The sequence below is a fragment of the Phodopus roborovskii genome, unplaced genomic scaffold (assembly GCF_943737965.1).
Source record: "Phodopus roborovskii unplaced genomic scaffold, PHOROB, whole genome shotgun sequence".
In the NCBI taxonomy this organism is placed as follows: domain Eukaryota; kingdom Metazoa; phylum Chordata; class Mammalia; order Rodentia; family Cricetidae; genus Phodopus; species Phodopus roborovskii.
Genome location: NW_026126578.1, coordinates 13,823,040 through 13,895,128, shown reverse-complemented (window position 1 = coordinate 13,895,128; position 72,089 = coordinate 13,823,040). Strand labels below are relative to the sequence as shown.

The window sequence follows — 72,089 nt, the reverse complement described above, 5'->3', positions numbered from 1 at the left end:
TCATTATTGTAACTCTGCTAGCCTGAAACTTAGTCTTTTGGTTTTTTGAACTGGGTTTCTCTGTGTAACCCTTGCTGTCCTGGAACTTGTTCTATAGACCAGGCTGGCCTTGAACTCAGAGGAGATCTGCCACTATTTTTGGTCATGTTATGAATCTTGGATTTTGGAATACCAATGACAAAATGTCATAGGAAGCCCTCCAAAACTGAGAGGGAAGCTCACTCTCCTTGATTTATTTTCTGTCCATGCTTCCCCCTCATATCATGTAATATGCAGACAGTATGCTCTCTGGTCCAGTTATTTGAACAAATTTATATTTACACTCTGTGCTGGTTAGTGTTATGTCAACTTGGCACAAGCTAGAGTCATTTGGGAAAGGGGACTCTCAGCTGAGAAAATATCCTCTAAGATCTGCCTGTAGGCAAACCTATAGTGCATTTTCTTAATTAGTGATTGATGTGGGAAGGTCTAGCCTGTCCAGGATGGTACCACACCTGGGCTGGTGGTCCTGGGCGATGTAAGAAAACAGGCTGAGTGGCCCAGTAAGCAGCATTCCTCTGTGACTTCCTCATCAGCTCTTGCCTCCAGGTTCCTTGCTTGAGTTGAGTTCTTGTCTTGATTTCCCTCAGCAATAGACTATTTATTACCTGAAGTGTAACCTGGAATAAGCCCTTTCCTCTCCCAGTTGCTTTTGGCCATTGTGTTTCATCCAAACAACAGACACTCCCTGTCATAAAGGAAGTGCTTGCATGCCAACTTTGAAGAGATAATTTTGACTTCCAGAAAGTCCATACTAAGAAAGATGTACATTGATAGTTTATCTTTATGCACCTTATGTGTGGGTTCCTTGGTAAGTTAGAGAGGACTGCAGGGAGCAGAGATTAGGAGGAAGAAAGAGTAACTGATGGAAGGGAGGGAGGGAGACTGTGGGTCAGCCTAGTGGGGACAAAGGGAAACAATGGCCATCATCACAAGAGGAAGCCACTTGCACTTCATAAGCCCCTTCATGCCTCCAGGAACTGAACTCCTACCAGGTTTGATGCTTGAAATGATAAGTGAGTCTGTCAAGCTGGTTCCTGCTGGTTGCCCGGTCTGGAGCTCCTATTCACTATACTGAAGATGGCAGAGTCTGGAGCTCCTATTCACTGTACTGAAGATGGCAGAGGCTGGAGCTCCTATTCACTGTACTGAAGATGGCAGAGGCTGGAGCTCCTATTCACTATACTGAAGATGGCAGAGGCTGGAGCTCCTATTCACTGTACTGAAGATGGCAGAGGCTGGAGCTCCTATTCACTATACTGAAGATGGCAGAGGCTGGAGCTCCTATTCACTATACTGAAGATGGCAGAGGCTGGACAACAGATGTGATTGATTCTAGTTTGGGGAAAGTTAGGAAGGAAGGGGAAGGGTGGGCGAGAAAGAAACCAGAGTAGATTCGAAGCAGAACTAAGACAAGGCATCGAGCAGAGCCCAATGTAGCAATACTGTTTCCCTCAGACAGATGAGAAAACTGAACCCAAGCCAGTCATCTGGCAGAGACAGCAATGACCTCAGTGTGCTGGCCTACCCGGAGGCTACGGTTAAGGAAAGCCTCCCCAGACAGTGGGAGGGGGTGCTGTCCCCAGGTCCCTGAAGGAAGTCTGAGGCTGGGGCAGCCAAAACAAGAACAGAATGTTCAGAGCAAGTCTGTGGGAGAGGGCTCAGAGAGGAGCTCCTCAGAAGAGAGAGGGGCCAAGGAGAGACAGAGGGCAGGGATAGCCACATGCTATTGGGCTGTATAGACATTCGGGAATCCAGTCTGTGGGCTGAAGAGAAGGCAAGGCACACAAGAGCCTGTGCTGTCATGACTGAAGACCTGAGTTAGATCCTAGGACTCATATTTTGAAAGCATAGAACCAACTCCTAAAGTTGTCTTCTTACTACTGTACACGTAATACACTTCTGTGCTTTTACACTCACACAGGCACACACCACACATAATTAAAAAATTTTCGAGGGGAGGCAGGATCTCATCACTATGTTATCTGGGTGGCCTGGAACCTCAAAACCCACCAAGCTCCACCTGCCTCTGCCTGCAGAGTTCCGGGATCAAAGGCATGCGCCACCACACCCAACTTTAATTTTAAAATCCATTTCATGTTGGACCATGCCTTTGATCCCAGCACTGAGGGGACAGAGGCAGGTGGATCTGTGTAAGTTCTAGACCAGCCTGGTCTGCAGAGTGAGTTCCAGGATAGGCTCCAAGGCGACACAGAGAAACCCTGCCTTGAAAAAACAAACAAAAAAGTAAAAATAAAAAATAAAAATAAAATAAAAAAAAATTTTAAAATCCAGTTTTAAGTTAGTTTGGAAAATCTCTTCCTGTATCTCCCTCCCCCTTTCCTCTTCTGGTTACAAAACCTAAGCTCTGCTCTCCAGGTTTGGGGAACATCAGATTTACTCTTCCTGGGCCCATTGGGTCAGCTCTATTTTATTATACCACCAATTTACCATTTGATTACTTCAAGTCAGTTGCCTTGTTTTGTTTGTTTATTTGGATTTGTTGTTGTTGTGTGTTTTTGATAAATTTGTCTTTTGTTTTTCAGAGCTAAATCCCTAACCCCTGGTTACCTAAAGTCAGAATCAACAGCAGTGGTCAGAAATGAGCAAATGATATTTAGGGGTAAAAACCTATACCTAAGTTTTTATTCTTTTTAAAGTTTAAAAATTATTTGATTGATTTATTATTAGTGAGGGTGTGCGTGAGTGCAGGCATGTGAGTATATGCGCACGTGCGCACACACACACACTCACACCATGATGCTTGCACACTTGGAAGTACTTGAGCCATTTCACTATGGCACGTGTCTTTCTAGCCTTAAAAGTCCACATTCTTATCTAGGGATGTAGCTACTTGGGAGGCTGAGCCAGAAGGATCACCATGAATTTAAGGGCAGCCTGGGCTACAAAGTAAGACTTTGTCTCACAGTAGCAACAAAGAAACATTATTATGGAGATGACCCTGGGTCTGGTGGCAGGCTTCCCAGTAGGATTTCTGGTGGTGAGGACAGGCACTAGACCCCTGTAAGCTTTGGAGACTGTGGGAGTGGAAAGTAGGGCAGTGGTCAGTCTGGTTTCCTTCTTAGGAACTTCAGGTAATAAACTACCAAGCAAGGTCTGGAGATGGGCTCTCACGTGGTAGGCATCTGGACACCATACTCCCGCCCTCACACACAGACCCACACACTAACAAACCATCCCTGCCCAGGAATCAGAACAGATTCCAGTCACTTGTAGTGTAGTGTGGCTTAGTGATCTGGAGGGCATTTGGGGTCACCTTGACAGGGCTGGTTCTCTGGGACTACTCTAGTCCTTCTCACATCTGAAAATCTCAACAGACTGCATGGCCGCAGAGGGACTTGGACCGCTGTGTGAGGCTACCGCCGGGAAAAGAATTTTTTTGAGACTAGTGTTTACTGCCAAGCCCAGGTTGGCCTGGCAATCAGGACCCTCCTGCCTCAGCTTCCTGTCACATGCTGCCACACCCAGTTTAAGCCTATGCTGCTCTTAGGTTCTCTCAGGCCCAGGGGAAGAAATCCTTGGACATCATCCTTCCATCTCACACTGGCTGGCTCTCTGGCTGGGGAGGGGGGGTAGTTTTCCAGTAAAAAAGAACCCTGCATTGAATGAACTGGCTGATATAAGAATGGCTTAGTAGAGTCAATCTCTGCTTGAGTCGCTCAGAAAATGTTTCGTTTTAAAGAAAGTACCCGAGAGGATGGGTAAAATGCAAAGAAAGAGAAGAGAGGCAGAGGTAAGAGGGGGTCTGCAAGCTGGATTTATTCATCTGTTTATTGGCCTATAAAGAATACACACCCATTAGCTGAGGGCCGCTGGGCAAATGTACAGAAACACTACTACAGTCCAATCCAATGAAATTAAATCCAGGGGCTAAATACACAAAAAATTCCCTTAAAAGGCAGGGAAAGACAGGAGAATTATATGAGGCAGGGTGGAGGGGAGGGAGAGGGAGTGGTGTGTGTCCAGAGATGAAGTAATGGCCAAATACAAAACTTGGAATTGGTCGCCAGCAGACATATGTCCTTAGAAAACCTGTGCTATGGCAAACTTTCGTTTGTCCATCACAGTTCAGACTAGATGCTCTCTCCTCTCCAAACCAAACCTGGTCCCCTCTATGTCTCTACCGAGCTACTTTTATTTATGTAACCCCCTCCGTTTTCACTAAATTCTTTCCCATATCTCTAATCTCCATTAGGCTGAGAGTTCCTTGATGGCAGAGGCTAAGACTTACTCATGACTAGCTGACATAATGGTTAGCACATGAGAACTTGAACTTTGACTAATTGAATTATGTTGAGCTGCAGGCTTGAAACAGTAACTTCAAATAGTCAAAGTCTTAGACAAATGCAGAGCGTGGAGGCGAATGCAGAGGGAAGGAAGTCAATGATGGGAGACTATGTGGGGAGATCTCAAATGAAATAGGTAGCTAACTTAGGAAGCGATGGGAAGTTAGGTGCAGAAGTCAGGCAACAGCTATCCTGGAAGCAAGGGAATTTGTCAGCAGGGTTGGAGAATCACTGCAAGCAAAACACACAATTTAATGAGGTAAGATAATGATCAATTACAACCCCAGCACTTGGGACAATGACAAAAGAGAGTCCCAGGTTCTAGGCCACGCAGACCCAGTCTCAAACAAAACAAAACAAAACAAAAAACTAGTCAACCAACCAACTCCCACATTCTCAGCAACATTAAAAAAAATTAAACAGTCTGATCAAACTGACAATTTACAAAATAGAACAAGTCCTAGAAATTTGTTGACGAAAGGGAAACCACCTGGGGCTGGGCGGAAAGATGGCTTAACAGTTAAGAGCACTGTGTTCTTCCAGAGGACCCAGGCTCCGATCCCAGCGCCCACCATTATGTGGGTCTGGGAATCCTTCCCTTTTCCTTGGTTAAGAGGCTAAGTCAAGCTGGGCAGTGCTGTTGCACACCTTTAATTCCAGCTATAGGGAGGCAGAGGCAGGCAGATCTCTGAGAGTTCAACGACAGCCTGGTCTACAGAGCCAGTGCCAAGATAAGCTCCAAAGCCCCACAGAGAAACCCTGTCTCAAAAAAAAAAAAAAAAAAAAAAAAAAAAATCAGAAAACAAACAAAAAACAAAACAAAGCAAAAGAACCCAAAAAACAAAAAACTCCCTTATATAGGGGACAAGATAAAAATAGAAATTGTTCACTAGTAAACCCAGGATTAGGTTACCTATAAAAAGAGAAGAAAATGAAAGGGTTAAACCAAACACAGCCCATGCCTATAGTCTCAGTTCTTGAAACCCTGAAGCAGTAGGATCGGAAGTTTGAGACCAGGCTAGACCACACAGTGAGACCCTCTAAATAAATGAAATAAAAATAAATGCCTAATGTTGTGCCCAAGTCTTGAAGATCCCCAAAGAGACTACCAGGAAGACAGACCCACTGAAGTGTAAAAGCAAAGTTTATTGTTCATCCAACCATGACAGAGACCTCGTCTAGATGGCTGATGCGGTAGTCACCAGAGGAAGTAAATTCCCTGTCCACTGTAGGATTTTTTGTTTGTTTGTTTGTTTTTGTTTTTGTTTTTCAAGACAGGGTTTCTCTGTGTAGCTTTAGAGGCTAGCCTGGTACTCAATCTGTAGATCAGGCTGTCCTCGAACTCATAGAGATCCTCCTGCCTCTGCCTCTTGAGTGCTGGGATTAAAGGCATGTGCCACAACTGCCTGGCTACTGCAGGATTTTTAAAGGCAAAAAAATCACAGGATTACATCAGTAGGTATGGGCTGGTTTCTGATTGACATCTGGGAACAATTAGGGGAACTTCTCAAAGTCATATTTTGGCATGAAATACCTGTGTACCAATTAGTTTCATTGGTCAGTGCTGAGAGGGAGCATTCTGTGGTTTCTATGGCTTTGTCTTGTTACTTACAGGTGGCCTATTTTTCTTAGATACCAATAGTTTTCATAACTGTATCCTGGAGACTACAGGGGAGGTTTTGGTCTCCCCTGGAGTTTCTTTTGTGGCAAAGTAGTTCCAGGAACCAAGTATCTAGGAGGCTGGTGTGTGTGTGTGTGTGTGTGTGTGTGTGTGTGTGTGTGTGTGTGTGTAGTTTCTTTGTGTTCAATTTTGGCCCTAGGCTCCAGGGGATCTGGAGTTTCTTTGTGTCATGTGCTGAGTCAGAGGCCTACATGTCTTTCCTATAGCCTGTCATGGCTGCTAAAGCAGGGGGCTGAGTGAGGGTCTGGTCCCTTTATTTCTCTTTGGTATGAATAATAAGAGTTGAGTGGGAGCTTAAGGAGCTGTCAGTTATACAATGAGTGAATTATTAGAAGTGAAATCTTTGAGTTTAGTTTACCCCTTTCACCTAACAAATGCTGAATGCTACAAAAATGTGCTAAAAGTTAATGAGATTGTTTTAAAAGATCCATTTTTTTAAACCATTCATGGGTGTGCATGCCTGTGTTGGGACAGGGTAACCTTGAAGGCCAAATGTATTGGATCCTCTGGAGCTGGAACCGTGCAGTTGTGAGATGCTGGGAATCAAATGGAGGTCCTCTGCCAGACCGGCAAGTGTTCTAATCCACCAAGCTGTCTCTGCAAAGGACAGACAGGCTAATAAGTAAGAGCTAGAGGTGAAGGTTTTTGTTTGGTGGGTGGGGGCGGGGGTTGTTTTTCGAGACCGTGTTTCTCTGTAGCTTTCAAGCCTGTCCTGGAACTCACTCTGTAGACCATGATAGAATCTAACTCCAGTCTCCTGAATGCTGGGATTAAAGGCTTACACCACCATGTCCCGACTCCTGGAAGCATTGAAATTTTTTTGGAGTTTTTTGGTGCTGGGGGTTGAGCTTGAGCAAATACTTTATCACTGAGACCTAATAACAGGCAGGATTTATGGAGCTTTAATTATATTCTGGGCTATGCTAGTTATAAACTATTTTCAGAAGGTCAAAAGAGAAAAAAGACCCAGATAAGAAGGAAAAAGAGGAAAGGATGAGGCACTTTATTTTGGAGAGGAGTTTATATCTTTGAGTAAATTCCTAAATAATAACTATGGATACTTAAAATTTTTTTCAATGAATAAACAGGAGAATTTTTATACACTAGCCCTATTGGAATATAGAAGAAATAATATACAACACTTTGTTTACATTGTTTGCAGTTCTTGAAAAAGATGTTTATTTGTTTGTTAATATTGTTTGTGTATGCATGCCAAAGTTTGCCTGTGGAGGTCAGAGACAAACTTTCAGTTTTCTCTCCTTCTACCTTTACCCTGGATCACAAGGAATTGAACTCAGAACTTTAGGCTCATGGCCGAGCACCTTTGTACACCACTGAGCCCATCTGCCTGTTCCCAGCTCCTTTTAGACTGGATTCCATGCATCCCAAACTAGTTGTAAAATTTACAGTGTAGCTGAGGCTGACCTTGAACCTCTAGCATACCATAAATTTTGGTACCTCTTCCCTCAAAGATCCTTCTCTTTGATTCCCTTAATGGTTATGTCTGATAAATGATAGCAAAACACCAACTTATTACTTTCCACAGTTTTGTGTGGATAAGGTGGACTCTGCTTTACATGGCATTTGACTGATCTGCAGGGATGGCTGAAAGAGCAAGAAGATTCAAAGACTAAGCTGGACAGTGGTGGTGCATGCCTTTCATCCCAGCACTCGGGAGGTAGAGGCAGGTGGATCTCTGTGAGTTCAAGGCCATCCTGGTCTAACAAAATGAGTTCCAGGACAGCTAGAACTGTTATACAGAGAAACCTTGCCTCAAAATAATAAAATAAAAAATGAAAAATAAAAAATAAAAAATTTTAAAGACTAGCTGGTACCAGCCTATGGGGCTTTCCTGGTTGACAAGAAGCATTGTCTTCCATGTAGTAACCCCATGCTTGGTTCCCTTGGACATCTGAAAGCATCACTGTGCATTACAGGGAACACCATAAGTATGGGACTAAGATGCTTCTGAGGCTTGACCCCAGAGGTTTCCCTGCCCAAAATAAGTCATAGCATCCAGTACAATTAAATGGAAAGGCAAAAAGGTAAGTGTGTTCTAGCCCTTCCTGGGAGAAAGGGTCAAAAGCACACAGGCATCTTCAGTCCATCAGACTGCCTCTTAGGTTACGTTGACTCTTTCAACAGGCTAGGGTTAAGTGCCAGACAAGGAATATTTGTATTTTGCCTGTTCCCTGAAACCAAATTCACATCTTTCCATAATTCCAAAGAAAACTGTTAACAAGGACCTCTTTGTTGTTCAATAAAAAGGAACATTTCAGTATTGTTTTCCTTAGCATTAGGCATTGCTGGCTGCAACCCACATCTTGAAATAGTCTCTTCTCTGATAGCTGTATTAATTATGTCTTCTGACAAAATACCTAGTGTGGACTTTTTTTTTCTTTTCCTTTTCCTTTTTTTTTTTCTTTTGCCCATCTGTAATTCCAGTTCCAGGACTTTTGACACCGTCTTCTGGCCTCTGAGGGCATGGAATGCAGGTGATGCCCATGCATACACGTAGACAAAACACCCATGCACAGGAAATAAAAATAAAACTTAAAAAAAAAAAAAAAGAAAGGAAGAAGATGGAGCCTCAGGTACTACCCATCTCCTCATTTAGCTTCATTTTGTTGTTGTTTGAGACAGGGTCTCAATGTGTTGCCTTGGCTAGACTGGAACTTGCTGTGTAGATCAGGTTGGCCTCGAACTCGCAGAGATCCACCTACTGCTATTTCACTGGTGCTGGGATAAAATTTGTCATCACTACCAAATAGTTTGAGTTTTAAATTCTAGTCCCATGCTGAAACATGAAGACAAGATCTTATAATAGAAATGAGACCAAGCCACATTTATTGACCAGACAGTCAAGGGTACTTCTTTGATACTGCAGGATGAGTTGAAGGGAGTATTGATCAAAATTTGAGGAAAGGGGTGGCCTGGAATCATTATCTCCCATAAATATCTTGGCTTTATGATGGGGTGATGGGAGATGTCATTCTGTAAATATGTTTCTCATACTGGTTAATGAATAAATCACTGTTGGCCAATAGGAAAGCAAGATAGGTGGGACTAGGAGACAAGAAGGAAATAGGAAGGAGTAAGGAGGAGTCAGGATGAAGAGTATGGAGAAAGCAGAACCGCCAGCCACCTCTCCCTGGTAAGACCACATGGAAATACATAGAAATGGGTTAGTAATTAAGTCAGAGCTAGCCGGTAAGAAACTAGTACCTGGCCAACAGCATTATATCAAATACAGAGTCTCAGTGTGTTAATTGAGGCTGGAGCGGCAGCGGGACAAGACCAGGTGGCGGGCGGAAAAACCTTACTCCTTACCATGGGGCTAGGGTACATTCCAAGTTTGAGTTGTCAAGAAACACAAAAGTACGGTAGAAGAAACACCTGCTCCCGAGGGCAACATGCCACATTAATATTGTGTTCTGTTCTTGGACAAATCATTTCTTCTCAAGTGATCAACATGTTTATATGAAGAACATGGTAAAGTTTGATTCAAAGGTTGAGTCAGCAACGGGAACAGACATTAAGACTGAGATACCAATCCCTTTGTCCTATTTAGCTTCCATCAGACACGAATAAACTTTGAGAGAAAAGCAGTGCTTTGGTCTTTTGGGTTTTTTTTGATTGTTTGTTTTTGTTTTTATTTTTGTTTTGTTTTGGTTTTTGAGACAGGGTTTCTCAGTGTAACCATTCTGGCTGTCCTGGAACTTGCTCTGTAGACAAGGCTGGCCTTGAATTCACAGAGATCCTCCTGCCTCTGCATCCTGTGGGCTACCACTGCCCGGTGAAGTGCTTTGCTTTTGAGACTAGGCCTTACTATCTAGCTAAAGGCTAGCCTGAAATTCAAAATTTTGTTGTTTCTGCCCCAACCTGCTAGGATTAGCGCCATGTGCCTCTGTCTCCTGCTCAAAAGTTGATATTTTGAGCAAAAGTGGCCTTCACATTTTTTTGTCAAGTAACACTTTTTTTTTCTTTCTAAATCCTAGTCAGATGACTTTCTTAATAACTTCATAATCTAGTGGCAGTGGTGGCTCACCTTTAATCCCAATACTTGGGAGACAGAAGCAGGAGGATCTCTGTGAGTTTGAGGACAGCCTGGTCTACAGAGCAAGTAGACAAACCTTGCCTCTACAAACCAAAAAAATGAAATAACTTCACATCCACCTGCCTTGTCATTTCCTCCATCTTTCAGTCCACTCAATGCCCTAACAGGTATGCAGCTGCCTCTGCTTGGACTCCAGCTGACCTTTAATTCCTGGTCTGTCCCAGTCCCACTAAGCTTCTCCAGTGCCTCACCTCACCTTGCCTCACCAAACCTCAACCTGCATTCTTTCTGTTCTGGGAATTAAAGTCGGCTGTGGACATGCTATGACAAGTCACACCCCAGCCCAGGGCTAACTTCTACCCATTTCTTGGAGCTCCTTTCGTCATTAGCTTCCTAAAAGACCATCTACAACTTGAATTTACTGTAGAAATTGGGTGTCTTGCCCAATGTGGATACTCCAAACACAAGAGCTCAGAGTTTTGTGTACCCAAAGGACACTGTGATGGACGGCTTGGTGTATGAATGTGCACTGAACATCCCAGACCCTGATAGGGCCAAGTCAGGAGGATCTTGACTTCAAGGGCAGATGGGGCTGCAAAGCAAAACAGTTCTCAACAAACAAAAGAAACATTGAATAAACATGATATAATAAGTATATTTTGTCTTGTTTTTATGCGTAAGATCCTTGAAAGTTCCTGAGTGGTACTAGTATCGTTTGTCATTTATAACACTCCTAGTCTTTCACAATGTTTATACCCGCTTTCATGGTAATGAGATTTAGGGAGCCTGTGAGACCAGCAACGTTATGCCCTGGAGATTAGGATCATGCTAATTTCCATCTATTAGACCCACCCACTCACTGACTTCCAGGGAAGTGGACTGGTCTAGAACTCAGGAGCATTTAAATTCCTCAATGGCTCCATGTCTGCTTTCAAAGAGGTTGGTGTGCACCACCACACAGAAGGTTCTGTGCTCCCCAACTCTGCCAGCCCCGGCCTGCTCTTCGTACCTCCTTACCCAACTCGCCCAGCTGCATTAGACTGGTAAGTAAAGACTTCTTGGTGAATTCTGTGAGAATGGTGTCAGATTCTCAAAGGCAGAGATTAAATTCTCAAATGTTGGGATGCCCAGCTGTGGTTAGCTTTTTTTGTTGTTGAGACAGGGTTTCTCTGTGTAGCTTTGGAGGCTGTTCTGGAACTCCTTCTGTAAACCAGACTGGCCTTAAACTCACAGAGATCGGCTTGCCTCTGCCTCCCAATGCAAGACACCAGATTTGTATACAAAATTTAATTGCAGCTGGCCATGGTGGCCCATACCTTTTAGTCCCAGCACTGGGCAGACAGAGGCAGAGGGATTTCTACAAATCAAGTTCCAGGACAGGCTCCAAAACAACACAGAGAAACCCTGTTGGGAAAAACCAAACAAAAACAAATAGAAAAACCAAATCATGTGGCATTTTGAAACAAGAACATTGAGTTGGTGCTATGTAGTATGACATGATTAAGAAGGTGAATATAGGGCTGGAGAGAAGGCTCAGTAGTTAAGAGCACCGGATGCTCTTCCAAAGATCTTGAGTTCAATTCCCAGAACCCACATGGTGGCTTGCAACCTTCTGTAATGAGATCTGGCTCCCTCTTCTGGCCTGAAGGCATACAGGCAGACAGAACACTGTACACAAAATTAATTAATTAAAAAAGATGAATATAGAATGCATTGTTGAGTCCAATGTAGACTTAACAGGGCTGCATAGCAGACTTGTGGAGAATCAGTTATAGCAGTTTAGTTCATCAAAAAAACCTAGCGTACAGGGAATAAATCTTCCTTTCTCTCTTTCTCGGCCCTTCTTCCTCCACCTCTCCTATCTTTTGGTTGTTTTGTTTTGTTTTTTAATGTCAACACCTAAAGCCTTTATTTGAATATCTTTAAACTTTTTTTTTACTTAAGATACATTCAAAATTTTACAAGTTATCACAGATACTAAAATTATAGCTAATTTATTAAACATATGATTTCCCCTGATATGGAAATTGTAAGGATGGAAAATACATCCTAACTCTCCAATGACCCTAGGAAGCTAGAAGTTTAAAGTACTATTTAAAAAGCTCTAAAAACCTCAGATTCCAGACCCTGCCCTCTGCCAGTAAATAGGCAAGGTCACAATCCTTGCTGCTTATGACATACAGGCCTAGTAAGATAACAGAAAATGAACTAACTGCTTCTCTGACTTCGTAAACTGCTTATGAAACCCCCGCCCCAGTGACCTATGTGTGGGCTTTGTTGTAAACTCTATAAAAGCTGTCTCAATTCTGCCCTCGAGGTCCTCAGTCCTCTACCCCTGTGTGGTGCATGACTGTGAACCCCAGTGCACTTGGAATTACAAGTCCTCATGCTGTTTGCATCAAGACTGCTTCTCGTGAGTGATTTAGGGTGTCGCCTTTCCTGAGTGGGAGCGTGAAGGACCACACTCTTCGGATCTTTCAGAAAGCTTTCAGAAATATTATATAAACATTTCTACAATAAGAAAAAAAACATGAGAAACAAATAAGAGTCAGATGTGTTAATCGGGACTTGAAGCCATCTTAACATTGCCACACAGAGAGCAGGTTGTAGATCTGTGGGAAGTCAGTGAAGATCCAGTGACATTCTAGGGTGGGGGTGGAGGCTTTGTTTTGTTTAAAAACTTTTTTTTTCTTTTTTACATGTATTATTGTATGTAATTGTAGAGAACAAAAGATAGCCATGCGACTTAGTTCTCTCCTTCCAAATGAATCCCAGGGGCTGGACTTCAGTCCTCAGGCTTTGAGGCACGAGGCGTCCTTACTCCTGCCATCACCCAGCCTTGTTACTGTTTGGAGACAAGTGTCTCATGTAGCCTAGCTCGGCTTCTGATGCTTATAGTGAAAGACACCAGGAACCCCCGGTCCTCCAGCCTCTATCTCCCAAGCTCTGGGATCCCTCAGTGTGCTGGGATTTGAGGCATGCCCCACCTTACCCAGTGCAAACAATCTTGAAATTCTCTCTTGGAAGGAGCAATTTCATTTGTCTGGCAGGAGTCTTTCCTTAGCAATTCTCAAGTAGGCCTGGTTCAGGTGTGCAGGCTTCCCTGCATTATTTTTCAGACCTGAGCAGATGTCTGAATCCCCCAAGGGCAGATAAATACAAGATGATCAGTTACATGTGAATTTCAGGTAAACAAGTCTTTGGGGGGGGGAGGGGGAGACTATGTCTCAGGTAGTGTAATGCTTGAGAAATCATCATTTCCGAGACCTAATGTACCTTCCTGCCACGCATCGGTAAACACTTTCAGATTACCAGTTATCTCCCTCGAGGCGGGTAGTTTTGATGATTATCTAGTTTGTCTTTTTAGGAAATTTCAAAAATACATAATCGTATTAGAGGGCTTTTCTCCATTACTATGTCTCCAATTAGCTTCACAGGCAAAAAAAAAAAAAAAAAAAAATCTCAGGAGAAACAGTATAATCTTTCATACATTTCGCTCTTTTGTTTCACCTTAATTTTTAAGCCTGCCTCTCTGCTTTTCTTTTTTTTCTTTTCAATCCTTGGCTCATGAGCACCGCTGTATGGACAGAAGTGGTAGCTCTCTTCCAGACTTCAAAGATTTCATTTTTTTGTGTTTGTGTTGAATGTGTACCATGTGTGTACTGTTGTAAGCTGACCAGCATGGGTTCTGGGTACTGAACTCAGGTTCTCTGTAAGAGCAAGAGGTGTTCTTAACCCCCAACATCTCTAGTTCACACCTCTGCCTCCTCCCCCCTTTGAGCAAGTTCCCCCTCCCTCTTATTTTGGATACAGAGTCTTATGCTTTCCAGACTGACCTGAACTGTAACATGGAAACATAAAAGACCCAGTTACTGATATTGGAGTTCAAACTTCAAGCTGAATATCAGAAAAGCAAAGCAGCTGGCCTCTAGCTTCTTACCTCTACCTCAGGCTGAGTGGGCTGATCCTGTCTCCACAAGCTCTTACCAAGCCTCAGGCTATAACCTCGGCGTGGCTGGATAATGAATGCCTTTCTGAGACTTTGATTCTATCTTATATACTTCCCTGATGTTGGGATTAGAGGTGTGAGCTCTAATTCTCTTTTAAGATTTATTCAATCTTGTGTAGATCTGGGTGGCCTTGAACTCACAATCATCTACCTCTTAATCCTGAGTCCTAGGATTAAAAGTGTATACCTCCATCCTAGTTCTGGCTGCTGAGATTAAAGTGTATGGCATCACTACCTGGTCTCTATAGATTGAGGCTGACTTTGCTTTTCTGAATCCTCGGTCAAGCTTTAATAAGTCATAAATAATATATCACTACACTAGAGCTTGCTATGAAGCTGAAGAGGACCTTGAATTTCTGATTATCTTGCCTCTACCTTCTACAGGTAGGCACCATAGCTAGTGGTACATCTGGGGACTGAACTCAAGGCCTGAAGGTAAATAACCATTCTACCAAATGAACTACAGACTCCTATGTTTTTTAATTTTGAGATGGAAGTTTCAGTAACTTGGCCAGGCTGGCTTTGGCCTTGCTGCTGGGTAACTCAGACAAGCCTTGAGTTTTTGGTCTTCTTACCCTGGCTGGGATTACAGGCCTTCACCAGGCTGGACTCTAGACCCAACTGCTTTTCTGCTTTGACCCAAGTAATTTCAATACAGTGAACTTTCTATCAGGGCTCTCTCTTCCTTTTTCCCTCTCTGCTTTTATCTCACCGACCTCGAGGGTTTTTTTTTTTTTTTTTTTTCTTTTTTTCTTTCTGATTTTTTTTTCCCTGCAAGTGCTGTTTAATAATAACAATAATAAAATTAAGGTGGGCAGTGGTGGCACACACCTTTAATCCCAGCACTTGGGAGGCAGAGGCAGGGGGTTATCTGTGAATTCGAGACCAGCCTGGTCTACAAGAGCTAGTTTAAGGACATGCTCCAAAGGTACACAGGGAAAACCCCGTATGGGTGGGTGGGTGCGTAGGGATTAAAAACTGAAGAAATAAGCCAGAGCAGATTCTATTTGGACTGTCCTTTTGCTAGATCAAACTCAAATTCCTGGTCTGGACGAAAAAAACTTCAAGAAACTATTGGCTTGCTGGAGGATTTGTCAGGAGATTGATGGATGGCAGGCAGTTAGAATTTGGGTCTACAGGAAGGGAAGCCAAGCCTGCGAGGCAACAGGAGGGGAGGAGGTGTCTGGAAGAAAGAGCCAGTCAGGATGGTTTAGGGAGGGGAGGAGAATGCATCGCCCGCCTGTGTGTGCAGCCGGCAAAGACCTTTCTGCAGACATCGTGCCTTTGTGAGCTTCCTGCAGAGGGCTTGTGTAGGCAACACGTATTCGAATGTATGCGTTGTTTCTTTCTGATCATGGGTCTGTGTGAACTGCTGATCGAAAGAAACAGGAATGGGCTGTTGAAAAGATTTTGCAGTCCGAGTGCTTGCTCGTGGTTCTGTGGTATGTGTGACTGGCTTTTTGCCAAATGCGATGCTGCTAGTTCCTGCTCTCTCTGAAAGTTTCGTGGAGGGCTAACAAACAGATTAAGCCAAGACACAACAAAGTCAGACTTTAGAGGAAAATGCAGGGGCAGTGTGAGGCGGAAAGTGAAGCTAGTACAAAGGGAGAGAAGGAAAGGAGAGGAGAAAGGGGACCAGGAACCAGAGAGCAGAGTGGAAATAACAAGTTCCGTAGGAAGGGAAGAAACTTCTGAGTGCGAGGGTAATGAAAAGCATTACATACATACTGCAGATATGGGTGCCTGACAACCCCAGTTTTCCTAGTCCTGGGGGTGTCTTCACCTCATCTCTGGGCAACCTTTATGTGTGTGCTATGTGTATATTTTGGTTACACCAGGGTGTTTAAAATCTTAGCAGTTATTATGAAAAGAGTCTAAACCATTCATAGGGGATTCAGACTTTTGTTGCCAGTGGTGGTCTGGGAGGGTGATTGGACACCACTGTAAGGACATTGGTTCTGATCTGGGATTCATGGAACAGGGGTAGAGAATTGTTTTGGTGATGAAACCAATGTCTGAGGTTCCTGGCTAATTTCAAAAGCACAGATACTGAACCGCCTTCACATTCCAAGAACTGACGTTATTGCTAATTTACTTAAATTTAAGAGGGGCCACCCACCCCTGGAAGGAGATGTTTAGGGCAGTGTAACAGCAGACAGGTAACCACAGAAAGTGGACTTTTACCTGGGTGAGGGTGGAAGAGAGAAGTCCATTCCGCGTTCTCTCCCCCCCCCGCCCCCCCAGACAGGGCTTCACTTTGCAGCATTGTCTGGCCTGGAGCTGGCCATGTAGACCAATCTAGACTAAAACTCACAGCTCCACCTGCCTCTCCACCTCAAGTGCTAGAAATAAAGTCAAGCATTACCAAATCCTAGCTACTAAGTATATTCCTTTGTTTGTTTGGTTTTTGTTTTGTTTTGTTTTTGAGACAGGGTTTTTGTATGTAGCCCTGGCTGTTCTGGATGGAACTCTCTCTGTAGACCAGACTGGCCTGGAATTCAGAGATCTACCTGCCTCTGACTCCCAAGTGATGGGATTAAAGGCATGCGCCAATGCCATCCAGCCCAGTTTATATTCTTAATTACGAATTTCAACCACTGTGATGTCTTCCTTTCCCAGCACGTTGTTCCTGTCAGTTAAACCTGGGAAACTAGAAATCACCACAGTGGCACACTCAAGATGACTTTTGCACTGCTCCTTATCTGCCCACTTCTTTCCTTCAGCCATCCTGTTGTCTGGACCATCTGACTAAGCCCTCCATTTTCCTTCTCTATTAATCAAAAAATAAATAAATAAATAAATAAATAAATAAATAAATAAATAAATCAACCTTTGCAGGTCTGTCTTTCTCCTGTTGTCATGGGTCCTTTGTCTCCAGCCCACTGGATGCAGAGGCAGGAAACAGGGAGGCAGAAGGGGGATTCTGCTTGAACCATTTCTCCCAACAGCCTGCAAAGGCTGACTTAAAGCGGTCCTGTACACCCCTCTTCCTATCACAGCCCTCAAATTCCACCCTTCCCCCATTTATCTCACGACATCATTCTCCACCAGCTGTGACTGTCGGGGACACTGACCTACTTTCAGCCTGTCTGTTAGACACTAAATCCTGGTTTTCCTACTCAACTGGATTTTCTACTAAGCTCTTTTTGTTACCCTCAGGTCAGCAGGTCCCCTGACACCTTGAAATATTTTATAGTCTTAGAAAATACTTTTACTTCTCCTATCAGAAGAGCAAAAGCCATATGATGATGAACAAAAGCTTCTACGACTTCAGCAAATCCTCTTATGACTTAAATGGATTTATATTTATTACTCATCAAAATAATCTATAAGTTATCTGAAGAATCATGCACCTATTAACATTTTTTGTCGTATCTTTATAGGTGACGCTTGGCTAATGGACTCAGGTCTTGTGACAAATTTGAACATACACTATTTTTCAAATATTTTTTGTTTTGTTTTTTGAGACAAGGTTTCTCTGTATTGTTTTGGAGCCTGTCCTGGAACTATCTCTGCAGACCAGGCTGGCCTCGAACTCACAGAAATCTGGTTGACTCTGATTCCCGAGTACACTACCAACGCCTGGCCTTTTTCAAATATTTTTAAATGCCATTAAAGAAATAAATAGTAAGCACAGATGAGACAATTAAACGTAAGAAGTGAAAAAAAAAATAAAAAGCAGGAGACATCAAGCCTGTCATCTTAGGTGGATGATAAGAATTGGAATAAACTATAGCAAAACTTGGTTCTGCCACTTACAGCTGTGTGACTTTGGACAAGATACTTGACATCCCTATGTCTTGGATTGTTTATTTGTAAAAAGAAGACTCAAATCTAGCAGGGGTGTTGGGAGACCTAAAGGGCTTAATGTATATAAAAATTCTTAGAAATGTCCTCAGGGATGGGAATAACTACACATTCCAAATATTTCTGTGGTCCTTTTGACAAGCCTATGAGTCTGAGTGAGCCTGTATCTCACGTGTGTACCCAGCTGTTCAGAGTTTTTACAGTCAGAAGTCTACCAGCAATTCTACTAAACCCATTTCTTTCCTTTCTTTTGGGGCCAGTCTAGTTGTCTCAGATGTGCTTCCAGTAAACTTGCTTAACAACCTTACTCTTCCAGCCTCCATGACTCAAGAACTGGGACTCTGGGCATTGGCTACCAATTCAGAGCATATTTCCAACTGAGTTCTATCCATTTTGGAGGCTGGAGAGATGGCTCAGGGGTTAAGAGCATTGGCTGCTTTTCCAGAGGACCTGAGTTCAATTCCCATTGATTACTTGGTGGCTCAAAAGCATCTGTAATGAGATCTGGCTCCCACTTCTGGCCTGCAGGCATACATGCAGACAGAACACATTAAATAAACAAATTAATCTTTAAAAAAGGCTTATTTTCATTTTATATGTATGTGTTATACCTGTACTGCATGTGTGTTTGTGCATCATATGTGTGTATGGCACATACTCCCCCACCCCCACCCCTGCTAGGGAGCCCTTCAAATGGAGTTACAGACAAGTTTAAGCCAGTATGTGGGTGCTGGGAATTGAACCCTGGTTTTCTGGGAAAACAACCAGTGCTCTTAAACAGGGAATTTTGGACTCTCTTGAAGCTGTTGTCTCGGTTTCCGGAGTCCCGAGGTTACAGACAATTGACACTTCACTGCTTAATCCTATTTGGTTTTACTGTGTTTGATGTGTATTTTCCTTTTTTTTTTTTTTTTGTGATAGGGTATCATGCAGTTTTGGCTAGCCTGCATTTGATAGGCAGCTGAGGAGGACCTTGAACACCCTCCAAGCACTGTTTTCTCATTTTTCCTTTCCTTGCCGTCTTGTCTGGCACTGCATTTGCCTGTGTAGGATAAAACTCAAAATGAAAGAGAAGCCAAAGAAAAGGGTTTGCTCAGGGATTCGGGGTTGATGGAAGAGCAGAGGCGACAAATAAATAGCTCAATGATTTCTTTTTTGAAGCAAAGAGGGTAGAAATGATTTAAAAACAAAACAAAAAAGAGCAGTAGTGTTGAGAAGCTGAGTACAGCTTTACTCCCAATGCTGGGGGGCAGAGGTGCTCTGACCTCCACGGTGAGACTGCGCAGAGGACAGGGACACGGACTTCAGCAAGTAGTGTTCCCCTCATTACATTCTTTTTGTTTGTTTTTTTGAAACAGGGTTTCCTAGTATATATATAATTTTTATTTTACATATCGTTCCCAGTACCCTCTCCCTCCCTCCCTCTTTCACTCTCTCCCACCCTCTTCTCCCATCCCCCCCCCCACTCCACATGTAGGGTGATGCCCTCCAGGAGGGGTCATCTAAATCTGTCAAGTCATTTGGAGTAGGGACTAGGACTTCTCTCCTGTCTCTAGGTTACGGGAGTATCCCTCCATGGGGGGTGTGCCCCCAAAGTCCTTTTGTGCACCAGGGATACATCCTGGTTCCACTGTCTGAGGTCCCTTAGACTGCTCAGGCCTTCTAACTGAGACCCATGTTCAGGGGGGTCTGAGTCAGTCCCATGCTGGATTCCCAGCTATCAGTCTGGGGTCCATTAGCTCCTCCTTGTTCAGGTCAGCTGTCTATGTGTTTCTGCAGCGTGGTCTTGTCCTCCCTCTCTGCATCTGGATTCCAGTTCGGCTCAGTGTTTAGTTGTGGGTGTCTGCTTCTGTTTCTAACAGGTACTAGATGAGGGCTCCATGATGGTGGATAAGTTAGTAGCAGATCTCATTATCAGGGAAGGACATTTATGGTAGCATTTCCACTGTTGCTCAAATTGGGGTCAATCTTGTAGGTCTCTGGACATTTCTCTAGGTTCAGTTTTCTCTTTAACCCTATAATGGCTCCCTCTTTTATGATCTCTCTTTCTCTCTCTCGCCTGGAATATGGTATGTACTTGCTCATATATGGATTTTAGATATACTCGTATAGAATTTAGCAAAGGATCACCAGCCTATAATTCACACCGCCAGAGAAACTAGGATATACAGAGGATTCTAAGAGATTCATATAAGGACCCTCACAGAAGGGGGAAGGGACAAGATCTCCAGAGCACATGGGGAGTGGGGGGGGCAGTGAGTGGAGAGGGGGCTAGGAGAAAGAGAAGGGGAGGAGAGGAAAGCACGTGGGACTAGGAAGACTGAGTCAGGGGAGGGATCAGGGTTTTTCTAGGTAGTCCAGGCTGTCCTGTAACTCAAGAGATTCGCCTCCTGAGTACTAGACTTAAAGGCGTGTGCCACCATACCCACCTATGTTTCTTTATATTTATATTCATTTTGTATTTATATACTGTCACTATATATATGACAAAGCAGAGCAGTACAATTAAGATGCTTGAGTTAATTAAATCTGTGTATGTTCGTTAGTTATTCGGGGTGCTGATGGTGCCATAGATGTTTGACATCTGCAACAGCAGTTAGGTGGCTTGAATGTAATCACTTCTGTAGTTGAAGTCCATCGGTAAATTGCCTACCACGTCAGCCCGGTTTTCTTGCTTCTAAGCGAGGAGGCACCCTTTCCTTTTTTCTTTCCCCCTTTTATTGGCATTACTGTTTCTAGGAGAGAACACATTGCCTTTTCAAATTCCTTTACCCCATTGTTCCCTCAAGTCTTGCAAATACCCCAGATGAACAGGCGGTCAAGAGAACGGGACTGGGACGTTATCACCAGTGATTTAACCTCATTGTCTCACCTTTCCGCTGTGGGAGGGGGCCTAACAACATTTACTGAACCATATGAGGTTGCTGGAGGCTACAGAGTTTATGTGTGTTGAGTGCTTTAAATAAACAGCATTTTGCAGTTGGCTATCTAGCTCTCTTCAGGAACTTTCGTGTGCGCACTAATCACCTAGCATGGTTTTTAAAAAATGCAGAGTTGGGGAATAGTTTTAGACGCTTAGTGGCTCAGGTGGGGAAACCACACAACCTGCATTTTAAGCAAGCGTCCCAGGAGATTGATTTACTCTGGCGGGGGTACGGGGTGGGGGTGGGGAACCTCACAACCAGATGCAATTAAGGAAGGGGGGGGCTTGCCTCACTGAGATTTCCATTCTTTCAATCTTAGCATTCTGTGATTCTGCCACGATGGGAGCTTTCGAGCCTTTCCTGACCGCATCTCCCTTTGTGTCGGCTGTGAGTTTTATCTTAGCATAGTTAGAGAGAGGCACACTGTTTAATGTGTAGAAATGGAGAGGGAAAGGAGGAGGGGGTGTGTCTGCAGCCGGGCTGGTTCTAGCCGGCTGACTCTGGCAGTGGAAGCCGCGGGGAGAAGCAGATTCCGCAGCTCCTTGTCTGCTGATGGAGGTGCTTACACAGGACACCCAGCACCTCTTCTCTAGCTCACATGAATTTTACAGTTAGATGCACCGCAGAGCAGCCATTTGGTGCCGCTGACCACCCTGGATCCAGAGATTGTATTCTTTGCAGTTCTCCTTTGCTATTTTGAGCCCTTCATTTTTAAATCAAATTCCAGTTTGTTTCCTTGTCTTGAACCTCAGAAGAAGATTCGCAACAGATGGTGCCTACAGGGCACTTTAAAGATTTTTACTTGTTTGACAATCTGGGGAGGGGAGGGAGAAAAAGAAACCCCACAAATTTTACTGTTGCTGGGTGTGTGAATTGTGGTTTTATTTGTTTGTTTTTTTGTTTGTTTTGGTGGTGATGGTGGTGGGGCTGATATCTGTAGACACTCATGCCTAGAAGTAGAACCAAGGATCTGGGTATGGCAGTCCACACCTGTAATCAGTCCCCTTCACAGAGAGTCTCAGGCCAGCCTAGGCTAGACCTTGTTCCCCTCAAGACAAACCAAACCCAAAGCAAACCAAGAACACACACACACACACACACACACACACACACACACACACACCAGACTAGAGGTGCCCAGTGTGTTGGGGCACCCCTGTCATTTGAGGCCGAGGCTGGAGGACAACAGAACTCCTAGATTACTCACTAACAAGCAGAGCAATTGGATCTGGGCAGATAAATCTTATTTGATAATGAAAAGGATCAGAGATCCCTCTAACTCAATAGGTAATATCTTTGAGCTGGACTTAGATTTCCCCTAATCAAGCACTTCCAAACTCTCTCCACAGACCCATGAGATCCAACTGGACAGAGATAACATTTATTGGTTTCACACCCATGGGCACACATTCAAATATAATTATTTGTATTGCTGTCACACATATCTAAAAATATTTTTCTTTGCTACTTAGCTATTTTGCTATCAGGTTGAATAATAGTCAATATTTACTGAGTTCTTGATATGCTTGAGTTATGTTAAACTGTATTAAGTTTGGGTAATTTCATTAATCCTCATGATTTAATAAATCAGTGCTAATAAGATATTTATCTCATTGATGCAAAAGAAAATGAGGTTTGTGGAGGTTAATAAGCAATGGTCCTGTATAACCAGTAAGTAAAGCTGGGGTTTAAAATAAGATTTATCTGATTCCAGGGTTGTAGCATTACCTAGTTTGCCTTTCCAGAACATTTAGCTGACCTTTAACCTTCAGAAAGATATTAACTCACCAGTATAAAATGAGTTGGGAGGCTGGAGATTATTGCTTAGCAGTTTAGAGCACTGGTTGTTCCTAGAGAACCCAGCTTCAATTCCCAACCCTCACATGGTGGCTCACAACCATCTGTAATCCCATGGATGCAGGTAGTGCACAGACATACAGGCAAAAAAATGCATACAAGTAAACTAACAGTTAAAAAAAATTGGGGGGGGAGGTTAAGTGGTGGTGTGCACCTTTAATCCCAGCACTTGGGAGGCAGAGGCAGGAATTGAGGCCAGTCTGGTCTACAGAGCGAGTTCTGTGTAGCCAGAGCTACACAGAAACCCTGTCTTGAAAACAAAGCCTAGTGGGTATATAATTAAGCCAATATAAACTACACAAAATACTTATAGTAAAGCATATCTTAAAGGATATAGGACACATAGCTGTTTAAGCAAACCAAGCATGAAGCCTCAGTGATGTGACTGAATCAGGTATGGCTGCCCTTAGGCTTGGTTTCCCAGATGGGAATGGTGATTTGAGCACCATCACTTTATTCAAAACAGTTAAATGATTGGGCTGGAGAGGTGGTTCAGCCATTAAAGGCTAGTCTCACAACCAAAAATATAAGAGTTCGGTTCTCGGCACCCATGGCTGTCTCTCCATCCAAAAAAGTTAAATGAATATTTGTTCTTCTAAGTATTCCAACAATATAACAGTTTAAAATAAGTCATATCCTAAACTGAAGTAGAGTAATCTTGCATTGTCTCTAAAAGTCCACAAAGCAGTTCTAAGAACTGCAGTTTAAGAGTTGGATATTGCAAAGCTATGTACCAGCTTGTATGACATGCCCATTACTATATATAAGGCATACATAATAACTGAAAATGGTCTATTAGCCCTAGGTTTTTGCTTGTAGCTTGCGTATAACATTTAATACTCTGCAGTTTATCATACTTGCTTTATCAACTCCTCAAGGGACTTTTATGAACATAGTATATTTTACTGTTCACATATGATTAAGGAAAAGTTCCAAAGGATATAGACCAAAATGCTGGCATTCTTTTTTAGCATTAAGCTTTGGGGATAGCCTTTGTTTTACTTTCCAGTATTTTCCAGGTCCCTTATGTGTGTCTTAGTCCTTTTTTTTTTTTTTTTTTTTTTGCTAAATGTATAAATGCACTAACTATTAAGACAATGGGGCCATCCACTGGCTTTGTTTTTTATTTTTATTGACTTATTTATTTATTGGTTTTGTAGGCTGTCCTGGAACTAGCTCTTGTAGACCAGGCTGGTCTCAAACTCAGAGATCCACCTGCCTCTGCCTTCCAAGCGCTGGAATTGAAGGCGTGTGCTACCACCGCCCAGCTGGCTTTGTTTTTAAAAGCAGCTTTGCTTTTGTCCTTTTTAGCATACATCAAAACCAATATTGTACGCAGCACGAATTCTGGTTCTCACCTCTACCAGTGCTCAGACTATAAAGGGGCTTTCTATCCTGTGCTCAGATTGCATCTGTCTCCACCAAACCTACCTTATATTTCTCTTCAGTGCTGGGTTTATAAAGGCCTGGGATCCCAAGTGCTGAGATTACCTTTTGTTTCTCTTTTAGACTGTATCAATTTCATGTAGCTCAGAGTTCTGTCTGCATGTATCTTTGCAGGCCAGAAGCGGGGCACCCAGATGGTTGTGAACCACCATGTGGCTGGGAATTGAACTCAGGATCTCTGGAAGATCAGCTAATGTTCTGAACCACTGAGCCATCTCTTCAGCCCCCCCTCAGAGTGGCCTTGAACTAACAGAGCTCCATCTGCCTCTGTCTCATGAGTGCTGGGATTAAAGGTGTGTACCACCACCCTACCTGGCCTCTACCTGGCTAATTAGTGTGGCTGCTGGGTTTAAAGGCCACCACTGCCTGGCCACTATGACTAACTAGTGTCAAGCTTTGCACTCTGATCTTCAGGCAAGTTTTATGTATTAGATCATAAACAAAGTATCACCACAATGTATACACTCAGATATCCGGCAGGGAATTGCAATGTGGTGGATGATAGATAGCATTTTTAAGTTGCCAGTGAGTTGAGAGACTACTGTATTTCAGCTTCACCTGCACAACCTCCTTCTCCTGGAAGGTATACAGTTACTATCAATCGGATTGTGTTACAGTAGAAGGAACAAGCTATTTATGCTATGCAACTTTTCTCTCAGCCAGTCTCTCTCTCTCTCTCTCTCTCTCTCTGTGTGTGTGTGTGTGTATACGTACACATGGGCACACACCCACATGTATGTGTGTGTCTGCTAAATTTTCGTTGTGATCAAGTTTTCCTTTATTACAAACACTTAAAGAAAGCATAGCCTTTCAGTAAAATATGCTCTGTGTCCCAGGAAGCTATCAGAGCAGCCCCTTCCCTGTGTTTTTTTTTTTTTTTTTTCCCTTTTCCCTTCCCTGAGGGCAATATTCCATGAAGCACGTTTGCTCCTCTAAATGTGTCCTTTGTGAAGAGGGTTCACTCTCTTAGGTTGCTGTCAATGGCATAATGAAGAACAAGCAGGCATCTGTCAGGAGGTACAGTCAGACTTCTTTGGATTTAACCAACTGTAGACTGAAAACATCGCATCAGTACCAAATGTATTCAGGTGCTTTCTCTGGTCACTTGTATGGTATTTGTTGTATTCAGTGAGGCATCATCTAGAGTGGTTTAGGATGTGTGTAGGTTATATGCAAACACTACCTACCATTTTATATATGGAGCTTGAATACCCCTAAGAGAGTCCTGGGTCCAGTTACCATGGATATGGAGGAACTGCTGTGCTTACTAGCTCCTTATTCAGTTCTAAATAAAGTAGGTAATTCATTTTTTAAAATAACTTTTTCTTTTTTCAGGCAAACGGGCTAAGGTACAGGGAGGTGAATCTATTTGAGGAGGTCACATAGTGAGTGGAACCAACAATTAGTGTTAGCAGTGTGGCTTCCGTCATTCCAAGTTATGGTACAGCACTTAAAACGTATACAACTCTGTATACACCCCTATAGAGAAAGAGGCAGACAGAGGTCACACTTGTGGGAATTGGTCCTCTTGCTTGGCAGAGGTGTACAGATGCCTGTATTTACCCACTGAGCATTTTTTTTTCTCTCCCACCTTCTAGGCCAGTGGCTCTCAACCTTTCTAATGCTGTTTAATACAGTTCCTCAAGCTGTGGTGACCCCCAACTATAAAACTATTTTCGTTGGTACTTAACTGTAATTGTGCTACTGTTATGAATTGTAATGTGTTTTCCAGTGCTGTCAGTCGAGCTCTGTGAAAGAGTCGTTTGTCCCCCAAAGGGTAGAAACCCACGGGTTGAGAACCGCTGCTGGTCTTCAGGACTGGCAAGACGATGAAATGATTAGAGACACAGAAATTGTTGGCTGACATGATTTGAGATGGGGGTGAGGAGCTGCTTGAATTATAGGTCCTATCTGGGATTGCTGGTGACTGAAGTTATTTGGGAATGAATTTTCAACATAAAGAAGGACGGTCAAATGTTAGTTTCTTTTTTGGACAATGATTTTTGTAAGTTTTTTTTTTTTTTTTAAATAAGGAAATGCTCCTAAATGTATGATGTGTTTATTCTAACATCAACTCAAGGAACTCCTTTGTATGTTCATACTGGTTTGTAAAAGGCTGAGCTGGCTCCAGCTTCCCAGTCTTGCCTTTGAACCTGCCCAGTCACAGAATTTATGATATCGTTTATTTTCTTTTGTCGCCTGTGATCCTCCTGCCTCAGCCTCCTTAGCGCCAGGAGCACGCTGGGCTGAGGCTGCAGTTAACGCGCCTTTCCCCTACGGAGCGGCATTGTCTTCGGCGCACTCGCGGATCAGGACTATTGCCGTTACCATCATCTTTGTCCCCCAAATCTCTGCCTTCTGGTGAGGCAGGACGCCAGGGAGGACTGCTGGCGCCACCGCGAGCCGCCCGAGTCCCCAGGCCAGACCTCGCGCGGGGGGGGGGGGGCTCGGCGGGCATCAAAGCGCGCACGGCCGCAGCCCCGAGAGGGGGCCGCGCGGGCGGGAGGGCGCACAACGGCAGGGCCTACTCTCGCGGTGCCGAGCGGAAGCCCCCTCGCCCCCCCACCCGTTTCCCCGGCTCCGAGAGGACGGTTTGGGGGCGGGTGGCGAAGGCGCGCGTCCTCGGGGCGCCCGCGTGGCCCCCCTCGCGAGCGCGCGCGCCCCGCGGCTCCCCTCGCAGGTGCCCGTCCGCCCCGGGGCGCGCGCGCGGCCCCGCCCCCCTCCACGCTCCGCGCCCCCCGCCCGCGAGTGCGGCGCAGGGGGGCGGGGCCGCGCGGGTCCTCGGCTCGGGCGGGGGGCGCGCGGCGCCTGGGTCTGGGGGGGGGGACGCGGGGCGGCCTCGCCGGCGTCGCGCGCTGGTGTGTGCGTGCGTGCGTGTGTGTGTGTGTGTGTGTGTGTGTTCGTGTGTGTGTGCGCGTGTGGGGTGTGAGCGGGGTCTCGCGCGCGCGCGCGGTCGAGCGACAGGCGAGTGAGGGAGCGGCGGCGGCGGCGGCGGCGGCGGCCGGGCGTGAGCGTGTGTGGGGGGGAGGGGGAGCCGGCCGACACCCGCGAGGCCGTGAGAAAGTGGGCGAGCGGGCGACGACGCGCGGCCTGGCTGCGGGAGCCGGCGGCCAGGAGAAAGGAGGCGGCTCCCGGCATCCCGCCCCCTCCCCCTCCTCAGCGGACTTCCCGCGGCCCGCGCTTGCTCCCAGGCGGCGGCCGGCCGGCCGGGCAGGCGAGGGAGGAGCCGGCGGCCAGGTGAGCGGCGGCGGCGGGGGCCGGGGCCGGGGGCGCGCCCTCGAGCCGGAGGCTTCGGCCGCGGACCGGGGGCGGGCGCCGGAGGCCGGTGGTCGCTGGGTGCCGGAGGCGGCGGGGGAGCGAGGCGGAAGCTGGGAGTCGCCTGCGTGCGGGAGGGGGCGTGAGGCGGCGATCGCGCCCTGAAATCGGTCCGGTTCCCCGTGTAGCCCAGGGGGTGTGGTAAGCCTGGGAATGCTGCTTAGAGTAAAACCTGCCGGCTGCTCGCGGTCCTCAGGGGTGTGGTTGTCGCCGCTGTCCCTGATTCCTCCGAAGAATTTGATGTGACCGAGGCAGGAGGATGCTGTGAGCCTCACCCTGATGTTACTACGCACCCCCCCCCAAAAAAAAAAAAACCGTGTAAAATTTAGACTAGCCATCAGCTATTTACATTTTCCCCCTTTAACAGTCCTGTCTGAACAATAAGGGTGACCAAGGAGAAAATCCCCTCCCCCCCAAAAAAAATTCCTGATAGAGGACAACTTTAGTCTTTAATAATTTAACGTTTCTCGTCCCAGGTTTGGAATCCCTGTATTCTGTCCGGTTTGTATTTATGAATAGACATGGAGTGTTAATTCTGTTTTATCAATGGGGTTGTTAAACTAACCAAGCTGTGTAACTTGAATGTAAATTCTTTCAGTGTAATTTTATTTTCCTTAAAAATTGCCTACAGCTTTTCCAGTGTTTCTAAAGTTGGGTTAAATTCCAAATCTATGTGGAAAGTGTATCAGTTTGCTATGGAAGGTTTTCTTTTTTTTGTTGGCTTTTTTCCCTCTGGACATTTTAAATTATTAACTCTAACCATGAAGATTTAAATATCATTTAGGTCTCTTCCTCTTCTTTTGTTTTAATCTCTTAAACAATTAATTGACAATACTTTTTAAGATACTTGGAATAAAACAAAGGAATTTCAGTCATGGAGATTAGAGATTTAACACTTTAATTTTTTTGTTTTTGTTTTCTTTTTTGAGACAAGGTTTCTCTGTGTACCTTTGAAGCCTGTTCTGGAACTTGCTTTGTAGACCAGGCTGGCCTCTGCCTAAGTGCTGGGACTAAACGTGTGCACCCCCCCCCCCAACCCTTTACTTTAAAAGAAGCCATTGTTGATCTTTCCTAGTAGTTCCTTGGTTATTTTGTCAAAAAAAAAATTTTTTTTTCTTTTTTTTTTTTCAGAGACACAGTTTCTTTGTGTAACAACCCTGACTGTCCTGGAACTCACTTTGTAGACCAGGCTGGCCTCAAAGTCACATAGATCCCCTGCCTCTGCCTCCCAAGTGCTGGGATTAAAGGTGTGCGCCACCACTGCCGAACTGGTATGTCAGATGTTTTGAAGTACACTTTTTATTCATTGTGAGTACTCCTTTTTTTTTTTTTTTTTTTGGTTTTTCGAGACAGTGTTTCTCTATGGTTTTAGAGGCTGTCCTGGAACTAGCTCTTATAGACCAGGATGGTCTGCAACTCACAGAGATCTGCCTGCCTCAGCCTCCAGAGTGCTGGGATTAAAGGTGTGCGCCACCACCCGGCACTCCTCCTTTTGTGTGTGTTTTGTTTTAGTTGTTAGTTTGGAAACCCCCCCCCCACCATGTCCCTGTTTCCTTCTGTTTATTGGTAACTCCTTTAGGTGCTGGAGTCCATGTGTTTTTTTCTGATTCTGACAAAACAGCCAAGAGGTAAAGAGCAAGTCCAGTCACATGCAGTCTTCCACTCAATTAAGAGCCCCTGCCTCATCCCCTTTCGCACTGTATCTGAGAGGCAGCCCAGTACCTAACTTAAAGTAGCCCATTGCCCACCAGCTACCATCTGGCTTCTGTTAGTTTATATGGGACAGTTTTATGGGAAACCATTTTTGAGTCTCTATTGAATATACTCCTTGCAGTAGGTGCTTGAGGGCTGAGGGAAGAATGACAATAAGAAATTCCCCCCTCCCATTTCCTCTTTGACAGTTGAACCACTGGGCCTCCATTGAGATGGGGGTTTGAGGGCAATGAACAGAGTCTTCCCACTCAGAGAAGCAGGAGTAGCTTCTACTCATGGGCAGCAGGCATAGCAACGTAAACTGAATAAAAAGTGGATGAAAGAAAAACTGTATTGTGAAGACAGAGAGAGAAAAACCAAATATAAAGGGGATTAATTGTTGTTTTTGGAACTCTGTAATAATGTGGACTCCTGGGGAGCCTTATGGTGGGTGAGTTAACAGAGTATTCTGGAAATGGGATTAAGTCATAAACATTGAACCACTTTAGAGATTACAATAGTTACACTATTTTAAAATCTGAGGGAGAAAATGTTAGCTGTGCTGACACAGTTCCAAGAGAAGATGAGTAAGATTAGGTGCAGGTGTTAGAGAAACTGTCTTTCCTTTCCTTGCAATTGTCTTGTAATATTACAATTGTTGAAATAGCTGGGTGGTGAACTCCTCTAACTCCACCCAGTACTAGGAGGCAGAGGCAGGTGGGTTTCTGTGAGTTCAAGGTCAGCCTGGTCTATAGCATGAGTTCCAGAACAGTCAGGGCTGTTACACAAAGAAACCCTGTCTTGAAAAAAAACCAAAAAATCCTACTATTTTCCCCCAGATGGTGGTGGGGCATGACTTTAATCCCAGCATTTGGGATGCAGAGGCAGGCAGATCTCTGTGTGAGTTGGAGGCCAGCCTGGTCTACAGAGCTAATTCCAGGACAGCTAGGGCTGTTACACAGAAAATTGCTGTCTCAAAAAAAAAAAAAAAAAAAAGACAGACCCCCCCCCAAAAAAAACAATGGAATCTCCAAAAATATCTGTACATAAGTATTTTAGAGCCATGTAACATATGTATCTTTACAGTTTAGGTTTATAGAAATCTGTCTTCATGGTAACGAGTGCCAGGTTGTTATTTTTTAACTTTTTTTTTCTTTCAGATTTAGCTTCTCATTATTAAACACAAAAGCTATAAATGAGTCCCCCTCTGTTCCTTAGAGGCTGGAATGCATGGAACACCATGTGCTTATTTCCCTTCTGGTGATATTTTGTTTGTGCTTTAACAAGTAAAGTTTAGCCAGGCACCTTTAATCCCAGCACTAGGGAGGCGTAGACAGAAGTGATATGATTGGTTGGCGAGAGGAATATAAGGTGGGAGGAGACAGAAGCTCAGTGAATTCAGTCTGATGATTCCTAGAGATCACCCATTGCATTTAGGTCAAGGATTCTGTAGAGGTAAGAGCTGGCTGACTGCTCTGTTTCTCTGATCTTTCAGCATTTACCCCTCTAGTTGGCTTCAGGTTTCTATTATTAAGGCCAACTAGAATTCATGTTATGTTATCCTTTACTAAGATTTTGTTTTTGTTTCAGCTTGAACTGTTGGGCCTTGGTATTGAACTCTAGCCTGAACTCAGTATTCGGACCAGGCTCTAATTCTGCCTCCCAGGTGCTGGGATAAAGGATGTATCACCATGGCAGCTACATTAGCCCACCCCCCACTACCCAGTGTTGAGGATTATACCTGGGGCTTTGTGTATGTTAGGCAAACTAACACTGCTGCCCCCTTCATTAAGATGATAAGTTGGAAAAATAAACTGTAAACAATGCCAGATATATATGTGTGTGTGTGTGTGTGTGTGTGTGTGTAACATTTAATATATAAAATTTAATATTTAACATAGAATTTATATAGAAAAAAATATATATTTAACCAAATACCTGACATGGAGCAATTTAAGAGAAAGATTTAATTTGGTTTATATTTCTAGATTAGTGGTTTTCAACCTTTAATGCTGGGACCTTTAATATAGATTCCTCTTGTTGTGGTGACCCCCCCCCAGCCATAACATTATTTTATCACTACTTCATAACTCTAATTTAGCTACTTTTATGAATCATAATGTAAATATCTAATATACGACCCCTAAATAGGTTGAAACCCACATGAGAACCTCTTACAGGGGATACTGACTCTCATCGTGGAGAGGCATGGTGGCAGTGAGTCTGTAGTCAAGAAGCTGAGTGTGACAAATGCTGGCATTAGCTTACTTTGTCCTCATTCAGATCTAGTCCTAGCCCATGGCAGTCTTCCCCTTTCCAGTTAAACCTTTTGGAAACATCCTCGTAGACACTCAGATGCATTCCCAAGGAGATTGTAAATTAAAGTTGACAACGGAGGCGAACCATCAGAGATGGTTAGGTTTACAACTAACAGGGATACTCTTTTTTTGTTTGTTTTTTGGTTTTTCAAGACAGGGTTTCTCTGGCTTTGGAAGCTGTCCTGGAACTAGCTCTTGTAGACCAGCCTGCCTGAGCCTCCAAGAGTGCTGAGATTAAAGGCGTGAGCCACCTACACCTGGCTTAACAGGCATACTCTTTTGTCTGGTATTTAATTTATATTTCACACAGCCAACTCAAAACAATTATTTTCAGTTTTAATGTGTCTGTGGTAAGTGGGTGTGTGGGTGCTCCCAGAGACCTGGAAAGGGTGTCAGATCTGGAGCTGGAGTCACAGGTGGCTGTGAGCTACATGCCGCATGGTTGGGAACCAAACTCTGGTCTTCTGTAAAAGCTGCAAGTTCAACCCAGGCACTGGGGAGGCAGAGGCAGAGACAGAGGCAGGCAGATCTCTGTGAGTTCAATGCCAGCCTGGCCTACAGAGCTAGTTCCAGGACAGGCTTCAGTGCAGTAGAGAAACCCTGTTTAGAAAAACAAAACAACAACAGAAACACACACACACACACACACACACACACACACACACACACACACACACAAAGACAGAAAACAAAAAGAGCAGCAAGCTCTCTAAACTGCAGCAAGCTCTGAACTGCTCAGCTCTGTACAGCCACAGCCAGTTTCTCTGTAGCTTTGGAATTGTCCTGGAACCTACTTTGTAGACTGTGCTGGCCTTGAATTCAGATATCTGCCTGCCTCTGCCTCCCTAGTCCTGGCATTAAAGGCCATGTGCCACCACTGCCCTGCTCAGATCTTAAAATCTTATCTTTAATTTGGCAATCTAATATACTGTGCCCTGTCACTCATTGGCAGAGAATAAAAGATGTGAGTTATGTGCAGTCTAATTTCATTGATCATGCTGCTGTGTTTTGTTTTTGAGATGGGGTTGCTCTGTGTAGCCCTGGCTGTTCGGTGGAACTCTTGCCCTTGAACTCAGATCTGCCTGCCTCTGCCACCACTGCCTGACTGATCACCTTTTTTTTTTTTTTTTTTTAAATCTGCCAGTTCTCCCAGTAATGACTGGAGTATCAAATTTTCCCTCAAAAATGTATGCCACAAATTGTGACAAAAGCAAAGTAAATAAATAAAAGCTACTTATCACCTAAATGCCTACTATCTTCTATACCTTTTCCTCTTTTGATGCTGCTAGCTAGCTTCATGCTGTCAGCCGTAAAGTCTGAAATAAGAACAAGGAATTACTGTGTCATGTAAGACCACTTGTTTTATGTTGCTGTGCTTTCCCATTTTTGATAGCATTTGAGATTTTGTACTTTATCAAAAGACTGCATTTTGGAAGCCTATGTAAATTTCCCCCAATAGTATTGCTAATTCTTCCTTAGATGTTTTGGAGCACTCAGTTTCTTCCATTGACATAATTTAGTCATCCTGTTAGGCTCTAGTAAGAGTAGCTTTCACATTCCTTTATCAAAGCATAGTAATATCTGGGAAGGAAATCTGGGGAGGACATTTCGCATTTGTCTTGAATGTGAGGATCTTTGAACTATACTGTACTTTGTACCTCAGAAACTTTTGTAACTTTGTCATTTTTGTTATGCCAAAGTTGAAGATCCTCAAAGAGACCACCAGGGAGACAGACCCAATGAAGTGTAAAAGCAAGGTTTATTTATTGTTCATCCAACCATGACAGGGACCTAGTCTAGATGGCTGACCAGCAGCCACCAGAGGAAGTAAATTCCCTGTCTACTGTAGGGTTTTTAAAGGCAAGAATCACAGGATTACATCAGTAGATATGGGTTGGTTTCTGATTGGTAGGCATTTGAGGGACAGTTAGGAATTTCTCAGTCATAATTTGGCATGAAATACCTGTGTACCAATTATTATCATTGGTCAGTGCTGAAAGGGAACATTCTGTGGTTTTTATAGCTTTGTCTTGTTACTTGCAGGTGGCCTATTGTTCATAGATACCAATAGTTTTCTACAGGGAGACTACAGGGGAGGTTTTGGTCTCCCCTGGAGTTTCTTTTGTGGCAAAGTAGTTCCAGGAACCAAGTATCTAGAAGGCTGGAGAAACGGGGCGGGGCGGGGCGGGGCGGGGCGGCTCTAGGAGATCTGGAATTTCATTGCCTTATGTGTTGAGTCAGAGGCCTACATGTCTTTTTTTTTTTTTTTTTTTTTTTTTTTTTTTTGTAGCCTGTCATGGCTGCTAAAGCAGGGGGTTCTAAAGTGAGGGTCTGGTCCCTTTATTTCTCTCTAGCATGAATTATAAAGAGTTGAATGGGAACTTCAGGCTTTGTCACATTTAAATTATTAGAAGTAAAGCCTTTGAGTTTAGTTTACCCCTTTCATCTCCTTTTTTTAAGGTAACCCAATCCTGGGTTACTAGTGAACAATTTCTGTTGTCATAATGTCCCTTCTGTTTGTTTTGACTTAGCCTCTTAACCAGGGAAAAAGGACAACATTCTTTTCTGTGCTACTTCCTGCTGACTTTGGGGAGTCATAGTCAGGGGTCCAAGCAGGCTGAAATCTAGTCAAAAGCAAAGAGGGAATTTAGACAATGGGGTGTTTATCAGAAGCATATGGCTGGCAGACTCTGTTTGATGACATCCATTGGCTGGACTGGTTTAAATCCTCTGCGAGTATAGAGCTCCCAGTCTTTTGGAGCAGGTTATAGTCAGTAACTGATAACTGTGATGGATCTGCCAGAAGTTAAAACTTGCTGGGCATTGGTGGCACACACCTTTAGTCCCAACACTCGGGAGGCAGAAGCAGGTGGATCTCTGAGTTGGAGACCAGCCTGGTCTACAAGAGCTAGTTCCAGGACAGTCTCCAAAGCTACACAGAGAAACCCTGTCTCAAAAAACCAAAAAAACCCCAAAAGCAAAAACAAATCAAAAAGTTAAAACTTATGTACTTAATCAGAACTCTTAGGCCCATAATTTTAGTGATCAGGAAGCCCAGGAGTCCCAAGACTAGGGGAGAAAATCCCATCCTCAGGAACAGACAGGTGGGATAACAAAAACTGTACTTATCTGGAATCCTTTTGACCTGTGAGAAGTGGATCCAAGCTTTATGATTTTGGACCCTCTGAAACCTATATGAGCTTTACTATGCAAAAGGATATAAAAGTTTTAGACATAATAACATTACCAATTTGTATTAAAATCCCCATTGTAGAAAAAGCAGATATTGGTTACCTGTAAAATAGTAGGAAAAGACTCATATCATTGAATACTAGCAAAAACTACAGATTTGGGTTAGAAGCATGTACATTTTTCTTCTTGTCTAGTGAGCCAGGTTTGGACAGAACAGAGGTGTTCTGGCCTGATGAAAAGCCCTTTAAATTTATACTTAGATGACAACCAATATAAATCTAAAACCTTGAGCTTGAGAGTCATTGCTCTATCAGCTTATCAGAACTTTATTAAATGAGTGTTAAGCTGGCTTATAGTCTGACTATTGATACTATCAGAGATCTGAGAAGGATAACTTTTCCATAGCTTTTGAATATCAAAAATGGCAGGGTCCAGACAGTTGGCTATATCCAAATCTCCATTAGCAGGCATAAGTATAAAAGAAGAGCATCAGTCTTTACCAGGCCTAAAGGTGAGAGTTTTTTCTCTCTGTGAAAGAGGGACATGGAAAAAGATTGACCTGTCCCTTGTTCAAGGGCTGGGCCAGGTCCTGGCAGCAGGTGTGCATGGGGGTATCCTGCCTACTGGTGAGCATTGTGTAGACATGAAGGTGTCCTGTAATCTTTGGAGACTTTGGGTCACTGTCAGGATCTGAGATTCTCTGATGTAAGTTTTGTTTTTTAGTTAACATTTTAAGTGGCATATTCTGCAGATCTCCCGGAAGCATTAAGAGTGTTGCCTAGGTAAATCTGGATAGACAACTTTGTTTTTTAGTTGTTTGTTTTTAAGTCTAACCTTTAAAAGCATATACAGGGGACTGAGTGAAGTTTGTCCCTGTTATAAAATTTTTCTGTACTTAGTATTGCTACATTGGCATTAGTGCAGGATCTGTCTGGAGAACTGGATTTAAACTGAGAGGCTGTGGAGGGATGTTTCACTCAGAGTCCTCCAGCCTGACTGGAACTGCTTTTAATGTAGCAAAAAGGACAGGACATTTAAAGAGTTAGAGTAACTTAAAACTGCCAGTGATAAGAATGCAGATACACTTTGATGAAACAGTCAGGGTTTCTGGGTGAAATGTGTGCCCCACTGAGGCCTTTAAAAGCATGACATTCCACAAACAAGCTAGATGTAAGAGCCAGTAGAAGAAGAAAACTTCCAGTGGCAAAAAAGGTAAATGAGTTATGTCTGGCAGCAGTAGAGTGTGTCAGCAGAAGCTGGCTAGACTATTCCTCTGCCTAGACTGAGTGAGGGAAGGAGGTGGGGGGGGTCAGATCCACTTGAGAGGATGCTGTCTCAGTGCTGACATCTGCACTGAGAAGAAACAGTAGTAGTAGTACAACTAGATGGAAAAGAGAAACCTGCCATCCCAGGCTGAATGGCTTTAACTCTAAGTTTTAGCTTTTTCTGTTAGGTAAGCAAGCACTCAACCACTGAGGTACACCCGCATCTCTTTTGTCAGTGATTGGCTATGCATGAAGGGCTGGTAAAATGTACTTATTTTTTCTGGTACAAGTTATATGAAAAATTCAAGCAACCACACGTCTGGTAGAGAACTTACATAAAACTCATCAGTGACATGAATGAATGATCCAAGTAGAAAATGGGCAAAAGCAGTGAACAGACATTTTATTACGAAGGATATATAGATGGCAACATTATATTAACCCATTAAAACCTGTACCTTGGCATTCTGCTTGAGTTGGCTGCTAGCTGCCCCAGGTGAGGTGCAGCCCAGAAAGACTGAGTCCAGGCACCAGAACCCAGCATGGGAGTACTGGCCCACAGCCAACAGCTGGCATCTCTCATGGGAGCTGTTGTGTACAGCCACCATAAATGACCCAAATCCATTTGTTTTCCTGTGGAAGTAAAAGCCTAATTTTTTTCCAAACATAATTTATCTTTGACTTTTAACATTAAAGCTTTTTAAAAGTATACAGAACTGCATAATATAACATTTTACTAAGCAGTATCAAGAAAGAGAAGGGTTAAGGTGGGAAGTTACTGGCCAGCAGAAGAGACCTTAACTGCTCTTCTAGTGAAGAATTTGGCTTCAGGCAGAGATCTAAAGGGAAGGAAGGTGTCTGTCTCATGTTAGGGTGTATCCCTGTCATGTCCATTTACTGTCAGTACCATCAAGAGAAGACAAACAAACACAGCACTTAGACAAAAGAAAGATTCAAGGTTGGGAGGCAAACTCCCCAGTAGCTACTCGGGTTCAGATGGTGGGTCAATTAGCTGGATTTAGATTCAGATGTCGGGATTCCTGCTCTTATAGCACATCTAACAAATTTACAGTTTTATATTGTCTGCCAGCAAACCAAAAACAGAAACATAAAATCACAAAAACATAAAATCACAAACCTGTCACAGAACTCAAGACATAGGACTTGCTCCAGGCTAGCACAACAAATAACACAGAACTTACCAGACTAGTTAGAGCCAAAGCAGGCAGAGGACTTTGACAGATATAACGGGTCACCCAACTGGCTGGAGAGGAAACATAAGCCAGAGCTCCTACAGCCAGAAATAGAACAACTTGCCTGCGCAAGCAGAAACCTGACAAACACAAAAAATTTACCTGCCTGGTTGGAGATTTAAACCTTCAGGGATCTGGGGATCCCGGACAAGCCCCCAAATGTGCCCCAAGTTTGGAAGATCTCCAAAGAGACCACTAGGGAGACAGACCCAATGAAGTGTAAAAGCAAGGTTAATTTATTGTTCATCCAACCATGACAGGGACCTCGTCTAGTTGGTTAGTGCAATAACCACCGGAGGAAGTGAATTCCTTGTGTACTGTAGGATTTTTAAAGGCAAGAATCACAGGATTACATCAGTAGGTATGGATTGGTTTCTGATTGGTGGGCATTTGAGGGACAATTAGGAATTTCTCAAAGTCATAATTTGGCATGAAATACCTGTGTACCAATTATTATCATTGGTCAGTGTTGAAAGGGTTTCTATGGCTTTGCCTTGTTACTTGCAGGTGGCCTATTGTTCTTAGATACCAATAGTTTTCAGAACCAAGTATCTATGAGGGGATCGGGGGGGGGGGGGAGGGGGTGTCTGGAGTTTCTTTGTGTTTAGTTTTGTTCTGATGCTAGGGGACCTGGAATTTCTTTGTGTCATGTCCTGAGTCAGAGGTCTACTTGTCTTTTTTGTAGCCTGTCATGGCTGCTAAAGCAGGGAGCTGAGTGAGGGTCTGGTCCCTTTATTTCTCTCTAGCATGAATTATAAAGAGTTGAATGGGAGCTTAAGGCTTTGTCACATTTCAATTAGAGTGAAAAACCTTTGAGTTTAGTTTATCCCTGTCAGTCTTCTAGAGATACTTCATAACAATCCTACTAAGCAAATACATTAGAATTTTGTTTTGATTTTCAAGATCTTTTATAGTTGGCTAGGAATTTAGTGATAAAAGCTACTTATTGCTTAAATAGAAGGTAATGTTTTTCTGATTAGAGGTGGAAGTTTCTAAAAACCTTTCAGTTCACTTAGGATTTTTATTTCATTATGTTTCTTGTATCAGCAAACATTTCTAAGGACATTCATTGTTGTACACTGTCACCTATCTTCAGGATTTTTCTTGCAGAACTAACTATCCATTTGATGACAGTTCCTTATAATGTAGCCCCTTGATAATTGTCATTCTACATTCTGTCTTATGATTTTGGGTACCTCATACAAGTAAAACCAATGTTTTTTTCTGTAAATGTCATGTTTGATTTAACATAATGTCTTCAATGTTCATTCAAGTTGTAACATCAAAGTCTCATTTTTATAAAGATTTATTTTTATCCTATGTGTATGATTTGCCTGCATGTATACATGTGTAGAGATCAGAAGAGGGTGCAGATCACCTAAAACTGGACTAAGAGCAGCAGGGACTCTTAACTATTGAGCAACCAAATTAAATTTTTTTTTTAAGACTGAATGAGTTTTTTTTGGGGGGGTGTGTACATACACACACCCCTCTTTGGCCTACTTATTCATGTGTCAGTGACATTTAGGTTGTTCCTTCCATGAAGCTACTATAATTAATACTACTGTGAATGCAGGTGTATAGAAACCTGTTTTTTTTTGTTTGTTTGTTTTGTTTTTTTGAGTAGCTGAAGATGGTCTCAGATTCATCATATTCATCATCATCATCATTCAGCCTTAGCCTTCATACACTTGTGTGTCATAATACACATTGCTTCATTATGGTTTGGGCTTGCATTTCCCTCAAATAATGCCAAGCTTCTTACTCATGGCATTTAAAAAAATGGTTTGTTTTGGTTGTGTTTATGTGTTTATGCATGGGCTAGTTAGTGAGAGGATAACTTAAAAAAAAAAGATTTATATATTGATTACGTATACAGTATTCTATCTGCATGTATGTCTGCACACCAGAAGATGGCACCAGATCTCATTACAGATGGTTGTGAGCCACCATGTGGTTGCTGGGAATTGAAATCAGGACTTGTGGTATAGCATCCAGTGCTATTAACATCTGAGCCACCTCTCCAGCCCCAGCCCTGAGAGGGCAACTTTCTTTCCATCCTGGGTTCCAGGGATGGAAGTTGGGTCATCAGGCTTGTGGCAAGTGCTTTTACTTGCCAAGCCCTTTTGCTGTCCCACTCAATGATGGTGTAACATCAGATTGTGTTTGTCTTTGTGTGTGCTGACACCATGTCTTATTCTCTATCTTCAGTTTAGGACCAAGTAGATGTTTAGTACCATAAATAGTTAAATATTAGTATGTATCATCATTGTTTTCTTCTTTTTAATTTATTTGTAATCCTGATGATTTTTGGGGGGTGGGGGTGGTGGTGGTGGTTCAAGACATGGTTTCTCTGTATTACTTTGGAGCCTGTCCTGGAATTAGCTCTGGAACAATTTAGAGTGTTTGGGTACATATCCAGAGTGGTACAGCTAGGTCATATAGTACCTTTTTTCTTTTGTCATTGCTGTACCTGTTTGTATTCATACAGTAGTAAATAACCATTTCTCTTCCACCCCATCAGCATTATGTTTTCTTTACTTGATAACCTTTCTGACTAAGGAGAGATAGAATCATAAGTAGCCTTTTTGTGTGGGGGGATTCAAGATGGGATTTCTCTGTGGCCTGGAACTCTGTAGATACCCCTGCCCTGCCTCAAAAGAGGTTTGATTTTGCATTTCTCTGATACTCATAATATATTGGCCATTTTTGTTTGTTTTGGTGGACCTCCCATTAGCCAATTTATTGATTGGAAGGTTCTTTTTGTTGTTTTCAAGACAGGGTAGCCTTTGCTGTCTTGGAACTCACTCTGTAATCAGGCTGTCCTTGTGCTCACAAATCTGCCTGTTGCTGTTTAAAGATGTGTGCCACCACTGCCTGGTGATTGGAAAGCTTTTTAAAAATCATGTATATTTATGAGTGCCTGTCTGTATGTATATTACACCATGTGTGTGCTTGATGATGGTAGAGGTCAGAAGGCAATAGGCCCTCTGGAACTGCAGAGCTAGTTCCAGGTTAGGCTCCAGAGCAATACAGAGAAACCCTGTCTCAAAACCAAAAACCAAAACAAAACAGAAAGAATGCTAAGCTTTATATCCTAGAATGTTTTAGTTGAAATTATTTGAAAGGTAGAAAAAGTACATTTAGCTTTACTGTACTATGAGAATTAGGATTTTGAGAAAATAGTCATACTCTAAAAATATTTTAAAGGGAATCTGGTGCTAGGTATGGTGACATTTGCCTACTTTCCCAGTGCTGCGCCTGCACAGCCAGAGTACCGAGCTTGGCGGATGGTGTTGGGATTGAAACATTTAACAGACCACTACGAGAAGTGAAGAAGAAGCTGCTGCCACTGTTTATTACAGACAGTAATGGGCTTATGTACCCAAGCCAGGGGATGGGCTAAGCATAGAAGGAAATCATGTACCATCCACACCTGGGGTCAAGGCACACCTGCACTGCGCATCAGAAAGTTTTGAAAAAAACCTTGTTTGCTCACCATTGTTTGCACAGAAGTTCTACAGCTAGTTGGGGAGGAATAGAGCTGTAAGGGACAAGTACTTAAATTTCCCAACATCCCATCACTGGTGGATGGTGTTTATTTAGGGCAGGAGTAGGGTGGATTGAGGTCTAGGCCAGCTTGAGATCCTTTCTTTGAAAAAATAACGTAGGTAGACAATCTTAAACACTGAAACAGTGACTTACCCGTGATAAAAGGAGTAAGTGCAGAACTTCATCTCTTTAACCTTGTGTTGTAGGCAGTTGTTTGTTTTTGGCATGCTGATGCTGAGCTTGCAAGGGAAAATGTAAGGAGTAGGTTTTTCCACCCGCCACTGGTCTTGTTCCACCACCGCACCAGCCCCAAATAACACACTGTATTTGATATAATGCTGTTGGCCAGTTACTTGTTTCTTATCGGCTAGCTCTGTCTTAAGTATTAGCCCATTTCTGTTAATCTATGTATTTGCATGTGGTCTCGTTTTACCAGAGAGCCGCCTGGCGTCCTGCTCTCTCCAGACTCTCCATGTTGACGCCTCCTTACTACTTCCTCTCTCCTCCTTGTGTCCTAGTCCTGCCTATCTTGCTTTCCTATTGGCCAACAGTGCTTTATTCATTAACCAATATGAGAAACATATTTACAGAATGACATCTCCCATCAGGAAAACTTAGGAATAAAGTGTCTAGGTGGCTCAGCACAGAAGAGTACCCAGCACTCTTGCAGACCCAGGCTTGGTTCCCAGCACCTATTTGGCAGCTCACAACCATCTGTAACTCCTATTTTCAAGTTATCTGCCACTTCTAGCCTCCATAGGCACCATGCACGGACATGGTGCACAATAACAGACATGCAGGCAAACACTCATACACATTAAAATTAAATTTAAAGTCTACCCTTTTCACTAGAGTTTATAATTGGGTATTTATATATTGTTTTCCTTGATACTCTGAAGGAATAAGACAGTCATAGGAATTAGTTGACTCAAGTTTACAATATAAGAGGAAATGAGTAGGCAGGCTGAGATGGTGTACACTTGTCTTCACAATATATGGAGACAGAGATAGAATGATTGCTAATTGGAGGCTATTTAGTGAGATTCTGGTAAAAGGCAGGGAGACTACTAGCTTACAGACATTTGCTGACTTTCCATTTACCTTACACACTGTATTTTCTCACAGACTTTATTAGATAAATAACCAAGCTTCTTTAAATGCTAGGAAAAGTAACCATTTAATTTTGCAAGGACTCTTATCTTTTAAAATAGTAAATATTGATGTCAGTGAGACAGCTTTAGCAGGTAAAGGCACTTTGCCATCAGTAAGACAGGAAATCTTCTGAGTGTTCCATGAACATGGTGTGTACAATCTTGAGCAAAGGAGACAGAAATGGGCCCTTTCCCTGCCTAGGACCCAAGAATGAGGTTCAGAACTTTGAGATGTAACACTGACCATTTCTAGCTATATAAACTTGTATATGTATGCCCTCCATAATTAAGCACCTACTGTTTTTTTGGTCAGGAGCTGAGTGTGCAACACCCCTGTGATGCCATCACTAAGGGTTTCTTTTCTACCTGTGGTGAGACTGCTTCTGGGGTTTAGCCTGGATAACAGGTGTTTGGGTAGGGATGTTCAACAAGTATAAAGTCAGACATCTTCAATAATACCTGCTATCTAGAGACTTGTGGAATTTAGGTTGCCAATTTTATTTCTTAAAGGAAAGTATTTTATTTATAATCACTGAGAAAATGTTATTTCATGTAACATTATTATTGACAAAAATGTTTCTGCTTCCCCAATAGCATCTTATTATAATTGCTGGGGCAGCAACTGTCACTCATAAGGAAAGTCCATCATGCAATAAAATTAGTTAATTATCCCTTAAAAGATGAGGCTCAAGAACCTGAGTGTCAGACCAGGTACTGACATGGCTCCAGAATAAAGAACAGTGAATACAAGTATTTGTTGTTTCCTCAAGGGAAGCTAAGACTCTCTGAGCTACTCTGTTGTGACTTTTCTTTGTAGCCTTTCCTTCTGAGTGAGACCTTCTCACGTAACCTTGAAAGCCCTGTGTGATCATAACTTAGTTATAGTGCCTAGTTGGGTACACACTTTGGCTTTTTGTGGTTATCCACAGGGATGAAAGTGCAACAGAACCCTTAGGAAAACATCTTCAGTAAAGATGACAACAGTATAGGTTTGTTTTGTAATTTTCCCATAACTATGACTAAAGTAAAAATTTTTATGCTTAGTAGCTGGGTGTGGTTGTGCATGCCTTTCATCAGTCTCTGCACTCTGGAGACGAGGGATCTTTTAGTTGGAGGCCAGCCTGCTCTATACAGAGTGAGTTCCAGGACAGCCAGGACTGAAAAACCAAGAAACAAACACAAAATAAACAACAAATGAAAACAAAACAGAAAAGCTTCCTAGAAAATTTGTTTTGGCTAGCCATGGTGGCATGCTTGTAATCCTAACATTTTGAAAAGTTTTGCAAGGAGAGTCTCTTGGCTACATAGTGAGATCTTGTCTCAAAGCAAAAAACAAGCAAAGGGAACATAAGTTTGTAACTTGTAGGCTGTATAGGATATTCCATATGGGGAAAATAAAATATTTTGTATTTCTGTTAGGTAGTTATCTCCTAATAAGATTTAAGTATCTTAAACTGGTGCGATCATTGTAATTTATAATTTGCCAAAATTGGGGATGGTGTGGTATTGTTGGCATTACCTAACCAAGAATATTTACCCAACAGTTACATGTTTTTTTCTTTTTGAACAGTACAAGTATTTACTTGCACTTGTACTGTATTCGATCTAGAGGTGATTTAAAGTGTACAGGAGGGTCTGGAGAGATGGTTCAGTAGTTAAGAGCACTGACTGCTCTTACAGAGTTCTGAGTTCAATTTCCAGCATCATATGGTGGCTCACAACTACTTATAATGAGAGCTGGTGCCCTCTTCTGGCCTGTAAGGACACATGCAGGCAGAACACTGTACACATAATAAATAAATCTTAAAGTGTACAAGAGAGGATATATGCAGGTTACACAGAATAATTCATACTTTACTATAAGGGCGTTGAACACCTGTAGATTTTGATGTGTTCTGGATGAAAGTGAGGAATGTGGCTGGGATTTGGGGGTTTAGAAGTAGCCCCATCATATTCATGATGCTATGGGCAAGGGGCAGCTGTTCTCAACGTTTTTAGGTTTTTCTTATTAAAAAAAAATTGGGGGTTGGGGGCAGACAGGGTTTTATGTTGTAGCCCAGACTGGCCTGGAATTCACTGTGTAGCTCAGGCTAGCCTCAAACTCACAGAGATCTGCTTGACTAAAAAAGACTTTAAACTTTTCCCTCTTATTATCAAACTGTTTGTTGCTTTTCAGGAAGACAATTCTCAACTTTGTCTGATGACTCATGATTCAGACTTAGAAGTAGCACTCTGGAAAGGCCTTTTCTTTTTTTCTTTTTTCTTTTTTTTTTTTTTTTTTTTTTTTTTTTTTGCACTCTTAGTAAAATGTTTCAAATGTTCCATTTAAAGAAGGATACAAACACAGAGTAAGCATACTGTCCTTGAAATAGTGGCACACAGTGATGGACATGGGCCTTTGCTTGCATTATGTAGAGAGAACTCTTTGTTCATTCTCTAATTCTTTACTTTTATTAAAATTACTCCTAAAATGCTAGTTTTTGCTTATGTAGGAATACAGGTTTTTAAATTATCTACATAATAATAAAGCAAGAGAAAATGTAAATGTACATATGAAAAAAATTTAATGAGTTACCTAGTGATGGGGAAGTTGGATAAATATTGTCAATGACTTTTTTAATAATTTATTTTTATGTGCATTGATGTTTTGTCTGCATGTCTGTGTGAGGATGTCAGGTCTTGGTATTACAGACATTTGTTAGCTTCCATGTGGGCACTGGGAGTTGAATCCAGGTCCTGGAAGAGCAGCCAGTGCTCTTAATTGCTGAGCCATCTCTCCAGCCCCAAATACTGTCATTGATTTTAATATGATCCATTTTATGCCAGGAAGGAAATTAGATTGTATATTATTAAACATTTTTTAAAGATTTATTATTCATATTAGTGTTTTGCTTGCATGTACATCTTTGCCCACATGTGACACCAGGTCATAAGAGGGTGTTGAATGGGACTGGAGTTACGGATGGTGTGAGCCAGCATCTGGATGCTGGAATTAAACCCTGGTCTTCTGCTGTTGAGCCATCTTTACTGCTCCCAAGAACTGAAATTTTAACAGAAGGGATGAAACAGAAAATACAAATAGGCAATCAGATTAAGTATATTCCTAGTCAGAATTACATAATATTAATATAGGAAAATTGTAATGGAAGTATGCTGTGTGACCTATTGTACTGCCAGCTTCCCCAGGGAAGATGGAGAAATCTTTCTCCAGGATGTTCATGTAACGAGTACGGTTTTTCCGCCTGCCGCCGCCTGGTCTTGTCCTGCCGCTGTGCCAGCCCCAAATATACAGAGACTCTGTATTTAGTACAATATTGTTGGCCCGGTTACTTGTTTCTTATCGGCTAGCTCTGCCTTTAATTATGAACCCATTTCTGCTGATCTATGTATTTTCACATGGCCTTCTCTTACCGGGGAGGCGGCTGGCATCCAGCTCTCTCCAGACTCTCCATCTCGACTCCTCCTTACTACTTCCTCTTTCCTCCTTGTCTCCTAGTCCCTCCTATCTTCCTTTCCTATTGGCCAACAGTGCTTTATTTATTAACCAGTATGAGAAACATATACAGAATGACATCTCCCATCATGTTCATATTTTTAGTGGTATGCCATCAGGGAGAAGTCATAGTACTTCCCCTTTGTTTTGTTACTGAGGCTGGCCTTAAATTCTCTTTTCAGCTAAGGATGACATTGATCATCCTGTCTTTTCCCCCTTGCCCACCCACCATCTCCCCAAGAACTCAGGTTAGCTGGAAGTGTTTCTTTCCACTTCTTGTTTGTTTAGTTAGCTTTATGTTAACTAAACTAAACTAACATTTATTTGTGAAATCTATAAATCTATATGATTTTATCAGTCTCATGTGTATTTTCTTTTCCATTTAGATAAAATTTTGCTTTGAAATAATCCAGAAAAGGAAGAGCAAGCAGATCCGAGATGTGTAGCTCTGTGGCTGCCAAGCTGTGGTTTTTGACAGATCGACGAATCAGAGAAGACTATCCACAAAAGGAAATCTTACGAGCTCTGAAGGCCAAATGTTGTGAGGAGGAGCTGGATTTCAGGGCCGTGGTGATGGACGAGGTGGTGTTGACAGTTGAGCAAGGCAATCTGGGTAAGACTATACAAGTGCTCTTTCAGACTCTTCTTAGAGTGTGGTGAGTTTAAATGTCTGGGGAAATGAGAAGTGAAGTCATAACAGCCTTATCATTAAGTACCATCACTCAACAAGAAGTCTGTGTACAGAAACATAGGACACTAGTACTTCCTAAACTGTATTATGTATGAAAGAGTGGAAAGGAAATCTTAAAAAAAAAAAAAAAAGACTTCATAGTTTTTATAAAAATACCACTTTCATCCAGGCATGGTGGCATATAACTTTAATTCTTGTCTCTGTTTTGTTTTTATTTTTCCTACAGACAGGGCTTCTCTGTGTAGCCCTTGCTTTCCTAGAACTTAGATCCATGCCTGTCTCTGCCCCCATGCCCCTCTCTGCCTCCTCTAAGTGTTGAGAAACCCTGTTAATACGATTTTTTTTTTTTTGCTTACCTACAAAATTTAAATCCATTTTCTTAAAAGTACTTGTAAGGAAATTTATAATTAATTAATGGGAGTTCTGTTGATTATTTATTTCTCATGTCATTTTTACTTTCCTTTAGATATATCTGCAGCATTAATTGAATAATTATTTTTAAAAAGCCATTAGTGTGCATGCCTTTAATTTCAGCACTCAGGAGGCAGAGGCAGCTCTGCCTTGGAGGCCAACATGGTCTACAAAGAGAATGCCAGGATAGCCAGAGTTGTTACACAGAGGAACTCTGTCACAAAAAACAACAAAACAAACAAAAAAAGGATTTGACTTAGCTGGTGATACATGTATTTCTAATGTTTCACATGTGTCCTAATGTTTCACCTGGGCGTGGTGGTTCATTGGAGGTGAGGTCAGAGTTCAAGGCCAATATGAGCTATAGAGTAAGAAAGAACCTGTCCCTTCAAACAAAAATAAATATAATAAATAAACGTACAAATGAACCAAGTGGTAGCCTTTGGTTTTTTAACCTTTAAAAATGTCTGCTAAGGAACCAAAATTTGGGAGGTAGACTTGGACATCAGTCTGATGGTCAGTTTCACAGGATCTAGAATTACCCAGATGTGCATTCCTGGGAGTTCATTTGTTAAACCCCACATTAACTGTGGGCAGGGCCATTTCTTGGGTAGGGATCTTTCATTCATGGACCTCTTGTGGATCCAGACATTTTGTCTTTTTTTAAAATGTATGAGAGCTTTGTCTGCATGCAGGTATGCATGCAAGAAGAGGTCATCAGTTTCCCTTATAGAGGTTGTGAGTCACCATGTGGATGCTGGGAATTGAACTCAGTTCGTAAGGTCCTCTGAAAGAGCAGCTAGTGCTCTTAACTATTGAGCCCCCATTTTTAGTCTTATACATTTTTATTGCGGGGAACAATCACTTACACCAGAAACAGATGAGCAGCAGGTAGAGTAGATATCTCACTACATTAGGTTACTTTATTCTGTGTGCATGGGTGTTTTGTCTGCATGTATGTATGTGTACCACATGCATGCCTAGTTCCTGTGGAGGTCAGAGGAGTGCATTGGATCCCATGTTTTTGCTGGAAATTGAACCTTGGTCCTTTACAAGAGTAACAAGTACTCTTTTCTGCTGAGCCAACTCTTCAGCCTTGCCTACTATATTAAATGTCACCCTCTTGTAGGGAGGTGATAAAACAGCTTTCATAGAACTCTCTCCTCTCTCTCTCTCTCTTTATTAAAATTAATGTTCTTCAAGATTTTCCTTTGGAACGTTTTCTTCAGTATATACCTAATAACAAAACAACAACAACAAAACAGTATACTGTTACACTGAAGTGGAGTTGTTTGGCCCAACTTGCCTGTGGGTTTCTGTCCTTGGACTGCTAGTTTTGTTTTCCTTGCTTACTTATCTCTTAGTTTTACTGGCTGTGGTTTTGACTTCAGGGTCCCTGATTCATCTCAAGCCACCCTGTTTGATAGCAAAGTTCCTTGTTTTCAAAATTGACATACTGGGTTCAAACTCTTGTTGTCAGTTGACCTTTTGGTAGAAAGGGTAATGAAAACAGCCTTCATCAAACCAATGGTAGATTTCCATTCTGTGTGCTTATAATGTGGAGTATTGTACACCAGACTGCCTCAATTCTGCATGCTTATAATGTGGAGTATTGTAAACTAGGCTGAAGGTGTGAGTGTAATGATTTCACTAGACCCAAGATAAATGGGTGTTTATTGGGAAACACTTAACACAGACAATAATAAAGAACCAACACAGTTTTTCTCTGTTCTTCTGATTGAAGCAACCCAAGAGAAAAAGGCCAAGAGACAGAGACCACGCCTCATGCTTCCCTCTTTCCACTTCAGTCCATATGGCCACTAACACAAATATACTGGCAAGGCTAGATGCTGTTATTACATCAGGCTGCCCTCAAACATCTGACACCCTTTCTCTACCCTCAGTTATGAGATTAATAGCATGGAGTACCACATGTGGTCTTCCTAGATGTAATTTATATGGTATTAATATTTCTGTTTTTTTAAAATGAGCTTTCTGCTCTGAAATAGCACCTGACATTAATTTGAGAAAACGCCATAGTTATTGTTTAAAATACTCCAGTTTAAAATACATGTAATTTATGCTATATGAATTATCCTATTGTTTTTGAATAATCTCTTTTTTAAAAAATAAAATACTTTTTTTAGGTGATTGCCATGATTATCAAGTTCTGAGATTACTTTCTCTGCTAAGTCCAGAATAGTGAAGTTTCTACCTTTTTTATTAGTGTTTTCTGTATTGCCAGTTTTTGTTTGTTTCTGTCTGCTCCTGCATGCTCTTTGCTTTTTCCATAGCAAGTCTTACATTATCATAGTTATTTCACTGTAGCCTAGACTTACTTGGAACTTTTATGTAACTCAGATTGTGGTGATTCTCCTGTCTTAGCCTCCCATATGCTGGGGTCACAGGTGTGAGCCACTGTGCCCAGTTTCCTAGTGTTTGTGTTGTTTTGTTTGTTTGTTTTGGTTTTTCAAGACAGGGTTTCTCTGTATTGTTTTGGGAACTGTCCTGGAACTTGCTCTGTAGACCAGGCTGGCCTGGAACTTAGAGATCCTCCTGCCTCTGCCTCCCAAGTGCTGGGATTAAAGGCGCAAGCCACCAATGCCTGGCCAACTTCCTAGTGTTTTAAAATCTGAATCTCTATGGCACCTGACTCTTGTTCTGATACATGTTTTCTTTCTTCAAACTATTTTTTTACCCTTCTATTTGTGTACAAAAATACTCCAGCCAAGATCCTCAGCTTAAGTGAAAGGTAGGCTTATGTTCACTCCAGCATGGGAGTCAAGGCAGGAACTTCAGATTTCTAATTATATCCAGGATCCATGGATGTTCAGTTGTTTGCTTGTGCTCAGCTTGATTTCGATGCTCAGAAATTCTGCCTAGGGGATGGTGTCACCTGCCCTTAGTGAGCTGGATCTTTGTTTGTTCCCACACTGGTTAAGATCGTTCTTCACAGACATGCCTGCAGACAGTCCCTTATTGAGACTGTTTTACCAGGTGATTCTAGGCTGTTGGTATTTGTTTGTCATCTCATTCGTTTGTGGTGTGGAGGTGTGGTTATGAGCAGACAGTGCTCAGTGCGAGCACCTGAAGAGCAAGCGGTGTGAACTCATTAGTTTAGAAAATGTTATTTTGTGTTCTTACTTTTTTGCTACCAGTTATAGTTTTATATTTACACTAATACAAATCACAGCTGAGGCACATGACCTGTTCTTGGTTTTTGCTTGTGATTTCTGGCTCTGACTTGCACTCACAGTATCTTTTCTTTAAACACATAAATATTACTCAAGGCTTTTACCCTAATCTTGTTGTTGGTGCCACTTCACTGGCCTGTATCAAAATATACTACCATAACTAAAAGAATACCATAAAATGGACCATGTAATGTATTTTAACCCCCCACTGGAATGAACTATTTTTTTAAGATTTATTTATTTATTATGTATACAACATTCTGTCTTGTGCCAGAAGAGGGCACTAGATCTCATTATAGACAGTTGTGAGCCACCATGTGGTTGCTGGGAGTTGAATTCAGGACCTCTGGAAGAACAGTCAGTGCTGTTAACCTCTGAGCCATCTCTCCAGCCCTGGAATGAACTCCTGAGAGGAAAGAAAACCACATTTATACTGAGAATTTGGGGAAGAATTGTAGTATGTAATAACTACTTAATATTTATAGGATGAAAAGTTGTTCAGAAAGGTACTAATCATGACATGTTAAATTCAGCCACTGAAAAAAAAAGCTGAGACTAAAACCTCTAGTGTTGGGAGACATTTAGTGTAATTTTAAGTGATGGGAGACATTTATATTGCCAAAATCTGATTTTTCAAAAAAGTATTAATTTTATATATATTTAGATGATCATGGAACAGTACCCAGGGTGGTTTGTGGAAGGTAAAATGATCCTGACATTTTATATTTGAGTGTTTTAAGCAACATGTGCTATTTTAAAATCAAAGATTTTAAGGAGTAATTCATATAAAAACCTTTTTCCTATATTACTGCCTTCCTAAATTCAATTTTAAAATTCATCATAGAAGCAGATGAATTTGTTTTAAAAACCCACACAGAACACAGAGTAAAAAGAAAATTACATAAAGTACAGTGTGAAATTCCCTATTCTACTTTGTCACCCAGTCACCATTGGAAGTTATCCCAGTCATTTATTCTTTCAAAAATTTTGTATTTTGTCTATAAAAAATATGTAAAAAACTTATTCTCAAATTTCCCCATAACAGTTCCTTATATATTTGTACTTTTTAATTTCTGAATGTAAATATATTTATTATACTATCTCTTTAAATGGTAGTGTATATTACACTGTCATGTATAATTTAGTTAATAAGTCAGTTTAGAATTTTTGCTTTTCTTAGAGAAGAATGTCTCTGTCCCAATCCAGTATTAACAACACAGTGCATTTGGTTATGAGGTATAAGGTTTGGTATTTTATTTTTATGTATTTATTTTGGTTGTTCCAGACAAGGTTTCTCTGTGTCACCTGGCTGTTCTTGAACTCACTCAGTAGAGCAGGCTGGCCTTTGTCTCCCAAGCGATAGGATTAAAGGTGTGCATCTGGCTTGCTTTGGTATTTTATTGTTCCTTTATATTATTATTACCTTTTTGCATTTAAAAATAGTATTTAAGTTTGAGGTTATAATATAATTACATCATTCCTTCTTCTCTTACCTCCCTCCAAACCCTCATATCCTTCCCTGATCTTTCAAGTTTGTGTCCTCTTTTCATTAATTATTAGTACATGTATGTGTGTGTGTGTGTGTATACATACGTACTCCTAAATACATGAAATACTCAGTCTATAGAATGTTACTTTTATGTGTTTTTAGTGCTGACCATTGGTGTTGGAAACTAATTAATGTACACTTCCTGGGGAAGACTATTTCTCTGGTTCTCAAAATTCTTTAGTTGCCTATAGTTCTTTGTTTAGGGTTGAAGTCTCTAGGGATTTCTCCTGTTCATAGTAGCATGCCTATTGCTATTGTCCTTATTCAGCTCATGTTTAGGCAGTCATGGTGGTGAAACTTAATGGGTTTCTGACATTACTAGAAGACAATCTCACAGCAAACTTCTTGATCCTTTGGCTCTTAAAATCTCTCTGTCAGAGTTGTTTTATAGATAGATGCATCCATTGGAACTGGGCTCCACAGCGCTTTAGTTTGATTGCTTGTGGTTTTCTATAATGGTCTCTGTCTGTTGCAAATAAAAGTTCCTTGATGAAGGGTAAAGACTTCACTTATCTGTGGGTATGTAGACAAGTGTTTATAAATTATTGTTAAGGATTATGCTGACTTAGTAAAGTAGCAGGTTGTAAACTGTCCTGCAAGACCCATGATTTTACTAGCCTTGAGTAGTTAGCTAGGTTTCTGGTACCAGAGATGACTTCTTCCCCTTTGTTGAGTGAACCTTAAGTTAATTAGAGAGCTGTTAGTTACCACCAAAGTATATGTGCCATTGTTCTCTTAGTATTATTGTGCCATGCTAGTCATTGTTGTTCATAGGTGTCATATTTGGGTAAAACTGCTTGCCTGCCTCTCTTGGGAGCTTCCCTCCCTTGGACACCTTCTGGTATCATGAATGCTGGTCCTCAGGAAGGGAGCTTTCTGGCCTGTTCCAATTCAGGAGCCTCTTGACTCTGTCTTGGTGTCTTCCAGCAATGAGGACTTGCCTCTAGGAAGCAACAAGGGCAATAAATAGCAGTAGCCTATAATTGATTTGGGGTCTCTTGGACAACCCTGGCCAACAACTCAGAAGAGGGATTCTCATGCCTGGTGTTAATTAGGTAGGCTTTTTACTAGGTAGTCTTTGGCTCTAGGACTGAGCATTTTCTTAGATCACTAATAGTATGATTCCTTGTGGATTTTTCAGACATCCTTAACCATTATTTTACCCTCATCTCTCTTTCTACTGTTACTATCTTCCTTTTTTCCTAATTAGAGCCCCCACCCTGTTTTTCCCATATACTGGATCCAATCATCTGTCCTCTACTATTACCCCACCCTCCACTATGGCAGTGACCCTTTTTCCTTTTCTGATCTCTGAAGTTACTCTAGGAAATGTAGTCACATTTGGACTTGGAGCTAGAAGCCTCAGACAAGAGAGAAGATACAGTGCTTTCTCAATATGGTCTTTGTTTGTTTGTTTGTTTTTGTTTTTCAAGACAGGGTTTCTCTGTATTGCTCTGGAGCCTGTCCTGGAACTAGCTCTGTAGACAAGGCTGGTCTTGAACTCACAGATACCTGACTCCCGAGTGCTGGGATTAAAGGAGTGCACCACCAACGCCTGACTATCAATATGTTCATTTCTTTTCCTACAAAGTTCATGGTTTCATTTGTTTTTTTACAGCAGAACAGCATTCCACAGTGTAGTGTACCATATTTTCATTATCCATTCAGATTAATTTCCATTTTCGAATTATTATGATTAGAGCAACAGTGAACCAGGCTGAGCAGGCATCAGTGGAGTGAGCCATATGGGAGATTTGGTTCTTTGCTTTTTGAGAATTCACAATGCTTCTCCAGCAGTTGTTGACCACCATTGTTTTGTTGATATATGCCATCCTGACTTTAGTAAGAAAAAAAATAATCTTAGTGTTTTGATTTGTATTTCCCTAATTGGTAGGGACAATGAACATTTTTGTTTTGTGGGTCTATATGAGTTTTAGGATAGGTTTTTTCTATTTTTGTGAAGAATGAGATGGAGATTTTGGTTGGTATTGTATTGAATCTATTATTTTTTAAATTATAAAAAACAAAACAAAACAAACAAACAAACAAACAAAAAAACCAGGATCTCATTCTAGTCCTGGCCTTAAACTCCTAGAGATTCTCCTGCTGCTGACTCATGAGTGATAGGGTTACAAGATTGAGCTGCCATGTCTTCTTTTTTATTGCATACTCCTTTCAGTGGTTTTAGCTTCATTATTATGTTTTTCAGGTCTGCGGATCAATGGAGAGCTAATCTCTGCCTACCCCCAGGTGGTGGTAGTGAGAGTTCCAACCCCATGGGTGCAGAGTGACAGTGATGTCACTGTTCTGCGACACCTAGAGAAGATGGGGTGCCGATTGATGAACCGACCTCAAGCTATCTTGAATTGTGTTAATAAATTCTGGACATTTCAAGAGTTAGCTGGCCATGGTGTACCTCTGCCAGATACTTTTTCTTATGGTGAGATCACAAATAAGAATGTATAATTGGGGGGAGGCCAGAGAGATGGCTCAGCAGATAAGAGTACTTGCTTCACAAATATAAGAACTTGAGTTCAGATCTACACTCATGTAAAAGATGGGTCTGAACTCAAGTTCTTATATTTTTAGTGATAGAACAAGACACCTAACATCCTGATGTCCACATACAGTAGTGCATGCTACAGACAGACAGACAGAAAAAAATGTTTGGTACTCCAAATTTAACTGATAGAATGCATAACGGATGCTAAGTACAACATTTAAACAAGTATGCCTCTGCTCCAATAAAACTTCATTGTAAAATCAAATAGTAGGCCAGAATTAGCTCACAGGCCTTGGTTTGAGGTAAAAGACAGCTGTTTGGTATTTCTATTTAATGTCTTGTCTTTGTTACCATCTTCATAACTTAATGTTTTCATACTATTTAGGAAAATAACCTCATTAAAGAAGGTGGGCAGTATGTTTTAAAGTAGCACTTAACTGTTTTCTGACAAAGGATTATTTTAAGTCAATTGATGTACATCAATACTAAAATGAAATATAATAATAATTTATGCAGCCATAACAAACTTGGAAAAATTTCTAATTCTTTTGGAGTTGATCACCTGCCAATAACAAATGTGTCACAAGAGGCACATTTTGAGTAACACTGCTATAAATATTACCATGTTAATTTCTTGCCTTTCCAGTTCGAAAAAGAGTTCTGTGCTTTTCTTTTTTCCTTTCTTTTCCTTCCTTCCTTCCTTCCTTCCTTCCTTTCTGTTTTTGTTGTTAATTTTGTTTGTTCAAGGCTGTTGGCCTTGAATTTGCTGTGCAGACCAGGCTTTCCTCAAATCCTGCAGCATCTGCTTCTCTGGTGCCAGAATTACAGACTTGTGCCACCACACCCAGCTTTCTACAAAGTACAGTTTTCTACAATAGCATTTTTTCAGATAATGTTAAGTAGAATGCTTAGAAATTTAATGAGGTTTTAAAATGAATTCCTTGTCTTACTATGAAGAACAGAATCCCATATTGCATGTGTTGATATAATTATTGCTTTTAGTATCTACACAGGACAAAAATAGTGTGAATCACTTAAAGGCTGATTTCCTAATGCTCTTGGGATTTTAGTTTGGGAAGGAGAAAAGGGCTCACTAGCCTGTGAATTATACCTTTAATGGTGAGGGATTAAAATTTTTAAGTGAATAATCTTAATTTCTGTAAATTGTGAATTGTTCATATTGTACTTAATGTTCCCAAGCCTTTTCCTGGCTTAATTTCTTCTATTGTCATACTTACTCTTTTTATAATTACAGACCATTTTTTCTTGCTGCTGTCCTTTTTTTCCTGAGCAGTGAAGACAATAAGAAGCAAGTAAGATTAGCCAGGCAGTGGTGGTGCACACCTTTAATCCCAACATTTGGGAGTCAGAGGCAGGCAGATCTCTGAGAGTTCCAGAACAGCCTGGTCTGCATAACAAGTTCAGGACAGGCAGAGCCACACAGAGAAACCTAGTCTCCAATAACCAACAAAACAAAAGATCAAAACCATGCTGAACTCGTGGGATGGGTCAGTAACCCAGCTACACAAGAAGGAGGTGGGGAAGGGATTCACATGTTGAAGCACAGCTTGGACTGCAGAGTGCGTTCAGGCCAGCTTTGGCAACTTAGTGAAACTTTTTTTAGAGTAAAAAAGAAAAAGAGGGTTGGTTAAATCCCCAGTGTTACAAACAGAAGCACTGACACTAAAAGAGGACTCATTTAGCTACAGCCATCTGATTCTCAACAGAAAGAATGTCCAGGAACATGCATTGGAGAAAAGACAGGTAGCCACAAATAGAAGAAACTAAATCCCTATTTCAGAAGTGGTCAGAAGTGACACCTGAAATCATGTACCCTACAGATAATCAATCAATTAAACACTCAATCTCTGTCTCTCTCTCTCTCTCTCCCTCTCTCAGTTGAGAGCTGCCTTGTGGGTACTGGGAATTGAACTTGGTCATCATGAAGAGTAGCCAGTGCTTTTAACTACCTAGCCATCTTGTTGGCACCTAAAGGTGCTGTTTTCAATGGATTGTCAGTTACACATAATTTCTTAAAGATAAACAGAAATTGCCATCGATCTCTTACTTCCACCTCACTTGTCCTGTGCTTAAGATTGGTCCCAGCATACTTTTGCCACTAGTCTTACATTTACATTTTCCTCAAACCAGGTGGCCATGAAAACTTTGCTAAAATGATTGATGAAGCAGAAGTGCTGGAGTTCCCAATGGTAGTAAAGAATACACGGGGTCACAGAGGTACGTACGTGGATATGGTACATAGCTTTGAAATTGCTTTTGCAAACTAACAACCAACAAGTGTTTGAGACCACAAACTTGCAGAAGATTTCTATAAGTCACCTTGGTGAGATAGTGTTTCTGCTTAGAGGTTATAGTAGAGATGTAACATGCATGACTAATTCTCAAGTTTAGTGCTTCACTTCAACAATACATAGTCTAGTCCCTTAGTTTCCTTACTATATGAACTCATTCAGCACTCTCCAAGGCACAGTGAATTAAAAGCATTTTAAATCTTTTTTTTTTTTAAGAGAAAGTCATTCTTTTTTTTTAAAGATTATTTATTATGTATACAGTGTTCTGCTTGCATGTGTGCCTGCAGGTTAGAAGAGGCACTAGATCTCATTTCAGATGGTTGTGAGCCACCAGGTGGTTGCTGGGAATTGAACTCATGACCTCTAGAAGAACAGCCAGTGCTCTTAATCTCTGAGCCATCTCTCTATAGCCTCACATTTTAAATATTAAAATATGCTTTCTAGGAAACTTAATTGGCTGAACTTTGAGTCTTCAAAACCATATCAAAACCAAGGTTAGGAGTTTGTGCAGAATTAATCATTCATTGTCCTGGGTCATCAGCCAAACCTAACAAGAAAGACTAGCATAGGACTAGCATTAGCAATTAGGTTGCTTTGCACCTTTAACCTTGGTTCAACAAATCAGAATTCTGGGTAATCTGTCCTTTTGAACTGGGCTGCTTTTCCTAAAAAATAGTTTATCTTAAAAACTATTAGTAAGGCACATGGTCTAATTTAAAGCTACTTTGAAGCTAGTATCACTTAATGGTATACAAGAAACCTGTGATATTATATTTTAGCATAAAGATTAAAGGAATTTGAGCCAGTCTGGCTCCTGGTTAATAAAACATTTGAGCTGTGATTAAAGCAGCTTATTAGTGGAACTCAATAGGCCCTGACTGTGTCAAATTATACAGCATTTCCCTGCAATCTCCAGATATAAATATGTCTAGTAGATCAAGATGTAATCATGAGATAAACACTACAATACAGGTAGTGGGGGACTCCTCACATATAACTGCATCATAGCAGATAACAGAGAAGAGCATGTAACAGCAACAATGTGAAACCACAGCATAAGCAAAAGACATTCTTGTGTCTGTATTCTCATAAGCCTCATTTGAATGAGACATTCCAATCAGAGAGTTGAATGGCTGGATATTAATTGCCACCTGCTGTTCCTCTGACATGTCTATTGGTTATCAGCATATTCCAGTTCCCAGTAGTCCTCATTGCTATTAAAAACCTCATGAACATAATCTGCTTTTGAGTTCCTAGAGCTGACATAGTAAACTTATCTCTAGTATGTATCTTCCTACATTTGCAGTCATAGCAATGAGCAAACACTTGGTACCAGTTACTCATTTTCCCAGTACTGTGATAAATTCTTCACCCCAGCATCCAAAGTCAGGATAATGTTTTTGTGCATTTTTACCCTCTGGCTCAGTGTTCATTTATCTGTAATCCCTCCCTCCTTCCTTCCCATGGTTTGTCTGTGTAGCTCTGGCTGAACTAGAACTCAATATATAGACCAGGCTAGCCTCAAACTTGGAGATCTGCCACAGTCTGCCACCCAGTCTTGAGAATAAAAGTATGCGCCACCACTACCTGGCAAACAATACGTCTTTCTTTACTCATCCTTTTGAGAGGATGTTATTTTGCTGGGTCTCTGTCTAGTCTTTTCCCAGTATTTATCAGCATATTTATCAGCATAAGAATATATCTATTCTTAATTCTCTTTGAAGAACAGTTTTCAGAAATTTGTACTGTGATAAGAGACTGCCGTAGTGGATTGGCTAAACTAAGGTTTGTTACCTTAGATGTCTATGCCAAAAGTGTTAGCTATGAACCATTTTATATATATCCTACATTGTCTTTCTACTGACCCCAGTTGTTGGCCATTCTCTCCATACACATAACTTATCAAATATCCATTACTGTTGTAGTATTTGTAGTACCTTTCTACTCTTGTTTTCCAAAAATAGGACAGCCATCTCTTTCTAGCCAGAATGCTTCCTAGCCATTGCATTTGTAGCCACTCCTGAGTCACTCCAATTCCTGTTGCTGTGATAGGCCCTTCTAAAGAAATTTTTATCAGAGAATATAATAATCCAAGGATAAGACACATGTAATACTTTGACTGGGACATATGGATCAAAATTCATCTAGAGCCATTGACTTTTTTTGTTTATTTGGCTTCTCTAATATGATAGCTAAGGATCTGGCATTCTCCTATAGTGAATGCTCACTAAACAAACAAGCTGCATAACCTCCTGTGACTTAGTGTTAGAAGGCAACAAAAAGAGACCTGGGTTCAATTCCCAGCACCCACATGGCAGTTCACAACTGTAACTCCAGTTCCAGGGGATGTGACACTTTCATACCAGTGACCATTAAATAAAAATAAATTATTTTAAAAAAGACATACCACCATTAGAATAAAAATAAATAAAGCAAGGGGACAGATTGAAGAATTCAGAAACAAATTTAAGTCTATGATGTCACTATGTTACTGTGTTGTGATAATAGAACATTAACATTAATAATTTATCTCTATTTTAACTCAGAGGAAAGGGGTTTGCTACGAATGAGGTTAACATGGCCTAACCTTTGGGGAAATACAATGTAGGTCCTCTTCCTCATAAACCCAAATGGAATAATTAGCCATAAAAATTTTTTTGGGGGAAATAATAGGTGATTAAGTTTGACCCCATATGTTTTTTGTATTATCTTACTAATCATAACTAAATCACTTTAATCAATAGTTACAACAAAGAATACTCTAAATATATATAAGTATAATTGGTTCTAAAAGAGTATATTGGGATTCAAGAATGTATATTTATCACCATCTACAGTTTCATGACTTGTATGTATTGTTTATTTTTCTTTTTAAATTATAGGCAAAGCTGTTTTCTTGGCCCGAGATAAACACCATTTAGCTGATCTAAGCCATCTTATTCGACATGAAGCTCCATATCTTTTTCAGAAATACATAAAAGAGTCTCACGGAAGGGATGTACGAGTCATTGTTGTGGGAGGTCGTGTTGTTGGCACCATGTTACGTTGTTCCACAGATGGAAGAATGCAGAGCAATTGTTCACTAGGTAAAGACAATGCAGCATCTTTGTGTTGGTATATAAAGTGAGCGTGCTTCCCACATGGAAACTGTGCTCCCACCAGCATTCTTAGTTTTCTCCTTAGTGAATCAGATTTCATTGATTATGAATTTATTTTTTTGTGATAACATTTTTATTTCTATTTAAGCTTTTCATGCTTATGTATATTATATGTTTAGCATATTACTCATACACAGCCACTTTTGCTTTCCTTGCCTCTATCTCTTCTTTCATTGGTCCCCTTGTTACCTTAGGACCTCTGCAGGAACAAGTGCTTTTAATTACTGAGTCACCAAAGTGGCCCTTGCCACATCATCCAGTGCTAGGATTAACGGCCTGTGACTGATCCCATACTTGGCTATCATTCCCACTGTTAACTTGGATTTTAGGAAGCTGTCTATGACAGGCATTGCTGGCATTTTTAGTCCTAGCACTGGGAGGCAGAGGCAGGTGGATCTCTGAGTTGAGTTCAAAGCCAGCCTGGTCTACAGAGCTAGTTCTAGGACAGCCTCCAAAGCAATACAGAGGAACCCTGTCTCTAAAAACCAAAAAAACTGTCTACAAGTTCTAGAAATTTACTGTTTTTTGTTATAAAGTGATTGTTTTTTGTTTTTATTTTTTGCTTGTTTGATTTGGTTTTTCAAGACAGGGCTTTTCTGTGTAGCCCTGGAACTCACTCTTTGACAAGGCTAGCCTTACATCACAGACATTCATCTGCCTTTGCCTTCAAAGTTCTGGGATTAAATGTGTACACCATCACCACCTGGCTATGTATATTATATGTTTTATCTGTGCACCATGTGCCCACAGAGGCTTGAAAATGCACTTGTGACAGCTGGACAAAGCAGCCTTACAGACTACAGCCAGGATTTCTGAATCTTCTTCGAATCCCCCATGACAGTGCCCCTTACCAGCAGGAAGTAGTTTGGAAAGAACAACGCCCACAATACTGTCTATAAATGTTTGTTTTCATTTAAATGGACTTTGTTATATAAAACAAATTAAAAAAAAAAGAAAAGAAAAGAAAATAAAATGCAGTTGTGAGCTACCATGTGGGTGCATGTGTAAGAGCAGTCAGTGCTCCCAACTGCTGAGCCATCTCTCCAGTGTCCCCTCCCCATTTCTCTCTTTATTATCTCCTCTCCTCCATCTACTTATTTCCTTCTGGAAGATTTATTTTATTTTCTGATTCAATTCCCAGATTTCCTACTTTCTGTTTTGAGACAGGATCTTAATTGTATAGTCCAGGCTGGCCTTGAACTTACTGGGTAGCCTAGACTGATCCTGAACTCTACTCTTGCCTCAGCCTCTCAACTGCCTTTTACCATACCCTCATTCTTTGAGCAAACTTTTACAAATAACTGTTAAGTTGAAGGATATTCAATCACACTGTGAACCCAAGTTTGCATTTGCATTAATTAAATAAAATCAGCCTTGGGTCAGGAGGAGGAGGAGCTAGCAATTAGTTGACAGAAAGAAATCAGAGAGCCAGAGCAGGGTCTGGAAAGATGGATAAAGAGATGCACAAGAAGTAGTAGGGAGGGACTTAGAGTGGGGCAGTCTTGTTTGGTTTGGGTGGAGTGGAAGGATGGCGTTCTGAGACACCAGTGAAGAGGGAACGTCAGACAGTTGCTCCTCAGCCTCTGTGAGCTAGCAGGTTTTCATCCCATCCCCTGACCCCTGAGCCTTATTGATAATGTGGTGGCAACAACAGGAGGCAGATCTGGTGGGACATAAAAGTGACCGCAGAGCCACTTTTCAGTAATTACTGGCTGAAACAGCAGTAGATTCAGGTCCAGGCACTGTGCCGATTGTCCTTCATTTCCTCTGTTGAATGTTGAGTTGCTAATCATTTTGTTTTAGCTTCAGAAAATCTCTTTTTTGGTTGGGCAATGGTAGTGCAAGCCTTTAATCCTAGCACTCCAGAGGCAGGTGGATCTGAGTTCCAGGACAGTCAGAAACCTTGTCTTGAAAGGCAAAATACCCCACAACCTTTTTGTTGTTGCTGAACTTCAATTTCTTTAGAGCATTCTTTCTTGTATTGGGTATTTATCTTTATCTTGCCATACTTGAGCTTATTCAAATTTATTGTTTTTTGGAGCATTTCAAATTGCTTTAACCCTCCAGGTACTGGCAAACCATACTGGTTCCTGGACTCTTCTTACCTTTCCAACCTCTGGGTAATAATAAAGGACTTATTTATCTTCATTTGTCTGTCTACTTTGGCCATTATGTATGACATTCTTGTGGATGTTCAGAGCAACTGCACCAAGTCTTGTCAGGCTTCTGTGCTTTCTAGTCTTCTTGAAGCTAGTCTCCAAGTGAGATGCTATTATGTTTCCTTACTCTCACTCTATACTAGCAAAGCTTAAGCTTATCTGTATGTTTGGCTAGTGGTGTAAAAACTGAGAAGCCTTTTTTCTTAGGAGTAACCCATAGAGAAATAGTGTCATGTTTAGATTGCCATATTCCCAGTACGTACACCATCTTTTCTTTGTTCCTATTTTATGGCTGTATTAAGTCTCACTATGTAGCATTGGCTATTGTGGAACTTGCTTTGTAAACCAGGCTGCCTCAAACTCACTAATTCGCTGGGCTTCTCCACTTGTTATATATAAAATCAGCTGGTGGATTGGAGAGATGGCTCGGTGGTTAAGAATATTGGGTGCTCTTTCAGAGGACCTGGGTTCATTTTCCCAGCACCCACATGGCAGCTCAGGACTGCCTGTAACTCCAGTTTCAGGGAATCCAACACCTTCAGAGACAATATATGGGGGCAAAACACAAATGTGCATGAAATAAAAATAAGTAAATTATTTTTTAAAAAAAATCAGATGGTCTAATTATATTTATACAAACATTTTAAACACATTCTATCATATTTTTGGATTAAAATGATTCAACTGAGGACTTAAAATACAAAACCAAAACAATAAACAATCCAGAGTTGGTGACTAGAGCTCTGTGTGTGTGTGTGTGTGTGTGTGTGTGTGTGTGTGTGTGTGTATTGATTCCTAAAGCTTCCTGAAAGCAGAACTTTGCAGAGACCTAACACTGTGCTAAATTGGAGGGAATCAATCCATAGTTCTTCTCCGCTTTAGTCTCCTGAGACCCTCATCCTCTCCTGGCAGTTTGAGTTGAATGTATGGACTGGGATGTTGAGCTTACAATGTTGCCCTCTTTATTGAGCATATGTTACCATTGTTCTAAGCAGTAACATTTGTCAGCTCTTGGGTGTTTCTATTGTATCAAGGGTTGTACTTGAGAGTTGATTTAAAATATGCAGCAGGGTGTAGTAGGGCAGGTTGTAGTAGGCACTACAAACTCTAACAAGTCTTTGTAGACTTTGGTATCTGTGGTGGGGATGGGAGGTTGTGGAAACCCTTGTGATACTGAGGGACACTGTTTGGTCCATGTTATCATAGGCAGGATAGACCTTAAGGAAAGTTGAATGTCTTTCTAAGACTTTGTCTCAGAAGTTCTTTCTCACTTTTCTCGGTCTATGTTCTGGCAGGTTTAGTAGTGGATGCCTATATATAGTGCCAGCACTCAGGAGGCTGAGGCAAAAGACCATGAGTGTGAGGCAGTGTGGACTAAATAATTATGATTTAGTCTTAATAGGACAAAACAAAAACCAGTTTTACACTACTAGCATTGCTTCGAGTTTAGAAGAGGGCTGATTAATTCTACTATAAAAGTTGATAACTTTCTACCTCTTTTATTTGCCAGGTGGCGTGGGGATGATGTGCTCACTGAGTGAACAAGGGAAGCAGCTAGCTATCCAGGTGTCTAATATCCTAGGGATGGATATCTGTGGCATCGACCTGTTGATGAAAGATGATGGCTCCTTTTGTGTCTGCGAGGCCAATGCAAATGTAGGTTTCATCGCCTTTGATAAGGCTTGTAATCTAGATGTAGCTGGTATCATAGCAGACTATGCTGCCTCCCTTCTGCCCGCTGGCCGGCTCACCCGGCGCATGTCCCTGCTTTCTGTGGTGTCCACGGCCAGTGAGACTAGTGAGCCGGAGCTCGGTCCCCCTGCCAGCACTGCTGTCGACAACATGAGCGCAAGTTCCAGCTCTGTCGATAGCGACCCTGAAAGCACCACCGAGCGAGAGCTGCTCACCAAGCTCCCAGGGGGCCTGTTCAACATGAACCAGCTGCTAGCCAATGAAATCAAACTCCTGGTGGAGTGAGTCCACCGGTAAATAATTAACCAACAACACCCCTGTAAAACTGTCTCCCCTCACCCCATCCCCGTTTCTCTTTAACCAACTTGCAATGCTGTTCATGGAGAATGCTCAGGAGGTTGAGAGAAAAGTATAGTAAGATTGGTTAGAAGGGAAAATAGATGAGAGCTCTGATAGTAACCCTTGCCTGACTCATTTACAGATTCTTGGAGAGCAAGAATAGGTGGTGTGCAGAGAAATGGCAGGCTCTCTTGCTAACCTGCTCAGTTACTAAAATCCTGCTCTTAGGCCATGAGGAACATGAAAGTTTCTTTTTCCATGGTCTCCAGCTTTTCTTTTTATGTAGAATGGTTAGTAGCATGACTTCACAAAGGTTCAAGAGGAAACATCTGCTTAAAATACAGAAATGTTTTAATATCAATCTGAAAATTCTTCTGCCTCTGCCGTTTCTCTCAGCTAGCATTTAAATGCACATAGTTGTTTATGAACTCTTAAGGGGCTCTGACCTGGATTTCTTATCTTCATGTTTGTCCTTGTTTTTTTTTTTTTTTTCCTTAATTTGGGTGGGAGGGTAATGTGACTATAATCCAATAAAGATTTTTAATAACAAAATTGGCATGTTTGCATGATGAAAGGGAAATGAACAGTATTGCAATGTCTGGTATACAAAGTAACATTTACTCAATGTAGATAAAATTACACTAGTTAAAGTTTGTGCATTGACTTGTATTTGTTAGTGTTTTAGTCTTTTTTGAAAGATATGCTGTTAATGTTGCATTTTTAATACATGCTGGTAACACCTTTGCTCTATGACTTCATCTTTAACAATGGCCAAAGTAAACACAATGCTACTCTTTTTGGTTAACACTGACTCAACATACACATTTAAAAGTCTCTGTGCCCACCTTTTCTCTTGATGAGTTGAACATTTCAAGGATAAGTACAGGGACATCATTTTGGGGAGGCAAGTAAAAGTCATAAAGCTGAAATGATTTCTTAATGCTATTTTTTGTATTTGCATTTTTGACATTTTAGGAGGATATATATATATGTATATATATATCTGTTGCATGAAAATGTATGTGTTTTATTTTTTGTTTACACCATACAGAAAGAATAGATTCTAGAGAATGGCATGATGGGAACAGTTTACCTTAAAACAAAAGAATTGAATTGCTTTAGATACAGATAGTGTAGAGATACTCCCCTAAAGACAGTAGGAAAGTAGATGTTTCTTAGGCTTATGTGTGTGTGTGTGTGTTGTTGTTGTTGTTTGTTTATTTGTAGACTGTTTGGTGTATGATTTATTCAAGGCTACATGCTCTTATTTAATGTTATGGTTGTACATTTTCTCTTTATACACTTAAGACTTAGAGGGAGGTGGACTTGGATGTTTTAATTGGGATTTATTTAACATATCAAGTCTCATATAGCCCTATTCTTAAGACTTCAGTACTGACCACTATATATTCCTTTTCTGAATTGATGAATTGATGAAACCCCCAACCTGCATATAACATGAGCCTTTAAGACAAGGATAAAGCTATTCCAGTGATTGAGTCTGGAAGATGTGTTAAGACATGGAGATGCTACGGGGCTCAACATACATTTTTAAACAGCAAGCTCCATCTCCCTACAAATTTTCTGCAGCTTCTCCAAGCTTTTCTTTGCCTCTCCAGTGTTGTTTTCCTTCAGATGGACCTTAACATAATTTCTTGGACACTACTTAGAGACTTGAAGGTGATAATAAAACATGAGTATTATCCAGCTCTAACAGAGGTTTGATCATGATTAACTGTACAGTTTTTCCCCATTTTACAAAGGAATATAATAAAACTTGGTTCCCCCCCCATAGAATTAAATAATATTAAAATGGAGTAAAAGGTCGATTGTTGACAAATAGAATAGTACCTGTTACTGTTTCATTTCAGAAAAGATACATAAGGAGTTCTCATTTATCTTTAGGATACTCTAATTGCATCTGCACAGTTTGATTGGCACAGGGTCATTGGGAGTCATAATAAATCTGATTCACTAACAGAATAAAAGTACTTGGTACTTTGCTGAATGATCATATTTTGGAGGGTGCATACTGTTTGGTATAGAGAAATAAATGAACAGTCGTGTAATCAGATCCTAAAATAGATTATCTGGTTGCCACACACATTAGGATACACATGTAAGTCCATGTATTTAAAAACAAACAGACATCTTCATTTGAAGAATTAATTTTGTTATGGTGGGATAAAGAGACAGGAAAATGATAGTTACCCACTCTAAACCAAGCACTAATCCGCACTGGCAGCCCCACTCCCTGTTGATGCAGCCTCCGCGCATCACCCATAGTTGAAACGCAGGTCTTCACCAACCACCTTCTGGGCACTGCACTCATGCACTAGAGTGAATAACAGGGCTGGTCAACTTGAATTCTCTCAATTAAGGTGAAGAACAAATCATTCTGGAAGAACTCAAAGGAAACAAGTGATAGTTGACTTATTCTCATAATTGTTTTCATAATTTGTATAATCTTCATCTATGAGATAAAATGTTTTTTAATCAAATCTATGTAATAATGCCAAAAATCTGAATTATTGTAAACTTTTTATATGTTGTTAAAATTGTAATTGTTAATTGTATTTTTAATAATTCTGATTTTATGTTATCTGTGATGAAAATTGGACTCTAGATCTATACATATGAACTATGCCACTTAAAATTTCTATCTAGTAAGTATTTTTTTCTTTTAATACTTAAAATTATCACTTCTGTTAGCTTTTTGCCAATGAACTTTGAAATCTTTCTTTATGTTATCAATAAGAAACTACCCTGGAACGTTAGAAAACAATCCATCAAGAGACTTGGTTTCATCAAGCACTTTATCAGACTTTATGAAAAGCACCGAAGGCATTGGAAAAGGCCATTGACTATCAATCATCTTTTTATCAAGAAGAAAACAATGGAAAAGCAAATCTCTTCTCAGTGAACCCCCAGCTTGGGGTTGGGGGGTATTAGAGACATTGTGAAATCAAATCTTATGTTATATTTTTCTCCTGGTTCGCTGTTTTTGAGAAGGTTTATGGGCTATTTGGCTGGTGAGACACGCTCCCCTCCTAAGAAAATGTAGGTGCTCAGACAGGTAACCTCTGCTGCTATTTGTTTGTCTGTTTGTTCAGTTTTATTTAAGTTTTACTTTTGTTGTGCTATGATTTTTAAAAATGTAATATATCATAGGATTTATAACCAGGTTCACTGATTTCTTTTGTTTCTTCGAAAGAAAGAAAAAGTTTCATTTAAAGTACAATCTAGGTACCTTGGATTTGGAATGTTTTAGTGATGGACAGAAGTCTGCTATTGGAATCATATAGTCTTCCAGATTAGATTTGAAATGTTTTCATTTTATTTTGGGGTTTGTGTGGTATTTTATTTCCTTAATCCCAGTGCACTTTATCATGCCTTCTCAGGCTGCTGCCTAACTCTAGTGAAATTTTCTTCTGTGTTAACCAAAATTTGGTTTCTAAAAATTCCTTAATGTTTTACATGTTTAAAATTGTTTTTGAAGAAATATTCTAATTGCTTGCACTGTTACTGTTCTTTGCCAGCCTTTTCAGGAGCCAAAATATACAAATACAAACAAACAAAAAATACTTCCCTTCTTCCCCCCTCCTGATGATGAGTGAGGAGTTTTGAGAGCTTTGGGGTCAGTGCCCTTCTAAACTTCCCCTCCCCCAGTAAAGCAGCTGTGCAGTGGGTGCTAAGGGCAGCGGCTTGGACCAGGCACAGCCCAGCCTGCTGGAAGGTAATTGGAGTCTCCTTTATTTCCATCAGAAGGCTAACATTTTACTGTTTTGTTTTATTTTGTTACGTTTTCTTTCTATAACTCTTTAAAGGTAAATATGAACGAGTTTATCATAACTTGTTTCTTTTAAACAAATAATGCATAAATATGGTAGCAAGTAATTTAAAGGAGAGTTTGTGGGATAAAGTTTGCATCCATTGGGATGAACTCAGCACTTGGGGTTTTGTTTAGCCATTTAGATGCTCCATTCCTTGCATATATGTCTATAATTAAGTTTACAGAGTGTGACCTTGGCTTTGTTTTGTTGTGGGTTTGTTTGTCTCTTCCATTGTGCTACTCTGGCTTAAGCTTTTTCAGGGGTTGGTGTTCGGAATACACAGTGAGCTCACAATTTAAAGACATCAATTAGGAGTTGACAGGTATGGAAAAACTAGAGTTGTATAAAGTAAATTAGGTCCTAGGTTTTATATATATCTATATATATACATGTGTGTGGTTTAAAGCAAACAGTGTTCAGTTGGCTTTAATGGTGTGCAAGGGGCTTGTGAAACCAATAGAGCATCTTAGTCACTTTAGAAGTGACCACTATAGCCTTTCTGATAAAGTAGTTCTAACAGATACATGTGAATAGCTGAAGACTATCATGTTCTAGAGAGTATATGTTATAGATTTGAACATACATGGGACTATTTCTGAAGCACAGCATGGTTAACCAGATTAGCCAGGGTCATAAAACAAGGTTAGTGGCAGAAATGGAAATATAGTTTGTACAGTTTGGTAGTCTTCTGTTAGTTAGCTCTTTCCTTTATGTCTCTCCAAGTTTGCTTACTGTCTACTCCTTTCCTGTCCTTTCTAAGGTCTTCACTCTGAAAGCTAGTTTTACATTTTACATTTGGGGAAGTAATCTCTCTTCCCCAAAGGGTTTCAGAAATAGTAACTAGCTAGCACCTTCCCTATATATTTTTTTGCATAATTTTATCTGATAGCTTGTAATGTTCTACACAAAGAATGTATACATTCAACAGACCACTGATTAATGAATAAAACCCTGGCCTCAGTGCTCTCTCTATACGTAGAGAGGCATGACTATAAATCATTAGCCTATTCTGTGCTTCAGTTGACAAATGAGGTAGGGACATCCTCTGGCTTCTTAAATAATTACCTGTTGAACTGAACTGAATTTTACTTGTCCAGGAATCCTGCAGGGACATGTTCTGAGAAGGACTTCAGGAGACTTTTGTTCTCTGGCCCATGAGAATGGCCACCAGTAGAGTGTTTACCCTGCACAGGGTTGTGGAGAGTTTAAACAACCTCCATTTTGATGCCCCATTAAATACTGCCCACTTGTAAGGAATATTGAGTTTATCTACTCAGACTAACTAGGTGGACCTTATATAGTATTTTTACCTGGCTGCTCTTTGGGGTTTGGGAAACATGAGGGGTGGGTGAACTGTTGTTGTTTTAGGTTTCAGTCAGACAGACATCCCTGTGCCTCAGTTCCCAGAAGCACAGCAGGCCTCTAGGAGCATCCGTGGGAACGGCGCAGTCCTGACATCACCAACTTCTCCTGCTCAGGCTCATCCCATTTGCAGAGGTCAAAAGGGTGGGGTTTGAGTGGGGGACGGAATGAGAAAGTAGAAATGATGTCATTGTGGTGCTGCTGTTGGCCAGCTTTTTGGTGCTTATGTCAGTGTTTGTTTTATTGTTTTCAGTTGGCAAGTCTATACATACTTTTATTTGGGGTCAAGGTGATGGGAGGGTGGAAAAAACAAGCCATTTTGCTAGTCTGTTCTTGGATATAGTTCCTTAGTATCTAATACCAAATTTCAAATGTAGGCACTAGTGACAAAGAATGGGAATAGAAGTGAATCTTAGATGTTTAAAAAGTATTAGACATTATACTGTGTTAAATCCCAATTCTTAGAACTATTTTTGCCATTCTTTTCCTTCCCCCTACTTTTTCTATGTATGTATTAATTTAAGGAAATGTACGTTCACCGTCAGTCCTTTCTAAGGGACTTAATGATTATTGACTCTTGCAAAACAAAATACCCAATGCTTATATGGGCATACAAATGCTACCCTATTTTAAATGTAGGTGGCGTATGTGTTCGTGTTTTATTGTATTCAGAGCCATTGGGCAATAAGCAGTCCAGAACATTGAAATCTCAAGCAGGTAAAGCACCTAACACCCTTAGTTTCTAGAATTACTCTAAAGGCTTTATATTGATGTGTCCTCCATGGTTCTTTGGGTAGTCTCTGAATTTGGAATTTGTAGACTACTTACTTAAAATTTAAATCATGTGTTTATTTATAGCTCATAGGGATACATATGGAAGGAAAATAACAGAACAGAACATGGCTCTTGTGAGATAACAACTACTGAGTGTATAATCGTTCCTCTTCCTTTCTGTTTTGAATTTTCCTAGCTTAGCATGAATATTGATCATACATTATTTAATTTTCTATGATTGGGTTTTTTCTCCTGATTATTGAGGTGGGATGGGCAACATATGGAAATGTTGATTCACATGTGAAAATAAGAAATGTTAAAACTTTTGTTTAATTTGAACAATAAGCAAGGCCTTTTTCTATATGCCCTTCTGCTGCAGCAGAGAGATAAACGGGTAGGTGGCAGCAGAGAAAGGAACCCTTCAGAGTGGCTGTTGAAATTAAACTTGCAGAGGAGAAGATATAGCATGTGACATGTGAAGTGGATCAAGGAAGGGCAGAGATAAAAGCTGCATTTAGGATGGCTGCCTCTTTACCTTGAATGGTAAGTTGTTCCCAACCAGGAATGTGTTTTCAGAGTAGTACTGTGTAAGGTCCATTTTCGTATCCTGTGGTGGTATGTAAACATACTTTAGGATGAATCTGATCTTATTGGTGCATTATCATTATTTTGAAAAATTACTAATACTGTGCAAAATTATATCCCCCAATGCATTGAAACTTATTGACCTTTAATGATGGCAAAAATTATGTTGAATGTAATTTTTTTTACTTTTAAACTATTATGGAATTAACACCTCCCACTTTAGTAGGAATGCTTTAGGGGTAAATAAAGAATGTAATAGTAAAAACAGGAGGTGGTGGTATAGGTCTTCAATCCCAGCACTTGGGAGGCAGAGGCAGGGGGATTTCTTTCTTTGCATACCTGTCAGTCTTCTCTCCTGTTCATGTTTCTGAGTTTTCCCTCCTTTTTTTCCTTCTCATTTCAGTTTGTATCACCTTCTCCTCCCCTTTTATCTTCCCCCTCCCCTCATTTTCCCTGATGGCTCAAAATTTTTACTTATCCAGTGTTGCCCTGCCACTTTTTTGTTTGTTTTGTGACAGGGCTGTCTCTAAATAGCCCTGGCTATCCTGCAAGGTCACTATGTAGCCCAGGCTGTCCATGAACTCAGGGACCTACCTCTGCCTCCAGAGTGCTGGACTTAAAGGCATATGATTTTTTGTTTGTTAGGGTTTTGTTTTCTTGCTTTGAGATACGGTATATAGACCTAGCTGACTCACCCTGTGGACCATGCTGACATCACATTCACAGAAGAGCTCTTTCTGCCTTCTTCCTTTCTTTCTTACTTTCTCTCTTTTTTTCTTCCTTCCCTCCCTTCCTCTCTCCCTCCCTTCCTCCTTCCCTCTCTTCCTTTAATTGAGGTTTAAGGCATTAACACTGTAGCACTGCATTTCTGTAATTCGAGCACTTGGGAAAAACAGAAGCAGAAGGAACAGGGTCATCCTTGGCTGTGTCGAGAGTTGAGGCCAGTGTTAGCTATATGAGAGAGAAAAGAAAGAGAAATAGGGAAGGGGATGGAGAAGAAGGGAAAGAAGAAAAGAATTTGGCTAGACTAAGTAGAAGAAAGTAAATGGTGTTTTGAAGTCTGCAAGAATTGAAGAGCAAAAAAATCAAAATCTTAATAAGCAGACCTAGTTACTTAAACAGGTATTTAATTAGGCTATCTTTACTTCTGGCAACTGAATTGTTTAATTTTAACAGAAATGAAAGGCCAGTGCATCATTAGTCATATGCACACAAGAATGCACTGCTGGCACAGTGCTCTCCTGAGGTTACCCCAGTCTTATTTAGACTTTAGCTTCAACTTAACTTGTTTTGGTGGGGTCAGGGGTTGTTGAGACAGGGTCTTTCTCTGTAGCCACCACACCCAGCTTACTTCCTGTTCAAATCTAAACGAGCTCTGCTCATTTAGAAAACTATGTATTAGAGATAAAGTTTTAGTATTTCAGATAAAATTTTTGGTTTTTTTTTTTCTTTGATTTTTTTTTGGTTTATTTGCCTTGCATCAGGCTAGCCTCAAAGTCCTGATCCTTCTGTTGCTCCCATGTAGTGCAGACATGTGCATGATGAATGGCACCAAAAAAAGGTGACACTAAAGGATCTCAGTGTTTCCATCAGAAGCAATTTGTTAGGGCCCTTGCTACACAGAATAATATTCTCAAGTCATATAATAGAGACAGTCTATCCAGAGATGGGTGTAGTGAAAGCTGCTACTAATCTAATAGAGTGAATTCCTGGTCTTCAAATGCCTACCATAGGCATTTGCAAATATTAATTATTTAATGCAGTCTTGAATTCAAGCTTCAAGCTCAGGTTAGTCAACCTTGCACTTCCAGCACCTTCCCATGTTGAGCCATCTCTCCAGTCTTTAAGTCTTTTAACTCCTCTGAACTTGAACTTTATCCCTGGAACCCATGGTGGAAGGAGAGAACCAGCTCCCTAAAGTTGTCCTCTGATCTCTGCATGTTCATGTGCTTGCATAATGAACACAATAATAATTCAAATAAATTAAAGATGATAGAAGCAGAGCTAAAACACAACTCTTCTACTTTAAAGTGGCTGTTTACATTACATACCACTCAGTCTTTTATCAAGTTACTGGACACATGCTGTGCAGTAGGAGCCTATCTACCCATTGTCCATGGAGGATCTTTTAGAAATGTAGTTTAGATGACCTGTAGGTAACCACCTTTG

The 72,089-nt window shown here is 41.2% G+C and overlaps 1 protein-coding gene across 2 annotated transcripts; it reads left to right on the top strand.

The window, feature by feature from the left end:
* Positions 1-27,152: 27,152 nt before the first annotated feature.
* Positions 27,153-69,874, top strand: Rimklb (ribosomal modification protein rimK like family member B). 2 transcript variants are annotated; one of them, XM_051203602.1, is made up of 7 exons: positions 27,153-27,364; positions 45,745-45,971; positions 53,413-53,643; positions 55,858-55,944; positions 58,901-59,104; positions 62,846-62,991; positions 69,715-69,874. In XM_051203602.1, the coding sequence occupies exons 2-7, from the start codon at positions 45,797-45,799 to the stop codon at positions 69,805-69,807; spliced, it is 936 nt and encodes a 311-aa protein (XP_051059559.1). In that variant the 5' UTR covers positions 27,153-27,364; positions 45,745-45,796; the 3' UTR covers positions 69,808-69,874. The 2 variants fall into 2 exon arrangements, with proteins under 2 accessions (XP_051059559.1, XP_051059558.1); XM_051203601.1 differs by lacking the exon at positions 69,715-69,874 and having other exon boundaries at positions 62,846-63,727.
* The last annotated feature ends 2,215 nt before the right edge of the window (positions 69,875-72,089 follow it).

Coding starts and splice junctions, on each gene's coding strand:
- Rimklb (XM_051203601.1), top strand. CDS start 45,797: ATGTGTAGCTCTGTGGCTGCCAAGCTGTGGTTTTTGACAGATCGACGA. Junction 53,644..55,857: donor GCCAGATACTTTTTCTTATG/GTGAGATCACAA, acceptor TCCTCAAACCAG/GTGGCCATGAAAACTTTGCT. Junction 59,105..62,845: donor GCAGAGCAATTGTTCACTAG/GTAAAGACAATG, acceptor TTTATTTGCCAG/GTGGCGTGGGGATGATGTGC.